Source organism: Salvia miltiorrhiza, chromosome 1 (assembly GCF_028751815.1).
Source record: "Salvia miltiorrhiza cultivar Shanhuang (shh) chromosome 1, IMPLAD_Smil_shh, whole genome shotgun sequence".
NCBI classification, from domain to species: domain Eukaryota; kingdom Viridiplantae; phylum Streptophyta; class Magnoliopsida; order Lamiales; family Lamiaceae; genus Salvia; species Salvia miltiorrhiza.
This window is the reverse complement of record NC_080387.1, coordinates 57,148,361-57,210,647: the sequence shown is the minus strand read 5'-3', so window position 1 is coordinate 57,210,647 and position 62,287 is coordinate 57,148,361. Positions and strand designations below refer to the sequence as shown.

The following is a 62,287-nucleotide window of genomic DNA, read 5'->3' as shown; positions in this document are numbered from 1 at the left end:
GGGCGTTTGCACATTGGGCGTGCAGGGCACGGTGTACGAGCGATGAGCTGTGCGCGCGAGCTTCCCACCACGATACATCATTTGGCTGCCAAGCGCCACCCGACAGCTACGCGGGCGACACTTGGTGATGAGTGCCAACATAGCAAGCAGAGGAGTTAAGTCCCGAGCGAATTATTGTGGTTGGAGTTAGTGAATGATTTTAGCTGCAATAACCGCCCACGATCGTGAAAGCTCCTGATTGACTTGTTGGTTAGCCCGACGGTTATCTTAGTGATGAGGAGATTGTCCATCACATAGATGAACATTTTTTGCCGATTTTCACACAAGAGATTCAGTGTGTGCAAGCTTTGTATTCCTTTATATGACCTTGTGAGTAATACAAAGGTTGGAAGTGAGTTTTCTTGTATGTTGTGTATGTTATACGTTTATTGTCTGTTGTGCATATTGTTTTTACATGAATACTCGTTTAAATATATACACGTGAGTTGGTGAGGGAGAGTAGTTGGCGCCAGAAAATTCGAAGTCCTAAAAATCTTCAGCCAAATTCGAATTAAAATACCACACACTACATCTACATGATTTTCGTAATTTATACATAAAAACCAACTATAAGGAAAGAGAACATGATATAATCATGCACGCTAAAAAACGTCTGTCGTGCTAGAAAATCGTAAATCATTTTTTTTTTCTTGTAGAAATGAACTATTAGGCTGCGTTCTCTTTGTGGGAAAAGGATGGAAAACAAATAATTTCCCTCATTTTTCATCTTTTTCATGTGTTCTCTTTGTTAGCAAATTTTCTCCGGGCAGGAGGGAAAATTTTCCCGGATAATATTGTCATTTAACAATTTATCCATCATTTTCCCACAAAGAGAACATGTGTATAGGATAAAAAAAAAATTCCATCAAAGAGAACATGAGATAACAAGAGTGAAAATGATAAAATTTTCCAATTTTACAACCAAAGAGAACGCATCCTTACTGAATAATAACAATATTTGTTTTCATCAAAATAAAGAGTCCGTAGAGCGTGAGTGGGTGGGGAAGTTATATGATGTCCACCCAGAGGCCAGAGCATATATTATATGTGAACCATTGAATTATATGCGATTAATGATATTTTAATTTTTCTTTCTCTTCAGACATTACAAGCATCTACAATTCTGCTTTTTAGGCTGAGGTCACCACAACAACCTTAGAAGCCAAGATTTATAGTTATGAATAAAATAAATAAATGGGTACTTGACTTTGAAGGAAAGATTGAATCCCGGCCCCTTCACTCGATGAACAGAAACATTCAAAAATAGAGTTCAAAAAAGGAAGCTTCTGCATTCCAACCAAGCTGCAATGCTTACAAAACTTGTGCACAAAAAGCCAATGCCACATTCACAATCAATCCAAACAATTTGAAAAGATAGAAAAAAAAATGTATATGAGCTGAAAGCGTAATTCTTTTGCCTTAGCAGCAAAGAAGTCAATCCCATATCCCAGTCATGACTTACAATAAATCACTACCAACAGAAGAAATCGAATCACGACAGAAACCCAAATACGTCTCAAACCCAGAGAATAAAAGGCTGAAGAAATAGGCGGCACCTCATGTATATCATAATCGAACCAAACCAAGCAACTCTCTCACAATTCAACTCAAGCCTCAGGAACAGGGACAGTAGACTTCAGAAGAGGCTGCAGAGCCTTCACAACGATGCTCATATTCGGGCGGAACTCTGCTTCGTACTGCACACACAGTGCTGCAACAGCTGCCAACTGGATGACAAACAATATTCAACATATTCAGCTTGCTTTCTTGTTTTCAGTTTACACACACACGCACCCACGCAGACAGAGAGAGAGAGAGAGAGAGAGAGAGAGAGAGAGACCTTCGCTACCCCTTTTGGTGGATAGTCCTTGAGTTTTGGGTCAACACATTGTTTTACTTTGTCCTCACTCAATCTTGGTGTGGCCTGAAAGACAAATATGGATACTTGATCATTCATCCGAAAATGCAAACTACAAGGGGAATCCCAAAAACAAAAACAAAAGTCAGAATTTCTGGAAATACACATAGTGAAAGTCTCACCCAAGTAACAAGACTCTGCTGTCCACGAGGCATGGTATGATCAACAGGCTTTCTTCCAGTCAGAAGCTCAAGCAGAACAACCCCAAAACTATAAACATCGCTCTTCTGTGTCAATTGCCCGGTCATTGCATACCTGTAGTCACAAATATAAACAAAATCAAATGAATATCATCAGAGTTACTCAAATTACTATAATACACTCTGCCAAACTAAGCAGTGAGAACAAAATCTTGCTATCTATCAGAAACCAAGATCAATCACATCTTCTGGCATAAACATTCATAAAGAAGGGGGGGGGGGGGGGTCATCTAATGGAGAAAGATAAGATCATTACTCAGGAGCATGATAACCAAAGGTTCCCAGAACTCGAGTCGAATGAAGCCGAGCAGCCATGTCAGGAGCTTGATTGGAAAGGTTAAAATCAGCAATCTTGGCTTTGTAGTCTTCAAAAAGAAGTACATTGCTGGATCTGATAGTCTCTATGAATTATTGATGGCTGAACCTTCTCATGCAAATACTCCAAACCCCTGGCAGCATCAACAGCAATTCTAACCCGTTGCATCCAGTCAAGTGTAGGACCAGGTTGTGCCCCTTGCACTCCTTTCCTTCCTGTATTTAAAGGGATTTTAGTTCCTAGAGCAAGTAAAAAGATTAATCAAGAGCAAGCTACATACCATGCAGAATGTCGTGAAGAGATCCCATGGTGGCAAATTCATAAGCTAAGACACGGAGATTGCCATCGACACAGTAGCCGAGCAATTCAACAAGATTATCATGCTTCAATCTTGATACCATCGAAACCTAAGCAGAAATCAGTCATGTCCTGACTGGTCAATACACATAATGGACAAATAAAATTGCGTATTTCAGGAACCACAAAGCTCCCAACAAACTAACAAACGTAGTATACCTGAGTCAAGAACTCAACATTTGAATCAGGCTCAGAAGATACATCAAGCTTCTTGACAGCAACCTCTTTCCCATCATTCAATTGAGCGAAGTAAACTCTCCCATATGATCCTTCGCCAATTAGTGCCTTTGATCCAAAATTGTCGGTTTTCTCTTTCAGTTCCTCAAGGGAGAGAGAAGGTACCTCGATAGGAGGTACTGCCTTCTGAACTTCAGGTTTCACCGGAGCAGACACCTTTGAGCCTCTTTGATGCCCTAGTTTTGCACACAAAATATAGATGAGGAACAGAAGCAGATGACTAAACTATGCTATGAATCACAATGGAGCCAAAGACAATTCTGATAGATTTATAGACTTTACATGATTGTGAGCAGAAAGCAGATGCCATAAAGTCCAATAGAAAAGAAGGAATATTACATTAGGAAAAATAATTCACATCTGAATGTTTCGAACTTAAATTGTTGCATTCATCCAAAGATGGAATTGTGACTCTGATGGATATTGCTGCTGATCAGAGGAACATGGCTCACATCATAAAAGACCACAACCAACATACTAAAAATGGAACTATAGAAAGGATGGGGACACCAACAGCAAAGGAAACAATAATCAGAGTTACAAACTGGAGAGAAGACTCTTAGAACTAGTTATTAGATCTCCATTTTCATCTAGCAGAGCTCAAACACAAAGTTGCTTGTGTGCACTTAAGTACTCTAATCTATTCTCCACAGTATGCAAAATCAACTGCTAGGAGTTAGTTTTTGAAGGAAAGAAGTGAAATATTTGCTGTAAGCAAAGCACGTGGAGAGAAGTAAAACCACAACTACTTCTTCTCTCTATTAAGTCAAGAAAAGCACAAAAGTCAGACATGCAAGTAGGTGCATTCATCCTTTTGTATGAGATTCATATTTAATTTGTTTCTAGAATCAACAAAAAGTAATGAAAAATATTCCATATTAATAGCAGATGACCTTAATTCTGAAATGTAAAACTTACCATCATTATCCCTCGGGCTCTTGAGGTGCTCATTTTCGTCAGGTTGATAGGACTCCTCTACTTGACAAGTGCAGCACAGCCACCTACGCATCCTTGTTCTCTTTCTCAAATAAAGATTATCTTCAGCACTCTTGTTCTCCAAGCGTACAAAGTGACCGGGAGGAGGTGCCTGGGCCTAGCATCGTCAGTCAAGTTGAAAATATATCACATGATGAGTAAGTTGCATGTCACCAGATACAACATGACACATTGCTTCAATTAGATATGAAGACCATCACCAACTTATAAAAAGTGAATTCTAAGCAGACAACAATCTTATAGAGTTTATAAGACAACGAAACTGCTATTTAGCAAAAGAAAAGCTGTTATGACTTATAGACACGCATACCTGACCAACCATCAGCTCTTCCTACAAATTCCTATTGATAACTATGTACAGACATAGTATAAATTATTATCTCATGGTGCAGCGAAGTTTCTTTGACATTAAATTAATAGGGAAATGCTTCATTGCCAGGAACTTGGCAAAACAACAAGCACAAGCCACAGACCCACCATAGATTATTCTTCCCAATTCAATGCATTGATACGGAAATCAAGATTTTTGTCATGTCACAGGCACATCTATGTCCCCCTTAGACAGACGAGACATGCTTCCAAACACAATATCTAACCACAAAGGCGTCACATTCCAAGGCAAACAATCACCATCGCCACACAGCATCGTAAAATTCCCAAGAAAAAATAAATAATAAAAACAAAAAACGAGCACGCAAAAGCAGGCAGTTGAAAAAGATGAGGCAAATGTTCCCATGTCAGGCATTTTTGGTAGAACAAAAACAGGGCAGCCCACATGATTAGAAATAACGCAGTGCCAGAATTAAAAGTTACTATTTAAGAAACAAATGTTGCCCACATCCCAAGACGTCAGAAAATCAATCCAAAACAAGACCCAACCACACAGAGCTGTATTTAATTAATCAAACCACAAATCCAGACTCCGTCTTACCAAACCATGCCGATTGTCCATCGCCGTCCCAACACAATCACAATTCAATGACAACCGATGAACAGCGAGAAAGAGATAATCGAAGAAAGAGAACAAGGCGAAAATGAGGCCCCAAAAGCGGATGAGACACGGAAGCAATGATACATATAAATACGATTCAAAATCGGAATTTCAAGATAATGAAAGCCATTAAAGAGAAGGAAAAAACCAACCGAAATTCATGGGGCGCTTTTAAATTCTATTACTGCCTGCCCTTTTTCTCCTCACCTTTAATTCTCTGCGTTGTGCGCGACTCTGTCTACACAGAATAAATTAATACCCAATCTTTTGGTATTATATATACGGGAGGGCCTGAATTAGGTTAAATTGGAATTAACAATAAAGCGGATCGGAAGAAAAAAAGTGGGGGTGGGAAGACAGGTGAGCGGACAGCCAAGCAAAGCAAATAAACCAACGAATGAAGGGGAAACTAGTGTATATCAGTGTTTGTTAGTGTGTGTGTGCGTGAGAGAGAGAGAGAGACACAAAGAGATGCTCAACAGTGAGAAGGGGCGGTGGAGTGGATTGAAGAAAAAGGCACATCGTAAAATTGTTGGTTTCGTGTGTGTATTCATTCGCTTCGAATAAACAAAACAAACAGATATTTTCTTCCTTCCTTCATAAACTGCTTTTTCACATCTTCAATCATTTTGTTTTTTGGGGGAAATATCTGGCAATTCTACTTTAATTTTCTTCACATTAAAAAATCTAATAGAAATATTGCTTCCACAAACCGTGTTTAAATAATATCCCCTAAAAAAAACCGTGTTTAAATAAACAAATCATTTTTAATTGTTTAAACTTCTAACCAAGTGAACGTTATTATAGTTACTTTTCAGTAGGCGCAATTTATTTTCTTTTATGAATTTCCACTTGTCTCCCTCTAGTGTGCTGTGTATATGCCACTTTGCCCCTTGTTAAAAATTATACGTATTAGTACACGTGTGTTGGCCTAGCGATAAGTTGTTAATGTTCAAATTAAGTTATGAGTTTGAGTTCATCGTCGTGCTATCTTTAAATTTATTTATTTACTTGTGTAATTTATTTTTTCTAAAAAAATTACTCCTATATTAAGAAGGCTATGAATTTGCATTAACAAAACTGAGTAATGCTGGAATTAGCCAAATACTTCAACCATCTTTCAATCTCATTTTGTTTTTGTCAAATATTTGAAAAGTAAAACTATCGCAAGATAACATTTTGTTCGTAGTAATAATATTCGAGTAGCTAATTGTAAGTAAGACACATTTATTGTAAAACGGATATCTCTTTTTATCATTTATATTCAAAGTTAATGATTTGCTCCCTCTAAAAATAGTTACTAATTTATTCAAAATACAAGTAGGGAATGTTTTATCGCATCAATTCGTGTTTCCCTCTTTGAAAGGTACACCGGACTCAAAATTAAACAACCTATCAGTAACTGAATTGAGCAAATAAAACTATCTTTCACGCATAAATGATATAATAACATTACTTAATTATCTTAGAGAGTTTATTAATTTACAGTATTCGGAAGCACACCACAAACATACATCCCTCCGCTGGCCTCCGACGGCCGGCGGCCGTCGACTGAAGAGACACGAAAGAAAGAAACTAAAACTGTAACCAAAACCTGTCACCGGAGAGGAAACGACTCGACTTGGTTGGTAGCCTCTGCCTTGCTACGAGCCTGGAAGCCGAGCATCTTGTTGAGTGCACCGATGTAGGCACGAACGCTGGAGATGACGATATCCATTGCTGCTCCCGTTCCGCTGTGGCCGGAGAAAATAATGTCAAAAATGTGAAACTGTAGCAGCTTCTTCTGCTCTGGCTTACCTTGCAGTCTGAAGCAAAAACGACATACCTGAAAGCGCGGCTGGCAGCAACCCCGTCTAATGTAGCAGCGTCGTCTCTACGGATTAGAACCCTCGTTGTTGCTATGGCGTCAATACCCTCCGCAACTGCATTCATGGAGTACTCCACCAACATCACAGGAACCTGCAGTAGTTCCAAACTAATTGTTTAATCTCTGCAGATGAATTATTATTATTATGTAAAGCAACCTGTAATAATCACATTAAGTTTCAGACCTTAACAATGAGATCAACCGCCTTATATGCTGCATCAACTGGTCCGGTCCCCACTGAACAAGCGATATGCTCGTCACCATTCACGCCAGCGAGTTTAACAGTTGCAGTTGAGAGGCCAAGAGTTCCACAAGTGACCTGTATACGAGGAACATTCAGGCCAACGCTAAACGAATATGGCCAATCATTATTGCCTTGAGCAAGTAGGACGTCGGGTGTACCTGTATGTCTACAAGTTTCCAGACGATCTGCGGTTGGAATATTTCGTCTGAAACTAAAGCAATTAGGTCATCATCTGTGATAGCCTGTGTGTATCAAGAATCATTAGATATCATAGCAACATGTCTCAAGAGTATCAGCAAATATGCACGAGTTCAGAGACCACCTTTTTGTTTCCTGCTACTGTTTTGAAGCGTGTGAAAAGGCCATCAAGTTCCTTGCCATCAATATCATATCCAAGCTGCAACCACATCCATTAAAGATAAGTTGATCCATTATGGAGGACAAATCAATGAAACTACCATACGGCTTGCATTTTCAATTACCTCCAACATTTTCGCTTTCAGAGCATGGCGTCCACTGTATAGAGAATGTCAAAGGAACACATAAGTAATGTATATAAAAGTTCTTCCATGCAATGATCTACAGTTTGGGCCATGAAGGCGAAGGTAGTTGCTCAACTTTTGGAAAATCTCATACCAAAAGTAGATTATACAGAAATAAGCAACATTTTACATTATATCTTTGAAGAAAACTGAATCAGAAAAGGTTATGCAGTTAGAGGATGGAAGATGGTGTTATATTCCCCGACTCATTAGGCCGCTTTTCTCCATGGAGGCATATCAATGATCATAACAATCATACTAGATTCTTTTTTATATACATATTTTTACATAAACTTCAATGTTTGCCTTCTGCCTTGAGTAGTCCACTATGGTAATGGAAGTCTTGTCAATGAGGTCACTTTGAAATCCCTTCCCATCTTCAGGGATCTTTAGGCCTAACTAAGAAAGTACTGAATTATTTTCTTCTTCCATTGTTAAACAAAATTGTTTCTCTTAGTCCAATGAGAAAGACGTGATTCAATTCAGGATATCAACTCAATGTAAGCACTTGTTTCTACCCACTTCTTGTAGAGCCAACCATTCATGAACTTTGTTTTCAGTGTCTTCCAACAGTTGCAGACTTGTTATTTCTCTCAAAATAAGATCACATATATGAATTAGACCTAGTCTTGACATCAAATTTTAAAGCTAATATACAGAAAAACACAAGTCAGTGGAAGCACAAGGTCCAGCAAACCACTTCTATAATAATTTCATTTTTCATCTAAACAAAGTTCAAGAATCAGTAACTTTGAAACTTGCAAGAACATGAAGGGAAAAGGAGAATGTATCAAAGACCATACATGTACTTCCAGTATACCTGAGTTTTCCAAGCACTATACCAGATTCATTTGAGCGAATAAGTCCAATATCTTCCGGAGATATAATTTCGTATGTGTTTTTATTTTTAAGCATTCCATCCTAGTAAACAAAAGTGAAATGAATGCCATATAAATAAACTTGTGAGAGCATACTGTGCTGGTTTCGCAAAATAAGTATAACTTAACACCTAAAATATGACAGCGAGAAAGCAGATACATATCAGCAACAAGAAAACACAACAAAGGTGTTAAAAACAATAGCAAGGAAATAATATGAAGTACAAATCTAAAATTGAAGATGCAGCCTCTTTTCCTCAATAAGTAGCAATCTGGAATCATCATAAACAAATTGAAAATACATTTTGATCGAGTGTTCTTATGCATGGTTGCTGAGGAACTAAGCATGAGCATTTAGTTCTCATACTGTTACATTAGCCATGGAATGCAACCAAATCTTTTTCTGGATGCAACAGTGTATTCTATGCTACACGTGTATAACCAAGTGAAAATAAAGAGGAATACATAATTACCCTGTATCCCTCCCCTGCTACTGAAAGAAAAATCAATTTCCGTGATATAGGTTTTTTATAAACACCAACCTGATGAATGCCACTTTCATGGGCAAAGGCATTAGCTCCAACGATTGCTTTGTGTGGTTGGATGCGCAGCCCACTGTATTCCTCAACCTACAAGTCCATTATGAAATGTGTAAAACAGAAGGAAAAGAGTTCAATAAACTAAAAGGTAGTTGGATAATACCATCTTACTAGCCATAATAAGGTGTTGTGTGTTGATCCCTGTATAAAGACCATCTAGTAATTGCTCTCCACGGCATTTCAAGGCCATTACAACCTGCAAAGTGGAAAGTCGGTTGGTTTTCAGAAGACAATGATAAATGCATCCACTGGGACTGGGATTATGAGTCTTAAAAAAGGCCTAAATGCTTCTCCATTCCTTTCTCAGTTTTCATTCTTCCTTTAATCATTCACAAACCAGTCAACAACTTCAACTTCATGCCACCACTACCTGACAGTAGTGCCACAGATGCATCTCCTTCAGCCTCTATAGGGAGAAAACCCTCACATATTCGATGTGTGAAAAAAAGCAGAGTAACACTCTCCATATTATTTCAGGCTTATTTGGTTATTACATCACATATGATATATTTGTAGCCAAAACTCATACAGTGCTTTGTGTATGATAGAATGGATGTTTTGTTACATGCATGAGAACATGTGAAGTACTTTGGTCAGGAGGAGCTTCAAGCCATTTTAAGCCACGTAGAAGACACGAGCACTTTGGTAAACTAGGTGGAGAATGAAATGGTGAAATAGCATTATGTTTAGTCACAAGTGTACCACAAGGATCCCATTAACTATGTCTCAGACTCATCAAAATGAAAGGAGAGGAAGAAAACTAATTTACAAACAAAAGAAGCTCACCTCCTCTAACGAGGCATTTCCAGCTCTTTCACCAATGCCGTTAATCGTCACCTCTACTTGCCTTGCACCAGCGTGTGCCCCCTGTAATCAGACAAGCTCCAGCTTGGTTACAACATGAACTTGGACATAGTACTCATAGCAAGGAAATAAATGCATACCGCTAAGGTATTAGCAGTAGAAAGTCCAAGGTCATTCTGACAGTGTGTTGAAATTATCACATTTTCGATTCCAGGGGTGTTGGCTTTTATATCAGCAATCAGTTGACCAAATTCAGTGGGCAAAGTATAGCCAACTGTATCAGGAATATTAAGAGTTGTTGCTCCTGCCCTTATTACTTCTCCCAGAATTGTATAAAGAAACTCTCTGTCTGATCTGTGAGAGAGGGCGAAAGGTGAAAATTCTATGCGGAAGATGCCTTAACCTTATTAGTTATTAGTGTGATGCAAACAATACATTAATTCCTCGTCATGTTAAGTAAAAGACTTCCGACAAACAAGTCCATTGTTGTGAGTAAGCATCTAACCCAATCTTTCTGCATGGTACGTGGGCAAGCAACACAAAATGGTTTCTAAAAGTCTGCAACAATAGGTGGGCATTTACCGGACACAGTAGAATCAAATTCAACTATTCTCTGAATTGGCACAGCTTAGGAAAAAATTAAATAAAAATTCATTAACTTTCACACTGCTTGAGGTACATATTTGTATCAAAATTAAAGGAAAAGGAAGACATGCTGGTCCACACAAAACATTTCCTGGGAATTGACATACAGGCTCTTGAAATTGACTATTCACAATCCACTTGGAGTTATCCTTATGCTATGAAAATAAATGTAGTAGACCTATAAACATGGTGAACGATGTCAACTTTGTCGCTTAACTCTTTTTATGACGATGGACCATCCCACACCACAAAAAACACTAGTGACTCGGATTCTTTTCTTTCCAAAATTCTCTGTTCTTTTAATTGGAATCAAGATAACATTTGCTTCCACCCCACCATCGTCGTCCACAAGGGGTCCACACTCCACTTGATTATCACAGCCAACACACACTCCCGAAAGAAGGTGAAGAAATCATAACAATTAACAAGGCCTATGGTTTTTTCAGCAGCTACCCATAGTTTGGAAGGTAAAGATGTTTAAATATAATTCATAGTATCATAATAAATTTTATTTTTATAAAAAAATATTTTTAAAATAATAGATATAAGAATGGGACATAGTGGCACACATAAAAGGTGAAGAAATCATAACAATTAACAAGGCCTATGGTTTTTTCAGCAGCTACCCATAGTTTGGAAGGTAAAGATGTTTAAATATAATTCATAGTATCATAATAAATTTTATTTTTATAAAAAAATATTTTTAAAATAATAGATATAAGAATGGGACATAGTGGCACACATAAAATTGTGGGACACTGGATCTCATCCCAGAATATGCAGTGTCATTGTCCAGACCAGAAACTTAAAAAAAAAAGAATAATAATAATAATAATAAAAATCACGTTTCTTCACAACCACATAGTTTGATCATATTCCGGAATACTATTTTTTTGGCACGAGATAATGACGAAATTACGGCGGGCATACCTTCCGGCATCCTCGGGGCTAAATTCGACGTCGTCGCAGCCCAAGCTCCGGGCATAAGCCACCATAGACCTAGCCTTATCAACGACCTGCTGCGGCGTCATCTTCAACTTGTAGTTCATGTGGATTTCACTGGTGGCGATGAACGTGTGGATCCGCGGCTTCTTCGCGTCCTTAACGGCCTCCCACGCCATCGCGATGTCCCTCTCGTTGCACCTCGCGAGGCCGCAGATGACAGGGACGTGATCGGCGTCGGCGCTCCCGACCTCGGCGGCGATCATCCTAACGGCGTCGAAGTCCGCGGAGGAGGAGGCGGGGAATCCGGCCTCGATTACGTCGACGCCGAGGCGGGCGAGCTGGCGGGCGATGCCGAGCTTCTCCTCGGCGGTCATGGTGGCGCCGGGGGACTGCTCGCCATCGCGAAGGGTGGTGTCGAAGACGCGGACGTAGCTGGGGTCCGGGATGTGGTTGGGGACGTAGTCCGGACGTCGGAGGGAGCACCGGACGGCGGCGGTTCTGAGGTTTGTGAAGCGGAGGAGGACTGTGTTTGGGGGGAATAAGTCGGAGAGCGGTGCTCGGATTGGGTGGCGGGAAATGCAAATGGAAGCAGCCATTGATGTGGAAAATTTAGGAAGGAATTTTGGGTTTGAAAAGTGGTAGTGAATGGTGATGAAGGAGTTTGAGTTTGACGCTCACGCATGTCATATACTCTTATCGCTTTACAATTTTAACATGATTTTTTAATCTTCTAATAATATCGATCACCATTTTTTAGTTTATTGTAAAATTAACAGCTTGGATTTTTTTTTTCGATCACCCAAAAATGGATGAGACTCATAAGATGATATGTTTCTACAAAATGATGATGTTGTCGATCATTTTTAATTGTTAAAAATGATCGTAAAATAAATTAATTACAATATTACAATATTATAATATTGTAAAACGTACAAATTTATATCTATACTATATTAAAAAGGAAGTTCTCAGTTCCAAATTGATTTCAAATTAATTTGAAATTGATTTGAATGGCAATTTTGAAAATATATTCAACATGAAGGTTACAAATAAATTATATCCCACTCACCCCACTATCTCACTTACACATTAACTCATTCAAAAAATTCAAATAAATCCACTAATATATTATAAAAACTAACGAGCAATTATTAAAACTAAATTTGAATGGCCTTTTATTTGATTATATATGTATATCCATATTAACAAATTATAAATTCAAATTGATACTCTAAATAATGCACATGCTATAGATAATTAGGTAGAAAAATTAGATTGTATATTCGAAGAAGTATTTTACTATAAAAAGGATGGGCACTTGTATTCCCGTAATTCACTTAGATAAAGAATAAAGACTAAGAGGGTGTTTGGCTAAGCTTATTTTAAAGAGCTTATAAGCTCTTGGAGCTTATAAGATCTAATTTTTAAGAGCTTATAAGCTGTCAAAGTGTTTGGATAATTGAGCTTATAAGTTAGAGAGAGAATTTTTTGTTAGAGAGAGAAAATCGAAGAAAAATAGACTTGAATAATATATAATGAAAATAATAAATTATAGTTGAAAAATATTTGTAAAATGATTGTTGCATATGGGATTATAAAAAAATAAGTTGGGGTAGAGGAACTTACCCAACTTATTTTTTTGGGAGCTTATAAGCTCTTGGAGCTTATTTTTGGAACTTAAAAGCGGTTTGAGAGCTTATTTTGCCAAACACTTTGGAGAAGCTTATAAGCACCTAAACAGCTTATAAGCTGTTTTGAGGAGCATATAAGCTCAGCCAAACACCCTCTAAATTTTGTGTGTCGATTTTGCTTAATCTAACATATCAAAAAATTATAACTTTTTCTTGTATTTAAATCTGTTAAGGTCAAATAAGTAAATGCATAATATTCTGTAACTGAATCGTCCATAATTAAATTCATTCAACACTATTTTATATTTGACAAGATATACTAAATCCCTAAAAATTAGTTAAATATTGTGTATCAGTCGTTTTTGTATATGTTTCAGTCACTCCTAACAAATGAGCATACTAATATTCGTCGATATGTTCATATAAAAACAAATGAACATACTAATGTTCATCGATATGTTCGTCGAAATAGATCAGGTCCAAGAATGAGAAGATAGGAATTTTCGGGATTTGTTCAACGGGATGAATTCGGTCAATTTTTTTTTACACATTTGACCTTTTTCGATTAAATAAATGCTAATCACCAATTAGATGAAAAATTAAATCCGGATGCAACCTGGATCGTTGATTGGGATTCAATGAATGACCTTAATTTGGTCTTTATTCTCTATTTAGGGGAGTGCTTTAGATATAATATTTTTTATGGTGAAAACTATTACATGATTCATATTTAGAATTTGACGATCTAATTTAGAACATTCATTTTTCTCAGAATAACCTCATTCATCATAAGTTTATGCATAAAAGACAATTCAAATGTATTTCATTATTTTTTATTACCATAATTATGAATTTAATGTGTATTATATGAAATTTGAAATATGTTTCTACCAATAAAAAAATCAAACGAATTTAAATGGAATGGTAAATTAGATCAAAGAAATGATGGACACTATTCTTAGTTGGCAGGTGATTACATAAATAATTTGAAATAATTTATTTGCTTTAGTTCTTATGTTAATTTATTGATTTTTATATATATATGGTTGTTTCATATAAAATTTATTATATTGTAACTAAGATGATAATTTTATTCATAAGTTTGTTGGCAATGATATTTTTTAATTAATCATTATCAATTATCATCATAATTTTCTCTGTGAGATTAAATGAACACAATTATTTGATATTAATTCCAGCAAATGTCGAATTAGTGGATAAAAACTTTTCTTCCACAAATGATGAATTGTTCAAAGATGGTGGACTTATTGATTTAAATATTGAAGAAATGCCTAACAAAGGAATTGCATAAACATTACTAATCTTGAAAATTAATGGGAAATGAGTAATTAATTTGCAAGTTTTAGATGCTAGCTGATGCATTAACTGACATACATATTATATTAAAAAAAAATAATGATGGTTAGTTGGATACACTATACATAGTAATGTTAGATGCACAATTTGTCCACTCAATTTTAAAGAAATAAATTATATCGACGGAAATGTTGATTCAACATTGGAGCCTGGAGGAGTCGTAGGAGAGTAATTTGTTCTTTGACATAAATATCGAAATCAATACGATATTTATTTTTTAGTGCACTTTTTTTTATAACATGCAATTAAATGTAATTTTTGTATAACAGTTGATGGGGAAATAAACTTTTTCGGTATGCAAAATCTAGGTGGTATGGTATTTAGCTTACAATTAAGTTTTATTCTTTTAATGTTTGGTTTAACATGAAAATACTCTACAAAATATAAAATATTAGTGTTGTGAAAATTACATATTTTATCATATATTCTACTACAAATATTTTAATTATAAAAAGTATTTGTACTTGTAATTTTTCAAATATTTATAACTATTATAATTGATTTACTATTTATAATATATATACAAAATTATTTTCGTGCATCGCACGAGGGAAAATACTAGTTATATTAAAAAGGGAATTTCCAATTTGAAATCAATTTCAAATTAATTTCAAAATTCAGTGGCAATTTTGTAATTATAATAAAATTGAAGGTTTATGTTTAAACTATATATTTTCTTTTTTATTTTCATTTTCTTTAACTTCTTATTTGTTGTTACATTTCTTTCCAAAATTGTGAAATTCGATTAATTATAAAATATTTAATATGCATATCAAATTAAAGATAACAATAAGAGCTTTAATATGATATGTTTTATAAAAATATTTGATTTAAAATGTAAAAATTAAATTTGTTTAAATATTAAAGTTTTATAAATTTCTATCTCCTCTCTCATCTTTTTTGAATAAATATATTTTAAATTCTTTTTAATTAGTATTTTATTTTTAATCTTTAACTTATTTTTTTGTTTTTGTTTTTCATAATATCAAATTTTATAATTGTGAATTCTTTTTAAATTTTCAATATTCAATTAAAATTAATTTTTATTATATTTATAAGTATAATAATTGTATTAATATTAATTTTATATAAATATAAAAATTAAAAATATTTTCTCGTGCATTGCACGGGATGCAAATGCTAGTTTTAATATTAAATACTACTTTTATTTGTTTGTATTGATTTAAAATCTTGACTTCGCCGCCAAGCTCCGAGCTCGATTCCACTATCGTCTGGTCAAATTAAAAAGTTTTGGTTATTTATACTCCCTCCGTCCACTAATTCATGACCTAAGTAGCAAAACACGGATTTTAAGAAAAAATGTATTTTTATTAGTTGAGTGGAGAAAGAGATCCCACAATTAATGAGTGGAGGGAGTATTGTTTATTAGTTGAGTGGAGAAAAAGTGTATTGTTTTGGGACCCACCAATTAAATATAAATAAAAACTTACTAAAAATGGATAGGACTTGAGTTGGTGGACGACCCAAAAAGGAAAGAAGGCCTTGAATTAGTGGACGGAGGGAGTATTTAGGTTATATTTTATACTACTTTTTATAAAAAGAAATTTTACATGTTCAAACTTGTTCTTAAATGCAAAATATAATTTAACCTTTCTTTTTTTAAAATTTAGGTCCATCCTATTCGAGTTTTTGCTATAATTTCATGATAGCTAGGTAGTTTTATGCTCCTAACTGAAATAAATTTGCTCCCTACTTCACATAATCCTATACTCTTTCTGTCCATGCAACATACGTACGATTTTTTATTATTTTAATGAAAAACACAGATTGCATTCTTCTTCTTATGGAGAGTGAGTGGAGAGAAGTGAGGAAGAGAGGGGTAGGATCTTCCCTTTCCGAGCGCAATCCGGTGAGGCATCAAAACTTCCCAAACCATAGGAACCCTAACCCGGTGAGATGGAGAGTTGGTTCAAGGAATACAGCTACGAGATCCTTTTTGCATGGCAATACAGATGGTAAGAATGAGTGGAAAGCACGTGAAAAGGAGACGATTACCTTTTTCTTCACAAACATTCCTGATGACTGCAGCGTGGATTTTCTTAAACACAAGTTCGGGCAAGTTAGAAAGGTGGCTGATGTTTTCTGTCCAAGAAAACGGGATAAGAAAGGGAAGATGTTTGGTTTTGTTAGATTCTCGAACGTGGAAAACTGTCAACATCTTCTTCAGGAGCTGAACTGTTTGTGGATAGGTACTTATAAGTTATGAGTTTTCGTCCCAAGATTCAGAAGGGAAGGGTTTGAGAAGTCGAAGGAGAATGCAGTAATCAGTAAAAGGATTGTTTTGGCGAAACCACCGGCTCACTCAATTCCGGTTGGGGAAAGAATTCAAGGGGTTTCGTTTAAGGATATCATTACTGGTGTTAAAAGTGATGAACCCCCGGGCGACGAAGTGCTCCAATTCCAAGCTATGGAGGATGAAAAGGAATGGCTTAACGGGTCATTTACAGGATATCTCAAATCTGAATTTCAATGGGAAGATATTGGAGAAGAAATTAATAGTGAATGTGCCGGTAAACTCAAAGTCGTAACGATGGGAGGTAATCTGGTCCTCATCCACAAATTTAGTGAGCAACCTGTTCAAACTATTTTATCGGAGCTCCATGAATGGTGTGAGTTCTGGTTTCAATGGACTCGACCGTGGAAGCATGTGGATGTCAATCAACAAAGGGTGGTTTGGACGAGATGGCTTGGTGTTCCTCCACATGCATGGTGTCCGAGATTCTTTGAGATTGTAAGTGCAAAGTTTGGTTTGGTGCTTAAAATCGAAGAGCGCACGCGATTCAGAGAAAGATTAGACGTGGCTTCTATCCAAATCTCCACGGGATTGGCCTCGATCGATCGCTTGGTGCAGTGCAAAATTGATGGAGCTTCTTTCCAGATAAGGATCGAAGAGTTTCCACACCAATGCTCCCTCACGACGAATGATGATAGGGGTAGTGTAGATCCGTTCTCGGATTCGGAATGGTCATTGGACGAAGTCTCCACGGCTCCGACGGAAGCACAGATTGGCAGCCCAAGAGTCTCGGAAGGACAGAACGAGGACGTCTCGATTACCCAGAATCGAGACCCTTTGGATTCTGCGTCTTTGGCGGCTGATTCTAACGGTCCCGAGGTACCTCATGATGGATTGACGGGTTCAAGAGATGCGCGTGGAGTTTCCTTGATTCCTATGATTTCGTGTGTGGGCCACAAAGGAATCTGTGTTGAAGAGCAAGTCGGTGGAACAGAAGAGGGCAGAAAAGAAAAGCCCATTTCCGTCTTTATTAAGGCCCAAAACGCCACAGGTAGCCCAAATCATGCGTTGATGGTGGATAAGGCCCTTGCCTTAAGCCCAAATGCCCAACCCTCGAACCCAAGGCAAGAATGGCCCACCCAAGTTTCGAGTAAGGATTTTTCAAACGAGAGCAGAGAGGATTCTTTTGTTCAGAATACATCTGAGGAGGGGGACACCTCAACACCAGTTGAACCCTCAAAGAGGAAATCGGGTATGAATCCAAGTTACGATTGGAGTATCGTCGAGCAATCGGTGATCCCAAGAAGTTGCGATGTGGAAGAAGGGGAATTCAGATCGAGGGCGGAGCAGAGACGAAAACAACAATCCAAGAAAAATTCCAAATCTTTGAAGGCTCGAGCAAAAGAAACCGAGAGGCAGAAATGGGGGTCCTTCATTGCGGAAATTGAGCCGAATGCAATTCAGGAAAGAGAGATTGAGCCTCTCGAGGAGGCACCAGATGAACCAATTCCAGAAGATAATTCAGCAATCCAGATGCAGGAAGAATTGGAAACATGGAAGTTTGGAAAGAAGCTGGGACTTACAAGCAATCTCCACGACAATGAAGTAGCGGAGCAAATCAGAACAATTTGTGATGACGATGGTTCGACGGAACAGAAGGGCGATGGAAAAACTGGTAATCCATGAATCTTCTCTCATATAATACTAGGGGTTTGGGGAGTGTTGCAAAACAACATGACATTGGAGTAATTATCAGATCGCAAAAGGTGGATTTATGCTTTATTCAGGAAACTAAGATTGAGAATTTTTCCAATTCTTATTGTAATTTGTGGTGGCGTGCTAATAATTTTGGTGTAGCAGTTAGAAATTCTTCAGGGAGATCAGGTGGGATTCTTTGTGCTTGGAAGTCTGAGGTGTTTGTTGAATCTAGTTTTTGGGATGTTCCGGGTGCGGTTTTTGTAAAAGGGGTTTGGGTACCAGAAGATCAAGCATGCTGTTTCATTAATGTGTATGGTCCGATGGAATCTGCAGCCAAAAACATTTTGTGGGATTTGATTAGTACAGTGGTGGAGCAAAATAAGAACACGTGTCTCTGTGTACTGGGGGATTTTAACGCAATTAGAAGGCCGGATGAGAGGGAAGGCAGGGGAGAAATCAGTTGTAACTCCGACATGAACAAATTTGATCGCTTTATCAGGACAAGTGAGTTGGAGGAAATCAGAATTCAGGGGAGAAAATTTACGTGGTACCAACCAAATGGTAAATGTAAAAGCAAACTTGACAGATTTCTGGTTAATGATCGGTGGCTTCAAGTGTGGCCGGCCTCCCAAGCTCGCGGGCTCCAAAGATCGATGTCGGATCACTGTCCAATCTTGCTCACAACAAAAGTGGTTGACTGGGGGCCAAAACCTTTTCGCTTTATTAATGCGTGGACCACTCACCCCGAATTCCTACAGAAGGTCAAGGAAACTTGGGATGGAACAGATATCCAAGGATGGGGATCCTTCGTCTTCAAAGAAAAACTTAAGAGAGTTAAGTTTGCTTTAAAAGAGTGGAACAAGAGCACGTTCGGCAATATTGAGCAGATCATCACCGGTTTAAAAGATGAACTTCACTCATGGGATGTTCTGGATGATACTTTCGGCCTGGATGAGGGTGAAGCTATGAGGAGAAATGAAGCCAAAGCCAACCTTTTTTTGCAAACAAGCAAGAAAATTAGCCTTTTGCAGTAGAAATCAAAGGTGCGTTGGTTAAAAGAAGGTGATCTCAATTCAAGATTCTACCATAAAGCCATTGCAGGGCGCAGGAAGAAAAATGAGTTTTCTGGTTTAAGGATTGAGAACCATTGGGTGGATGAACCGAATGAGGTCAAAGATGGAGTCAAGAAGTTTTTTGAAAAACTTTTCAGAAAGAAAAATAGAACTATGCCGATAATCCCCTGTGACTTCACGGCAAGAAGGCTGTCAAATGAGGATAAGGAGTGGCTGATTCGACCTTTTTCGGAAGAGGAGATTAGAGAAGCAGTATGGAGTTGTGAAGGGAACAAAAGCCCGGGACCTGACGGCTTCAACACGACCTTCTGGAAAAAATCATGGGATATCATCAAATATGACTTCTTCAAGGTAATGCAAGATTTTCACGCGAACGGGAAACTGTCTCGTGGATGCAACCCGTCGTTCATTGTGCTTATACCAAAAAAGGACGAGGTATGTTCTCTTGATGATTTCCGACCAATTTCCTTAATTGGTAGCTTGTATAAAGTTCTCTCAAAAGTGTTGGCCGGGAGAATGAAAGTCGTGATGAATTCAATCATTTCGGAAAACCAGAGTGCTTTTATTGGGGGTAGGAATATTCTTGACGGGGTTGTGATTCTGAACGAGGCAATCAGTGAGGCAAAGAAAAGTGGAAAAGGGAGGCTCATCTTCAAAATTGATTTTGCAAAAGCGTATGATTGCGTGGAATGGGATTTTCTCGAAATCATGATGGAAAGATTTAATTTTGATCAAAAGTGGAGGAGTTGGATCAGAGGATGCTTATCTTCGGGGTCGGCAAATGTGTTGGTTAACGGGGCACCGTCGGGAGAATTTTTGATGGAAAGAGGACTGAGACAGGGAGACCCTTTATCCCCGTTCTTATTCCTGATCGTGGCTGAAGGACTGCAATCCTTGGTTGATAGGGCAGTTGAAAACTCACTGTTGAAGCCGGCAGAGATCGGTAGAGGAAAAGTCAAGCTTTCCCACCTTCAATTCGCAGACGATACAATTTTTATCATGGAGAATGAGGAGCGGAATGTGGCTGCGATTAAATATACCCTGAGACTCTTTCAATGGATGTCGGGTTTGGCGGTGAATTTTTCTAAAAGCTGCTTGATGGGTATTGGGGTGGATGATAGAAGCGTGGCTAGCATGGCAGAATTTCTGAAGTGTAAAACCGGAAGCACTCCTTTTACTTATCTCGGTGTCAAAGTGGGGGGGGGCATTGTAAAAGTGTAGTGAACTGGAACTTTGTGGTAGAAAAAGTGAAGAAGAAAGTGGAGGGGTGGAAGAACAGAAAGCTCTCCTTGGCCGGGCGGATCACGTTAGTAAAGGCGGTTCTTCAAGCTATTCCAACTTACCAACTCTCTTTCACCTTTATCCCGAAATCAACGGTAAAATCTCTTCATTCCATTTTCGGTCGGTTTCTTTGGGGGGGGTGTGTTTCTTCTTCCTCGATTCCATGGGTTAAATGGAACGATTTGTGTCTTAATAAGAGTGAAGGGGGTTTGGGGTTTTTGAACGTTGAATGGTTTAACTACGCGTTGGTTTTGAAATGGATGTGGAGGTTTTTGAATGGAAAAGAAGTTCTGTGGGTTAGAGTTGTTAAATCTTTATATGGGGAGTTGGTGTGGGGGGAGGATGGTTTCAGGTGCGAAAGGAGGATGAGGGCAGGGACAGGGTGGTGGGAGAAGATCGTGGCAGCAGGGAAAGGGACGGTGGGGTCTTGGTTTGTGAATAACTTATGTCGAAGGGTAGGGGATGGGGGGAATACACGATTTTGGACACAGAAATGGGCGGGGGAAAGACCTCTTTCTTTTAGGTTTCCAAGACTGTTTAACCTTTGCGAAAACAAGGAGGCGCTTGTCAGCGATATGGGGAGGTGGGAGAACGGGAAGTGGGAATGGGAGTTGCGGTGGAGAAGGGAACTTTTTGAGAGGGAGGAGGAGTCAGTTAATTCTTTACTGCTGTGTATTTCTGGTTGTGTAATTCATGCAGGAGAAACTGATGGATGGACATGGAAGGAGAATAAAGATGGCATCTATACAACAAAATCTGCTTACTCTTGCTTGCAGGCAGAAAGGAAAGACGGCACGGAAGCAAATGACAGTTCGAAGACAGCGGCGATGGTGTGGGATGCCCCAGCTTTACAAAAAGCTAAAGTGACAGCTTGGCGAGCGCTTCGGAAGAGACTTCCCACGTGTGATAACTTGAGAAGGAGAAACATTGTGATTGATGATGTGGAAATGAACTGCAACGCATGTTTTTCACCAGTTGAAACTGTCGACCATACCCTCTTACACTGTCCCAAGGCCTCCGCTGTTTGGGATGGTATCATGAGATGGATCGGTTTACAGTCGGTTCGCCCACAAGGTTTGGAAGCACATTTTCTTTTGTTTTCACAGCTTGGCAATGGGAAGAAGTGCACTAAGTTTTTGAAGTCTCTTTGGGTGTGCACTATTTGGATTCTCTGGAGACAAAGAAACGCAAGCAGATTCGAAGGTAAGGGAGGGGATCCATCTAGTTTAATCTTGGAGATCATTGCTAGAATGTGGAGTTGGAATAAGTGTTTTAACTTTTGTGAGTGGGATACCAATTGTTCTTCTTGGTTCCTTACCAGTCCTTTGGTCACTCTTGTGTAGCCTCTGACTTTGGTATCTCTGGTACCAGTTTTTAATATATTTTGTTCTTTTCCTGATAAAAAAAAAGGAAGTTATTTTGTGGAGGAATGAAGTATTAATTGCTAGATGTTCTATGGTTTATAGGTTCTTTAAATTATAGGGTTTAATTTCAAAGCATTTATGTGATAAACATAAATTAATTGAAAAGGCCTACTATTAGCACAAGCCGTGGATGTAAGAGGGTCACAAACTCACACAGTTATAATATAGCGTGTCATTATTTAGAATAATGGTTGAATCCAATTAATTAATTACTGGAGATAATCAATTGAGATTTAATTTAATTTAATGAGTTAATTTAAATATTCAATTAAATAGTTCAATTGGAACTAATAAAATGGGGAACTCCAGTTCTAATTGATTAAATTAATTAGATTGATTTAATTAGATATATAAAATTAATTCTATGATATGAATGCCGCCAAATGCCATGCCAACATGAGAAGGCGATAGGGTCGGGTCGGGACTCGATAGTGTATGATATGGATGATGATTCCATCGGAATTCATTATTTTTCTATATCTAGTATGTAATTCGACGATGAATTATTTCATGTCGTAAGTTCTAAGTTTGAACTAAAAATAATTTAATATTATATTTTAAAGTGTTGGGATTTCAATAATTATATAGTAACAAATATTAGAAGATGGTGTTTCTTTGATATATCAATAGAAATTAAACTAAGAATATATTTTAAAAGTTAATAATGAAATATTCTTCTAAATATAGAAAATAGAGACTAATTTGAATAAATATTTCTTTAAAATATGAAAAATTAATTTTACAATTACCTCATAATCTATTTAAAATTTCATTGTACATCATATTTGATGAGTTAACATCCAAATCATTTATAGAATTTATGAGAAAATAGAGTTTTAACCTGAGTGTGAATGATCGAAAAATAAACGGAAAAGAACTCAAAATTAAATGTCGGAAAACAGGAACACATCCAGAAACATTTCTTTCCAACTTAAAATTATATATCGTCTATCCCTTTAGGATGACTATGATGAACTATCTATAGTGTAGATACAAAAGGGTACAAACGTAAATTTCATGAATACTCACACTCACGTACATTGCATTGCATGGTGCTTAACTAACTACTTTTTGGAGCGCACAAATAATAAAAGCAATTGATCAGCTTTTGTCGGGTGTCGCTATCTTTCCATCGATACTTGGTTGTCAAGGCTGAGATATCGCTGGTTTGGCTTGGCTCACGGTTGTTGCATTGTCTCCTTATAATTAACCAACATCGTCTTACTTGACAATGCTGCCCTATTTGACAACGCCGGTTGATTTGACAACGCCACCTTATTTGACAAGGCTGACTTCTTTGGTTGGCCTTCGTCTTCTTGAAATCGAGCCTCATTGACTAATTCTCACCTGCTCGGACAATATACATATGAAAAGAGATATTAACAATTAAAGTATTATGCTGATGTATATTCTACTCATCATCAATATTAGTCGTTGTAATATGTCATCTTTATCGAATTTCCAAAAAGATAAATAAAAATACAAACAATGAGACAAACTTTATCTTCTACTCCATGTTACTATTTTGCATTGCTTGCCTGCATTTAAATCATAATCTCTCATATTGTAAAGAGACCAATACCCAAATATAGAATAAAAATTTATTTTTTAAAATTACATTAAAAATAACTTACAGTTGCAATGTGCCCATTTTTTTTCCGACAAATCTGTACTATATTAAAAAGGAAGTTCTCAATTTCAAATCAATTTGAAATTGATTTCAATGGCAATTTTGAAAATATTTTTAATATGAAGGTTAGGAATTAAGTGATCCATTCACAATCCCACTATTTCTCACTCACATTCTCACATATCTAATTAAAGTATTTAAGTTCACTAACTCACGAAAGGTTTATTTATAATCCTATAATCTGTAAAAAGGTTTATTTTCTTTTTCTTTAACTTTTTATTCTTTGTTTTATTTATTTCTAAAATTATGAAATTCGCTTAATTATAATATATTAATATGCATATCAAATTAAAGGTCACGATAAGAGCTTTAATTTGATATATTTTATGTAAATATTTTATTTAAACTATAAAAATTATATTTATTTAAAGATTAAATTTTTTAAAAATCTCTCTCCTCTCATATTTTTTTGAATAAATCTATTTTTAATTATTGTTTATTTTTAACTTATTCATACTTGAGGGCAAGTATGAGAAAATGGTAATTTATATAGAAGGGTAATTTAGTCCATTCAACAAAAAAGTGGGTAAAATTTATTTTTGTTATAAGAAAATGGGTACTTTGATATATTAGCACTATATTTTATATATAGTTGAAAATTATGTTTTTAAATTTGAGATTATTGAGTAATTGATGCTCCCTTCGTCCCTGAAATAAGTTCATCTTTTTTCTTTTTGAAACTTATTTCAGGGACGGAGAGAATATTATATTTTTAGATTATATTTTGTATTTATTTAAAATATTATTTAATTTTAATTTCGCTGCGATGGTAGTTTTAATTTCGGTGTGCATTGCATGGATGAATGTATTAGTTTTAAGTTCAAAACCAATTCAAAAATAAAATCGATAATTCAAAACCGAGTTTAAATGCTCACTCAGTAAGTCCGTATTACCAAAAGAAATTCAGCAGTGGCAGTGGAGATTGGGCAAAACTAGATTTTGCCTTGACAAATTTCTTCAACAAATCAAAGCAATGCTTCAACCCACAAAATTCACCAGACCTTCCCTAGCCCTCCTCCACATCCACTTCCAGTCCTTAACCACCACCGCCTGCACAATCCTCTACCAACAGCAAAATTCCCCCGACGCAAAGCTGCACACCAATCTCACCAAAACCCAATTCCATCTAAGCCATGCAACAAGTTCTCACATTCATGGCGGCCCGTCTACAAATTCCACCAATTATCCACCTCCCACCCGCACTTGGCCCACACCACCACCACCTTCAACATGATCCTCGACGTCGTCGGAAAATCAAGAAACCTCGACCTCTTCTGGGCCCTCTGCAGGGAAGTCAACGTCAAGACCTACATAATCGCGCTGCGCACGTTAGCCGCCGCGAGGGAGTTGAAGAAATGCGTGGAGTTTTCCCATTTGATGAAGGGTTTCGGGTACGAGTATAAAGTCGAGACCTTTAACACTGTGATAGAGGTCTTGTGCAGGAGCAAGCTCGCCATTGTGGTGAAGTTGAGGGATTGGATTAGGCCGGATTCGGATACCTATAGGTGGTTGATTCATGGGTTTTGCGATGTGGGAGGAGGAGGGTTTGGAGCCTTGTGTTGAAGTGGTGGAGTTGATGTTGGAGGGTTTGTTCAAGAAAAACAGGTTTGGTGAAGGGTTAAAGCTCTTTCAATCGATGAGGGTGGAGTTGTCGACGCATCGCCTTATGATAGAGTGGCTGTCTAAGAAGGGGAAAATGGGGGAGACTTATGTGGTTTTTGAGGAGATGAAGATAAAGCCGGACAATTATGAGTAGGGGGAGAGTGAGGGAGGCTTATAGCGTGCATCGAAGCGTGGATGATGACGAGGAGGAAGAAGAGAAGAAGTTAAAGGAGAGAAGAGGTAATTTAATTTTTTGGTGTAGTGAGATATTCATGCGTTTCTAAGTTGCAAAAGGTTCATAGTTGATACTTCCTCCGTCTCACAAATAGCTTCCTCTTTGGGATGGTACGGGTTTTAAGAAAAAATTGTAAAGTACTCCATCCGTCCCACTAATGAAGACACACTTTCCTTTTTGGGCCGTCCCAATAATAAAGACACATTTCCAAAAAAGAAAATAATTAGGGCATAAGATACACTAATTAATTGCACCTTAATTATGGTATAAATAAGAGACAAAAAAACCCTAATCTTATTTTTGCCTCTCTCACTCTCTCGTCTCTCACTCTCAATCCAGCTCTCCGCCTCTCTCACTCTCTCGTCTCTCTCTCTCAATCCAGCTTCTCCGGCGAGCCTCCGACCACCGCCGAGCACCCCTCGCCTCTCCGACCACTGACGGGGGCAGAGGGCCGAGACCTAGCCCTAACCCCGCCGAACAGCGCGGTGCCCCTCCCCCTCTCTTCTCCTTCTCCGCCGCCGCCTGCTTCTCCTTCTCCAGCCGACGGCGGCTCTGGGGCCGCGCCGCCTGGCATTCCTTCTTGTTTGCATCTCTCTCTATCCGACTCCTCTCTCTTTCCCTCTCGGTTCTCCCTCGTCTCTCTTGCTCATCTCTCTCTCGACCTCTGTGTTTGCCGCCGCCGCCTTCTCCGACCGAACAGCCGCCACCCATTCTCTTCTCTTCTCCGACAGATCTGGTTCTAGTGGCTAGGGTTTGCAAGGCGGCAAAGCTGGGGGCCAGGGGCTAGGGTTTGCAAGCGTTCGATTTTGGGCAAGACCCCCTCCGCCTTGGTTCTGGAATCCTCCATTATCGCCGCCCATCTCCTCGCCCCAATTCTGCCACTGCCTCCCTCCTCCGCCAACGTCCGTGGCCGGCGTTACTGCTATTACAAATTTGATGTTAATTTTGAATCAATTTTTGGTGCTAAATTTTTTGGAATTGTTTGTGGGTTCGATTATCTCTTGGTTTGATTTGCAATTGTTTCTGGGTTCGATTTTTCAATTTGCAATTTTCAATCTGTCCAATTGTTTCTGGGTTGATTGAATAAGTTTTTGAATCAGTTTCTGCAGTCACAAATTTGCAATTGTTTATGGGTTTGATTTTCAGCGGCATAGCAGAGGGAATCGACGGTCGTGGTCGACGGCGGCGGCGACGCTGGTGGTCGGCGGTGGTCGGAGCAGATGAGAGAGAGAGTTGGGGTTTAATAAAAACATTAATGAAATCATAAAAATTTAAAATTCAACTAAAACATTAAATAGAAATAAATAAATAGACTAAATTAAAACTAATCAACTACACTAATAGTGGTGGGACACAACACTTTAACAACTAATCTACCTTTCCTTAATCTCTGTGCCCAAAAGACCTATGTCTTTATTAATGGGACGGAGGGAGTATATTGATAGTGGAGAAAAAGTGTTATAATTATTATTGAAAGTTGTGAAAAAGTGTTATAATTAGTATAAGGAGCGGTGAAAAGTGAAAAATAAGAATAAATAAAGTATTATTAATTGTGGGTTAATTGTCCAAAAATGGAAAAAAAGAAAGAGGAAGTTATTTGGACGACATCCCAAAAAAGAAAGAAAAGAGGAAGTTATTTGAGGGACTGAATATGTTTTTTTGCTTCGATTCTGTTTAATTAGGCAAATTTAATGGCGAAAAAAAGAATATATGATTTTTTGACTGATTAGCTAGTTTGAATGATATCGGTGTTTGATCGAAGTTGTTGTGAGATTAATGTTGGTGGTCCACTAAAACTGATGGTGGGGCAGTGATAATTAAACTTTAAAGCTTTCGAAGGAAATTCGAGGACCTTTTATTTCTCAAATCAATATCATTTTTACAGCCGCAAGTATTTGAGCAACGTGATGTTGTAGTTGAAGTGTTTACATGTCATCATACTATAATAGCAAAAGTGACATAATATTATCGAGCGGCCATCTAGTGAAGTACCAAAAACTGAAGTTTCGTTTCGTAATAGAACTTTCCTCTTAATTAATAGACTTATCTTCATGAAATTGTCTCAAAACAATGATTAAGTTTACTGCTGCTGCGACTCTTCAATGGGATTATATGTTAAATTTTGCATCAGAATTTAGAAGTTAGTATCTTGTCAATAAAAAAATCAATCGGATAACAACTGAAAATAAAAATTCAATCGGATAAATATAGTGACTAGGAAAAGGAATTGCATGCATGCCTCCTAATTAATTTTAAGATGATCCAAGGTCTAAATGCAACTTTAAATAAGTGTCATATTTTTCTTCATCTCTATCATATAGGATCATAACCGATCACCTATCCACCGTGGACAAATATAATGTGATCACCACTGATGTGACAATTATAATTAGAATAAGATAATTTTAAAGTAAGATTTATTAATTCTCTTTCCTAATTAACATTGTCATATCAATGGTGGACACGTTATTCGGTCACCAAATAGTTCAAATGGACATTAAAATTTCACGTTTTTTCTTTTCTTTTCCGTAATTTGGACCAAAATGCTTTCTTTTGTCTAAATGAAACTCCGATATACGATCTAAATTGAAGCGCAATGTTTTACATTTAGGGTGTGTTTACTTTGATAGAAAAGGTTAGAAAAAATATATTTTCCATCATTTTCACATGTTTTCTATGATAGATAATTTTCTTCGGTCAGGCTGGAAAATTTATTCGGACAGCCCCTTTTCACTCATTTTCTCACAAATGTTGGATAATATTATCCTATTGGGAGGGTGAAAATATTTTCCAACATTTCAATTTGTTTATCCATCTATTTCTAACAAAGTAAACACATGATAAAAAAAAAAGGAGAAAAATATAATATTATCTCACATTTTCTTATCCATCCTTTCCAAATGAAAATTTTACTACCGAAGTAAACACACCATTGATGTATGCCTATGCATAGTAAATTATTAGCCGCATGCATGCACGCATACCTACATGTATATGTATAAAAAGACTTGCTCCATTTACAGATTTGACATTTTAACAATTTTATAAAAACTAATAGATGTATTATATGTATATATTACCTCTAAAAGTAACATATTCATGTATTTATATTTATTTTCTTAATTTGATTATTACTTTAAGACATATTCACTAATGCAAACCTACATACAGCATTATTAACGAACGTGCACCAAGAACAAGGAACAAACAAGGCATTCATAACTGATTAAATATATTATCTTCACATTATCCCATGAGAGCCATTGATGCTTATTTAAAGAACCAGAAACAAATCACCACCAAAATAATTAGTTTATTACCCCACATATAAATATATATGTGTATACATTCATCATTATAGGGTTCATAACCATCAAAAGGTTAGTATGAAGAGAAGTAAAAAAACCTGGCTGGTGACTTGGAATGAGATCTTTCCTGTACAGCAGTAGCCAAAGACGAGTAGCACAACTTACTTCCGATCATCATTCCCACCAAATTGTGTTGAGTTTCCATTCCAGAACGCGTTTTTGTCGTTGAATCTATCATCATCGTCATCATGTTTTAAGGTGTGGATATTGCCTCCGTAGCTAGAAGTTAGCGGACGCCTCCGGCTGTTGCTGCCACTAGCCATTGCAGGCGCACTTTGCTCAGATGACTGCATTCCGGGAACCCTACCTGCGTCCCTTAGGGTATTGTGGAGCGAAGGATTTGGACCTGCAAAACAGCGAGCAGTCCATGATATACACGAATAGTATTACTAAGAAGTTTCTTATTACAATACAACATATGCACGTAAATTTACAAAGCCGGAGAACTATTATACTTACTATATTGCCACATGCCGCCACTTTGGGATTCCTGAGCCACACTAGTGGAATTGCTTCTGCCAAGGTAAGAGAAAATGTTTGCGTAAGATAAGATTCTTTTCACAGAACCCCAGTATCCTTCACTTGCATTCAACGAGCCAGCTTCGTTTGAGGAATGACTTTGATACTGTGAAGATCCTCCCCTATATTGGGAATTATTTTGTTTCTGCGGAACCACTATCAATGCCTGCCTGTTGGAAAGGCCCAGTTCTGATAGCTTCTCGTCCATATCTGTGCACATGATAAAAGCCAGACGGAAAGCATGTAAGACCGGAAGAGTGGCAGTGATACAATATACACAACAAAACTGTTGCAGAAAGTAAATCAACAAACATCATAGCTATACAGAGTTCATAACCAATCAAGCAAATGACTAAATTTTTTTTCAGGATTAGCAATCAAAGAACACCTTGGTCGTTGAACACCTTACGAGGGTAAGGAATAGCTATACTAAAGGAGCCCAAGCTGCTTGTTTGATTTTCATTTATATAATCTTTGACCATTTTCAAGGTATCCGTCATGGAAAGCTTCACTTGTAAGCTCGAACCATCAGGCAATCTGATATTTAGAAAAACATCATTTGATTTAGTGGTAGAGGATGAAGCTTCAGCTTTCTCAACTGTATCTACACGTGCCACTTCACTGGCTTCTTTGACAATCTCTCTGTTATCGCTCAAATGAGCATCACCGCCATCTAAATTCTCTTCTGCGAGAGGCAATGCAGCTCTAGGGTTATTTTGACCTATCTCAACTAGGTTCCTTGATGCATTTCCTGTTTCAGTTTCAGAAATAGACTCATCAAGTTCACCATTGTCCAACGCATTGGCAATAGCTGGTTTGGGTAAAGCCACATCATCTCCTTTGAAATATGTACCCTGTCAATTGAAAGAATATAATTTAATTTAATGTCGTCAGTTAACACATGTATTAACTAAAACTAATATAGGGTGACCTCAGAAGCATCTTTATTTGAATTCACATTTTCTTTTGTCTCCGAATGCAAGGGTTGTCCAGCACCCACAGATGGGGTAGCACCATTTGTCGTTGAAGTCGGCACACCTGTTCCTGCTCTCACTTGTTCAGGAGAAGCAACTTCAGAAGATCCAGAGGCAGATTGTTTAGCAATTGCAGCAGTCAAGAAAGCAGCAGTTGTTTCCTGAACCACAAGATTGAGAGCGTAATATGCTTAAGGACTAAAAAGTATCAAATCATACCTGGAGTAATGCAATTACAACAGAAAACCATAAGGGGCCGTTTACTTTGCATGATTGAGTATTTTATCCTTCATATTAGGATTGTTTCAATCTCACCCTTTCAACGGGATATGAATTAAGCAAAACTAGCTCAAATGATAGAAGCTATCAAGGGCCTTGTGATATCCCAAAGTTTCAATCCATCAAAATAAACAAGGGATTAGCCTTACTATTTTTATCTATCAAGGCTAATCATCCAAAGTAAACGCCCCCTAAGTACACTAACAAATCTGCAAAAGCTTTTAGCTTGGGGAAAAAAGGGGCCGAAATAAAAGGAAAACAAGATCAAAGTGGAAGAGCAAGAATGAAAGATGCACATTTCAGATGTTGATGGTGGTGGTGGCAATGGTGATTTTGGTAGTGATAGAGATCAAAGAGCTTTTAAAGGAATTAATGAAGGCTCCATAAGGCGGACAGGAGCAGGAAGATACATGGATCGTTGGAAGGTCAGATAAAAAGCAGGCTGAAGCCCGTACCAGACATGTTCTTCTGTATACTGTATGGACCGGTTTGCTTTTAAACAAAAATCAGTTAAAGTTAATGCAGATGTCGAACTAAGACAACAAACTGAACCAAATTTCACTAAAATTTTACAACAGACTAACATAATGCACAAATCAATTGTTCAAAATCCTTTACAACAGATAACATAATGTACCAACTCATTCTGGGAATCCCACTACTAATAATACAACCATTAATACATAGGAACAAACACAAATTGCCAGCTAAAACTATCATGACATTCAGACTAACCCACAAATAATTTTCTTCCCCCCTCTTTTTTGTCACAGATCACCAATATGCATATTACCCCCAAGATGGAATTTTCTACTAAGATTCGTGCACTCAGCTTATTCCACTGGAATATTCAACTAAGTTGCAACTTCCAAATAGTCGAGTCACTGATTTGCAATCAATTTTTTTTCTTTTTCATAAGAGTTGGTCAAATTTTCTGATAATCTAGAGGCAACATGCAAATTGCAATCACCTCAAACACATAAATATATCAATATATCATCGAAAAGACTACATTAGTGGGTAATAGTAGTTCAAAGGGCAATTAAGATACTGAAACTGGCAGGAAGGGAAATAGGGAAGTTTAGCACATCAGACTTAAATAGAAATTGTAGCAAATACAGCATGACCCACCTGAACATGAAGACTTAACCAAGCCTTCTCGAGACTAGAAGCAAGCATGTCAGCGTGGACAAAACCCTCTGCAAATTCACCAATCAGAAAGCAGAACAAGATGCCAAAAACGGCAAAAACACACAAGCATGAACTGCCTCATGAACGAGTCTCTATACTAATAAGAAAATACCTTTCTGCCAAAGTAGTACACCATTGTATCCAACAGCAGTTATACAAGGGAAAGATTGCTGTGGGTCTGCAGAGTTTGATGCAAGGACACAAACTTTATCTACTATTACAAGTGCTTCAAAGCCTACTCAGTTTAATACAACCCACCAATTGATAGGTAAATGAATAGGACAAAGGCAGAGGGATATGGGAGAATTGAGGACATCCATACTTCATTACTCCATTAACAATGAAAGATATACTTTAATCTTAAAAAGAATTCTAGTTTAATGTATCCCTGCTGCTGTCTGATATAACATTCTCTTTTTTTACCTTCCAAGCACGTATCATTGGCAGCCATATTATATATTAACAGGATTTTGGGAATCTGGTCTCATTATGCCAGGTAAGCTATCAAAAGGAATTTACATGTTAAGTAATGTGAGGATACATATTGCTGAAAAATTCAATGCTTCAGAGCTTCCTTCCAAGATGTGCAACAAAATGCAGTACTTTGAGACTGTCTCAGAAACCTGGATGTATTATGAGTTCATAAGAACAATACAGAGGTACAGAATTTTTCATTCCACAAATTATTAGTATATAAAGGAGTTTTTCTGTGCATAAAGGGTTATCAAACCTACTTTGGGATCAATCCATGTGGATGTTTCTAAGAGTTTTGAGTTTGGATTGTCACCTAGAACAAAAAAATTAGACTGCCATAAGTAGGAATTATCCTTTACTGAAGACTAAACATTACAAGAAGATAATAGATATCATCACGAAAACAACAAAGAGTAGATCAAAAGGCATATAAAAAAAAAGGCCTGAGTACCTTAGAAACTAGCAAGAAATAGTAGATACAGACATGAAACATCCAGGCAGGTTTAAAATAGTAAGAGCGCCAGATAGTGTTCAGCATGAAGTAGCAATGAGATTAAGCTCAGAAAATTAGATAGTTCAGATTCTATCCAACTACAAGAGCAACTTGCCAAATCAGTTTAGAGTTCCTATTCCTTTAGCCTAATTAACTGATGCCAGTAATCAGTAGCTCAATTAAGCAGTAGAAGCTTCTTTATATTTGAAGCAAACTAAACATAAAGAGTACCATGATGAATCTCAGATTTCCAATTGCAAAGACTTGTAGAAAAGCATCACCATACACATTCTAGAAGAATGATCTATGATTCTATGTTAGAGAAACCGCATTTGAGGGAATCATGACCTACCACTAAAATCTTCAGCACCAAAAACTGGTAACAGAAAATTCATATTGACGATGTGTTCCTTCCCCACATTTTACCCCAGATTGCAGCATAATTTCATTCCATATAAGTTCTTGTGGTAATATTTATAGATTTTCCCAAATCTAGAGGCACTTTCACTCTCTCAAACTATAACTGATACTATTAGTCCTCTATCTCTACAAAAATCAAAGAAAGAAGCAAGGCATCAGTATTTTTATGAAAAGCTAGAGTCTGAACACTCAACTCGTTCTAATTCACTGCCTTGGTCTCCAAGTATTACTACATTTACTTATACATCGGGTGTTCTGGTTATCCTTCAGCCAATCGTTACCCATTTTTGTCTAGGGTGCTCCGTCAATATTATCAAACTCCTATGAGTTCTACATAGTTACAAACATAATTTTCCAAATAAAACAGTAGTGTGCATGCATGCACACACATATAGTTAAGCAACTTAATTTATCCTCTACGATCTAGCAATAATTGAAGTCAAGGCTACTGAGCACAAGCATAAATTGCTTAGTCTATTTGGTCAAGAAAATTTGGGAGGTCTTTCCTTCCCATGCTCCAATGTGGCAAGTGGATTTTTGCTATCTAATCTGAAAGTGGATTATAAGATCATTACCTGCAGTATAGACAACAAAAAGCTTCTTCTGTTGTTTTGATTCAGCAATTGCTTCTGTTATAGAACCTCTAAAAGCAAGAGAGGAGAGGGAGTACTCCATCTACAAACAACAGCAAAACAAACAAATGAAATGATTGTTTTCAGTGTGGAGGGGGAAGGAAAAAAATTCATTTAAAGGTACCGGTACAAAGACATTAATGAGAACAAAAAATTGAGCTATTCTTGAGCATAATTGCACAACCAAGTATTTCAACACATAGGAAGAACCATAATTAAGCAGTTATGGAAAATGTACAGATCCATACACACGTGCGGACAGATTCACACATATACAACAAATGTTCTTGAACGTATCTAATGCTCACACTGCACACAAGTACAAGAACATGCTAATGCATTAGACGTGATCCTAATTTCAAATCTCAATGAAACAGCTGTTTCCTCAGTAAGGCAGTCGGACTTATCTAGTTACCATTTGTATCTGGTCTTATTTACCTCATAGATCACAAAACGACTTATTACCTGAATAGCTTTCATAAATCAGGATAATTAATACTGAAATTGGAACTTCTCGAAAACCGACATAAAGGTTACTCCTTTCCAGTTTCATGATTTCAAACTCTCTCCAGTCTCCCATACTTCCTCTAAATTCACCTTCTTTCGCATCCCTTTCATTCTTTCAATCATGATATTATTTCAAATGATTCCGAACATCGTAACTCACAAGCAAACAAAATTACGAAAATTACGTACAAGTGAAATCCAATCACGTATGTGAACACCCAACACACAGATTCACAACTAATTTTGTATAATAATACGATAAAGCAAAATCAAGTGCATCCTCTGCAATAAAGGTCTGAATTATACTGATCATGTCCGTACTCGGAAAAGAACTACATAAATCCGTTACACAATTTTTTGGCAAACCGCCAATATTAACATCAGTGATCGTGTTAATTGATCTTACCTTAGCGGAAAACGAGAGATTCAGAAGCAAGAGAAGGCAGTCAGAATTCGATTTGTGTGATTTTCAGATGATTTTTTCCCATTTGTTATACCCTGAAACAAATTTTATTTTTACCCCTAAACTTGCACAAATTACTAATCCCACCCATTTCACTATTTCAGTATGAACAAGTATAAATAAATAAGAAAAAGTAGGAACTTGTTCGTAGTAATGTTTAATATTTTTATTAGAGATTTTGAGTTTAACATAGTAATTTCTATTAATTTAAGAGTGTGCTAAAATAAAAACACTTTTATGGCACTCAAATTTTTCTTTGTCCGAGATTATGGATTCAATATAGGAGTATTACTTTCTACTCCATCCGTCTCATTATAAATATTACATTACTTTTGGGCACGAATATTAAAAAATATGTAATTAATAGATAAAAGTGAGTTGGTGTAAATTATTTAAAATATTAGAATATGTTGCCAAAAAAGGAATGATATATTTGTAATGAGACATCTCATTATAGAAAGTGAGACATTTGTAATGGCACAGAGAGAGTTTTGACTTAAGAGTGAGTTAAAATAAAAACGCTTCATAAAATAAGAAATATGAACTATTTTCAACACTTAGATAATCAAATGGCGAAAATTTTGCACCGCAAAATTTGCCTATCATGCAATTAGGGAGCAAAGAGAAGAGAGAATGGCAGAGCCGGAGGAGATGAAGTCTTTTGCAGATTTGTGGAAAACGCCAGCCTCTCAGAAAGTTCGAGTGACAGCATGGAGAGTCTTGAGAAATCGACTTCCAACTTGTGACAATCTTATAAGAAGAAATGTGTTGGTAGGAGAGGTGGAGAAGAGTTGTGTGGCTTGTTTTTATCCGCATGAGTCGGCGATTCATCTGTTTTTTGGTTGCCCGAAATTCGAAATGATATGGGATTATATTCATAGCTGGATGGGTTACAGCTGGGCTCGACCGCAAGGTATTCTCGAACATTTCTCTTATTTTGTGTCTTTGGTAAATGGCAAGAAAAGTAGTCAGTTTTTAAAAGCCTTGTGGATGTGCACAATTTGGGTGATTTGGAGAAAGAGGAATGAAAGTAGATTCGAAGATAAGGTGTGGGAGTTAAAGAGCATGATCATGGAGATTAAGACTAGAATGTGGAGTTAGAACAAGATTTTTGATTTTTTTGCTTGGGAGCCATCCCTTTTGGAATGGTGTTCATCAAAGCTTTATAGCTTTATTCTGTAAGCTGCCTATGGTACCGCTGGTACCTTCATTTATTTCAATAATATGCCTTTTTCCTGATAAAAAAAAATGGCGAAAATTTTAATTTTCAAAATTTAAATATTTACATAGCAAATTCATATGTGTTCTATATAGAATTCATACATTTTAATTGATTCATATTTTTAATCTTAATAGTTGTTTTTAGCCTAACTCTAATGTTAATTGTTGATCACTATTTTATTAGGAACACAAACTGCAACTCGCACAACGCAATTGTAGTAATAAATAGTAAGTAGAGTATCGTCTCCACATGGACTGATAATCGAAATAACTCTAAATACTCCCAATTTAAACTATCACTGTAGACAGGCAAGCAGAATAGGAAGTAATGGATTAAGATAAAAATAGAGCGAACAAAAATCGAATATAAGTTCAAAGAATAAAAATCAAATGATAAAACAACTGATTCTACAGAAGTAAAATCATTAACCAAATTGACACAATCAATCTATTAATTCTATTTACCAGTTTAATCCAGTTATGATGAGAGATCACACATTTGATCAAGTACTCTCGTCAGAGCAGCAAAGATAAATCTACTAACTCCCAATAGCTCTCTATGATCCACTTATCTCCGTCAGGTCTCAAGATTAAAATTATATCATACATTCCTGAATCCGCTAAACAGTTATCTCCGTCAGGTCTCAAACTGAATAGCTATACATGCAAACTATTGATCAAATAATTAACAAGAATTCAAACACCAGGAATTAATTATGAATCATAAACTGGAAGACAAAAATGTATTAACAAATTAATCACATGAATTCAGTTAATTATTTACAAATCCTAGAATCAGATAACGAACTTAGCCAGACATAATAAAATAAAACATAAACATAATAATGAAAAAAAAACAGCAATTGTAAAAACTAAATTACTCCCTCCGTCCCATTATTTATGGGACATAGCTTTTGGGCAAGGAGATTAAGGAGAAGAAAATTAAGGAATAAAATTGTGCAGTCCTCACATTTAAGATTATGGTTAGGGATTGTTAATTAACAACATTTTGTAATTAACACCAAACTGAAATTTAATAATTTCAGATTTTTTCATCTCCGGCACCGGCACCGGCGCTGCTAACTTCTCTTCGTCTCTGGCACCGGCGACTTCCCTTCCCCTTGAAAAACCCCTCAAATCGGCGCTCGCCGAACTTGCAACTCATAGCGTAAAACTGAAACAGAGACATCGGCAGTCTAGACGGTGGTCGCCGATTTTCTTCTTCAAAATGCCGGTTTTTGGCAAACCTACACCAGTGGATCACCGTTTTTGGACGGCTACTCGCGATATTTTGTTTTGGCCATATCTTTCTCGCCCGAACTCCGATTTGCAATCCGTTTGTGCTCACGAACTTCTCTCGAGACGAACTACAACTTCTATTTCACAATTTTTTTTCCAAATTCGATCTCAAGATTCCTGTACATTCCATTAAAGTTCGAGCAAGTATCATATTTCACAAGATAATCAATATAAGCACAAAACAATCATCCAACACTCATTTCCTATAAAATTGACATCATATGAACACTAAAAACCATGGAAATATGAGTGTTATCAACTGTATTCGTTAACATTTATATTTGAATTAATGATATATATATGATTAAACAATGATGTATACAATATAGCAAACACCTCTTCAAATACATTATTATTTTATTTTGTGCAAGTAATCAAGATCTATAGATCGGTGTTTGTATAAGGTGAATTATGTCATACTTCATTTGTCTTATTACAAATGATATGAAAATTTTGGACACATAAATTAAGAAAAAATTATAAATTAATTAAATGTAGTAAGATATACATAGATTTAAAAGTTTATTTTTATTATTTATAGAAACAAATCACTTATAATAGAACAACCGAGTGCTTTTAGTAGGGAGTATATAATATAATTATCTATTTAATTAGCAAAAACCTGGTCTTGTGCGCGTAATCAAGATCTACAAACCAGTATTTGTATTATGTGATTTTTTTGACGTGAAATGATCATAATCAATTTTTTGTGATTGTTTTTATATTTGACTAATAAAACTCTAATAATGTGGCAAATTAATTAGGGTTAATTGCCGCTAAATCCATATACTTTTTCAAATTTTGAGTTTTTCCCATGACAAAAAAAATTCCGAATTAAAATCCATGAATTGGAAAATCGATAGGAATTTTCCCCCGTGTCCATTTTTCGGCCATCTCCGAAATGACTCCGATCACATGTGTCCACATTTATTCCAGGTGTTAAAATAAAAGTATGACTTAGCTGCCACATAAGAAATATTTTGCACCTCTGCAATTCCTCTAATTTCCCCTAATATTAACGAAAAGCCTCTGAAATTCTTACAAAATCAAAAAAACCCTAATTCCAGATTTAAGACTTTGTTCATATGAGAGTGTCAATTTCCAGATTTAAAGGAAGATCTGTGAGAGAGAGAACGACGAGATGAGGCTGGATCTATAACCAGCGGCGATGCACGCCGGGATTCTGAGGCGGCAATGGCTACTAAAGGTTGCCCTGTCGCCGGTGACATTGCTATGTAGAGAGAGGAGCTTAGATTTAGGACCATTTCCAGATGATATTTCCCCCCTTTTTCCATTGAAGTTATTTGCAGGACATAACCGTAGGTGTGGCGACGACGCGCAAACGGTGTGCGGCAGCGGGACTCACTCAAGGAGGAGATCGTGAAGCAGAGCGATGAAAATTTCTTGGAAATTTCTCAGAATTCGATGGAATTTTGATTGATGAAAAATGTTGTTGAAATTGCTCTAAGAACCCTAAATCGGACGCGAAAATTGGAAATGAAGGAAAACCCTTAATTTTGGGTTAATTTGTCCAAAACCACGCTTAAAATGATGCCGTTTTATTTAAATGTCATCGGCGTCGTTTCATTGAACGGACGACGAAGACACGCTGGATCTCCGATTGCCAGCTCGTATTAAGTTTGGGGGAAAAATCGGACGCGGGGGAAAGTTCCTATCGATTTTTCAATTCATGGATTCTAATTCAGATTTTTTTTATCATGAGAAAAACCCGAAATTTGAAAAATTACATGGATTTAGCGCAAATTAACCCAATTAATTATAGTATTATTTACCTAACATTTTGACATTGTTGGGAGGAGTCGGTTCGACGATGGGATAAGTGTACTCTTTGATTCCTCAACGTGCACTTGGTATTTCGCATCAGGTGAGACTTGAGAGCATATATTTTTCATATCCTTTTTTTTCTTTTTAAAATTATCTTTACAAGTCATAATGTTTTTGTTTTTCTTAATTAATTTGATTTGTTCTAGTTGATTGGATATTTTGCCTTGTTTTTAATAGAAAAATTGAGAATAAAAATAAAAATCATAACTCGCTAGAAACTAAAACCAAACACTTTCAGCAACTTCAGTTTGGTCGAGAGTGAAGAGTGTATGTAAAAAAAGTAACTGAGCTTAAATACGGGACGAAAATCTTAAACTAATAATAATGCTTCCTAAAAAAATTGTTTCAAAAAAAAAATCCTGCAAAAAATAGTTTGCTCAAACTTCAATCTGAAGAGCTCCTCGATCTGTACGACTCAAACCGGCCTCCTCATCAACGTTTTTCTTCTCATCATCGCCCTCGTTTTCGTCGCCTCTACATTAGTTGCTCACATATTATTAAGCAATTTTTACACCAACATTTTGGTGCAGTATATAAAAACAAAAAAGAGAGATGAAGTGAATTTATCCGTACACTGAATAAACAATGAGCCCGAGCGTGACAGCAGCAAAGGCCATGAAATACATCCAATCCACCTGCACAAACAAACAATCACACCCAACAACAATAATACTACTAATTCACAACTTGGTATTACCTTTTCATGGTATACGAAGATCCGGATTAAAACGGACCACATATCCGAAGTCAGCAGCGAAAGATTTAGCATTGTTGATCCGTTCATCTACATCCAAATTTGTATCCAATGGCATAAATAAATCAATAAATAGACACTAAACTCTAGAGTAAACTATATTTTGGATGAAAAGATACCTTGAGCAAAACAGGAACCCCCGAGTAAAACGCAAACATCGCTAAAGAAAATCCAACGAACGGGAGTGTCTGCAACAAACATGTGTTATTCAGTGATCCATGAGAGAGGGAGGCAGGGAGAGAACTAGACAGAGAGAGATACCGCCCCAGAAGACCAGTGAATCGATTTGAGTTCATGGCGCTCAAGTATGCTTCTGCATATAGAGTTAAAACAAGTGAAAAATATTGATGAGTTGATATTGAATGACAAAGGAAAGGTGAGAGGGAAGAGAAGAATACATTTGGATAGCACTGATAATTGCACCAAAGATGCCCAAGAAGGCCATAAGTTCCACCCTATCTGCACTTTTAACAAAAAACTCCTGCATTACCAACCACAACAAGCATTAATTTTTATGCTAATGCTAATCTGCCTCTCTGAGTAGCAAATTTAGTATGCACTTGCCTCGCTGACGTTGCTAACACCGTAAAGTGTTGCCCCGGCAATAACGAGCAGATCACCTTTAATAGGTATGCTACCACCTAAAACAAAACCACCAAATTCAAAAAAAAAATGATGGATGAAATACAAGTAGCTGGAGGAGAGAAATGATAATGATAATGATAATACTTGATCTATCTGCTGCATGTACGTCAGAGAAAACAACTGTTACAAGACCAGCAATGCAGATTGCTACGCCTATAAACTTTTGGAATCTATACTTCGTCTTCAAAAAGAACCATGTCAGAAACAGGACACATGGTATTGTCCAACAATCCAGCAGCATCACACTTGTAAGTGAGGTGTACTGGTATGCCTTCACCACTGCGACATCCACAACAAACTGTGTTATTTCTACCAAAAGCACGCATAGCATAGACTCAATGAAACGACCAGTTATCGGTCGTATTATTTTACTACCAAGGATAAGCATGCCATATATGCAATTGCAAAGAAAACCATTTAACAGTAGACCATAACTGGAAAGTCTGCCTAATTATGAAGGAAGCTCTATCATGAAGTTGAAATGCGTCACAAATTCTACATAAGTATGATGGATCAAATTAAGTTGTAATGCTATCTTTTATTCTGGAATTACTATAATATGTGCTCACTCAATGCATACAGTAAGAAAACAATAACTGCCAGGACAAACTAAAATATCTTGTATTAGAAATTATCACCTGTGGTAATGGAACTATGCAAATATGTAAATCCTTGTTAGTTGAATTAGGTAGTCATTTAACAAGTTATTGGATGCAGAAGGTATTCATAGATTGTCTATTTAAAGCTGTCCAAACTCATCAAATTTAGAAGATGGTGTAAGTAGTAACTTACCAAGAAAATTGGCTTCAACATCAACCAATCCTAGCAAGATGTAGTAATACCATTTGGCCTAACCAACACAATATCAATGACATAAGTAGACAATTAGATTATGACAAAACATACTGGCACAACCAATGGTGACATGCTCCTCAACTATTGTAAGGAGATAATAGCTAAAACAATAATTTTGTAAAACAATAGCTAAAACAGAGTAAGAGAGAGAGAGAGGCCAATGAACTGACCTTGAGAGGTTTTCTTCTGTAGAGCATAATGCTTCCATAGACCAATACCAACAATACATAATTCAAGAACGACTGCGACGTTGGTGCATTAATTCCTACAATTTACAACAATAGCTTAGCTTATAGGTAAACAACTACAAAATCAGCCCCTCATTTTTTCTCTTCATGCTTTACAAATTAATACTAAAGTCCATAATCAGGTGGCAATCCAGCATAATTATATGAGCAAAACAGTATCAATTTTGCTTCCACACAATTGCGTTGAAACAAAACACAGGCACAATGTCTCAGAAACTCGATAACAACAACATCCAGATTAACATCACAAATGAAATTGATAAACCATAAAAAAAATATTAAAAAAAAGGAGACCTCTGTTGGCGAGTTCAGAAGATGAAAATCCGGTGGAGGTGATGAGAAGAGAGAGAAACTGTCCTAAAGCAAGCCCTAATAATGTAGATTTCGTGAACAATTTTTTGCAATTCACCATCTTCGTTCAGATTTTATGCGCATTAATGTGTTACTATTAGTTAGCCAAGCCGAAGCGAGACAACTCGTATATCAGCTCTCTCTCTCTCTTGATATATATAAGACACGTTGTGGGAAAATAATGAGGAAAGGGTTTGACACGTTCCCACTTGCCTTTTGACTCTCTCACTCTAACTGAATGTATAATAAAAATATTCTCTGATTTCATTGTCCTTTTACTCTGGTCAACTCCACTTGTACTTTTGCTCATAATTCTTCTTCTTCCATCCTTAAATCTTCTCTCTTTTTTAAAGAAACACACATTAAAAAAAAAAATGGAACCATAATTCACTTTTTTCTTTTGTTGGAAAATAGGAGCAAGACATCTTTTTTCTACAAATATATTTTAAATATCGCTATCGTATTTTGCCATTTTAAAACATTGGTAAAAAAAAATTATCACATGTTGCCCGTTTACCAACTCATAATATAATTAATCATCATTATTAATACTATTTTTTAAGTGAATTCTTTTTCTACTGACAATACACTCAATTATTCTTATTAAAATCAATGTTGTTCAATTTTAAGATTATTTTTTATGGACAAATAGAGTATTAATGATTGATTCAAATTATATATGTACAATGTTTGAGAAAAAGATTATTCATCTAGATGTATGTTCCGAGCATAGAATAAAGTGCATAATTACTATATTTAAAAATATATATACCGTAAAATACACAACGTATGGACCAATTCTAATTTTGCACACAAATTTTGAAATTTCAACTAAAATACATAAAATTTTAATTTATTTTGATTTTGCAAAATCAGAATTAGTAAAGATTTTGTATATTTTGCTGTAATTTATCCTAAAAACGATCTCTCTCCTTTTTTTTTTTTAATTCCAAAATAGCTAACATTTAAACAGAAGTTCTAATATACTTCATAATATTATTCGCAGGCCCATCCATCAATAACTACCAAAACTAATATTTTTAGTGTGCAGAATCCGAACGTGTAAAAGTATCTGGTATTAATTCTGCTATTATTATTATTATTATTATTATTATTATTATTATTATTATTATTATTATTATTATTATTAAAAAGGCTGCTATTACTTGAGACTAAGAATAAATATATATTTGGTTTTCAAGCAAAAAATGGCATGTTGCTTTTAATACAACTTGATAGGTTGGACTCCATTCACAAACTCTAATTTGGTAACAAAATAGTAGCGCACAATATAGATTTGTAATCTACAAGATAAATTGTAACCTAAATAGAATCTTTATGTGAAGCCAACTAAAAGCAATCAGCTTTTTAAAACAAATTATACGTTCAAGAAATTTAAGTTTATAGAATAGATAAATTAACACAAATCCAGAAAAATAGATAACGGACTTCTTTCTCTCTCTGTTTGTTTTTTGGATGAGCTACCTATTCAAACCCCATCTAATTATCGGATAATTAAGATACACCGTTTATTTTTCTCTTTATGTAAACACATATGTGATGCACCAGATGTAATCTATCAAAGAGGTTGAATTTTATCATTTTAAGGGAAGAATTGTAGATCAGTGACAAATATACATTTGAATAACAAACAAAAGACAGGATTGTGGTAAATTTAATTTTTTGCTGAAATAATGTGATAGAGTGAAGATGGAAGAAGAACGAAACTGACTTATAACTGAAGAGGAACCCTCAAAACCGAGGTCCACAGAGAATTCTCTCTGCCACAGCGACGTGCTGTAAAACCAAAATAAATCCTGCATGACCTAACCCTACGATACTGAAATATTAAATAGTCTACTGCCACAAAGCCCATGGACAAGGCCCGTGGATAAAAACTAAATAAACTCATAATAACTAATTAACTTAATTAACCAACGCTAAGAGGCCCAGGCCCACAGCAGCCTGGGCTGCAGTAACTCCTCTCTGCGCATCTCTATCAACTGCCCCGGTCGACGAAGCAGCCTTGTCCTCAAGGCTGAAATCTGGAAATTGTCCGCGAACATCCGCAACGTCCCTCCAAGTACTTTCATCGTCAGGCAAGCCTTGCCACTGAATAAGCACCTGGTCCACCGAACTGCCTTTTCGATCAATGGTCGGTTCTCTTGAGGGCCCACCCGTATTTGGTGATATCTGGCGCATAGATCGAGTTTGCAATAATACCGGGCTCGGGTACGGACTGTTACTCGGTTGGATAATGCCGGCCTCTAGCATCTCTCCTGCAAGTTTCTCCATCTCGTCTTTCTGAGAGTGATTATATCGATATGGCCTCACCGAGACCGGTGAGGTGCCTTCCTTCGGAACAATCCGGTGATCGCCTGCTCGCTGCGGGGTCAGGCCCGCTGGGGCGCTAGTAACATGTGGAAAATCTGATCTGCCGACGTTAAAGGTGAGGATTCCGTTTTTGGTGCACGCTCGGCGAGTCAGTGAAGGATCACCACGAAGGCAAACACGTGTGCCCTGATAATAGAACTCCATTGTGAGGTTAGACCAGTTGGCGGTCACATCGCCAAGGGTGGCGAGCCAAGAGACCCCCAAAATCACATCAACACTGCTCAAGGGAAAAACGAAACAAGTAACAAGAAATAGTTGAGAATCAAGTTTCAAAGGGACAGCCTTACAAACGCCGGTGATGTGCACCCGTGAGCCATCGCTGAGAACTACAGTCTGTGTTGACGTTGGTTCAACAGGCAATTGTAAGGATGAAGCCACTGTCTCGGAGATGAAGCAATGACTAGCTCCACTATCAATCATCGTGAGTAGTTTGAAACCACCCACCGCACTAAACAGCTCCAATGTACGTGGGCCATCGAACCCCTTAGAGGACAACTTGGACAGTTGCAAGTGTTGTAGCTCAGGCTCGAGAGAAGGGAACTCCTCTAGCGTGTGGTCCTCCAGGTCCAATTTCGCTGAATCCTCTGGCGGGTCCCCGTCACCCAGCAGGATGACGTTTAAGAATTGTGATGGGCACTTGTGCAGCGGTCCATATGGCTGACTGCAGCGGAAACACTTTCCCTGTGCGAGATATTCCTTGATCTGGTCCTCCGTTAGGTGGCGCGACTTGCGATTCCCTCGGATTCCGGAGGAAGCCGTGGAAGAATTATTAGCTGATTGCCCAGAAGCGTTGGGAGTGGGAGTGGAATTTCGAAACCCTCCACTGACTGCAGAGTTCCCGCCCCGAAAAGATGTTGCGGGTGTCGACCCAATAACTGGCGCCCCTCCCCGAAAAGATGCTGTCGATCGCAGGGGGGCGGTGCTGGGGAAAGACGACTGAGGAGGCTGCGATGATCCTCGCGAAGAACGGCTGATGCGGCGGGCTGCCCGGATGGCGGTAAAAACATTCACTGAATCTGACTCAGTAATTCGATCCCGAACGGAGGAGTGAAGACCACCCAAAAACATACCTAAATATTGAGCTGGTGGAAGCTCCGGAAGCTGCGCAATTCGTTCTTCAAATAAGGCCAAATACTCTTCCAAGGAACCGGTTTGGCGCGTGATATGCATAGCTTCATAGGCGTTGATAGCCGAACTATCGCCAAACCGTTCAATAAGCTCTTGAGAAAACTGACTCCATTCAATGGAGGCGGAGCGACGCAAAACCCATTGGGCCCAGAATATTGCTCGCCCCGACATGGCAATAAGCGCCAACTGCACACGATCCGAAAGTGGTGTTCGATGGACTAAGAAGTATTGCTCGGATTGGGCAAGCCAGGCAATAGGGTCTGTGCCATCAAATATAGGAAGATCCATCCGCGGAAACGAAGGCTCCTGCAGTCCACCACCGCCAGGTGGAGGGGTTGTCTTCTCGCCCGTGATTTCAGGCCCACGAGTCTTGGTCAAGTTCCGAAGTTGTGCCAGGATGGAGGCTAGGGTGCTCTCAACGGATGCCATGGAACCCTCCAAACCCTCGACCTTGCCTGCTACCGAGCCGACCGTTGTCTGCAAGTCATCTACCATCTTCTCCATCTGTTCCAGACGTTTCTTTTGCGTGGCCATCACGAAAAGGTGGCAGGTCGGACCAAATTGATAGAGTGAAGATGGAAGAAGAACGAAACTGACTTATAACTGAAGAGGAACCCTCAAAACCGAGGTCCACAGAGAATTCTCTCTGCCACAGCGACGTGCTGTAAAACCAAAATAAATCCTGCATGACCTAACCCTACGATACTGAAATATTAAATAGTCTACTGCCACAAAGCCCATGGACAAGGCCCGTGGATAAAAACTAAATAAACTCATAATAACTAATTAACTTAATTAACCAACGCTAAGAGGCCCAGGCCCACAGCAGCCTGGGCTGCAGTAACTCCTCTCTGCGCATCTCTATCATAATGGTACAAGTTAGGAGAGATGCATTCCGCCCAAAATGTATACATTTTTTTATACTCCACTAAAAAGTGGTAAAGAAAATACTTATGTTTATCTATGAATCATACTATTATAGTTGCATTACATCATACCCATGGAAGTTGAGCAATGCAGGAGAAGATGTTTGCTATATGAAATCAGTTCCAAATGCACCACGATGCTCCAAATAGCTCGAGCAGGCGTCTGTTTCATCTGAAGTTTTTTCTTCATTCGGATATAGCTCTTACTCGTCGTGTCTGACTTGGCCAAGAGCGATATTCACGGCACATGAGGCTCTGCCGATATTACTATCTGGCCATTGATCTGCAGCACCATAAGCAAACACAACTAAAATTGGAACCACCAGTGCTTTTAAACTCATTAAACTTGGCATATCTACTATATCAACTCGGGATGCTTCACATTTTCCACTTAGGTCTCATCAAATTTTCAACATTTCACTTTATACTATTTGGAACTTTAACAATTGTTTAACTCATTTTCATCACTAATATAAAGACTGCAAGCATTTTTTGTCATTCAACGTGCCCTTTTTCTTTTTATACAGTGAGCATAATTAAACAAATTTTCTATTTCACACCTTTTTAGCTGTCTATATATATATACACACATAACAAATCCATGTTTATTTTCATTTGATTTCTATACAAAAGTCAAATTCAATTTCAAAAATTAAAACTCTTGAAACAAGACTAAAGGGATTAAAGAGTGGTTAAAGTGTTGGCACTTTTGCCTAACCATCGTTTCTACGAATAATATGTATATAACTGCACTAAAATGGTATAGGGAAGAAGAGAAACAATTCAAACCTGGACGTGCAACGTACCTGGCCTGAAAAGAAGCATAAATGCAACCGAAAGACTATACTGCTGGTAGCCTTATCTTCATCAGCCTTGGAGTCCTTGTGCTAATCGTTATCATCTCAAAAAGCACATGCTTGATACAGATGAGAGAAGATTTCTTAAATTCTTCACTATCCAATTGTAACGAGAGGAGTAACGTAAAAAGAAACCACTCTAGCTCTGTTTTTGTGTGTTCTCATTTGGCAACCACTGGATATCCTGCAGCAAAAATCAGATTATTCGAATGTTAACGAACTAGTACATATTTGCGTGGGTAAGTCAACAGGGATATTTATATACCAACTGAAATACTCAGAAAATTCCATACAAAATCGCAAATTTGCAACAAGCTTCTCTTGATTTTCCTTTCTTGACTCAAAGAATTAGGAGGTCTTATAGAAATTATTAAAGTGCATCTAATTCGATTTGCAAAACTGGACATAATTTACAAAGGCATTGCTATTTCACATCAGGTGATACAGTGATCAAATTAGTAAATGAGAGCCTACATTATGATCCAATAATGCAGCCAGCTTGGATTTCTGATATCGAACATATGAATTGTGTGATGTCTACTTTTGCAGGCAGGCGATAAGTTAACAGGCAGGAGTTTGTAAATGTCTCTTCACAAACATCTCACACGTTCAAGTATGGTTTACTTGATGGACTAATAGGTCCTTGAAATTAAACTATCTCCTTATGCAATTGACTTCTGTTAGATTCATGAACAGAGTTATTAGATCACACCTACAATTTTATTTTACATGGTTTTTGATTTAACAGTCCACCTTGTATTATTACACTATCAATATCATTCAAACTGATCCTATCGATGCAAACACGCTAATTAATTTATGCAATTATAAAGCAAGATCAAGTTGCAGAGATCAACACATACAAATAACATCATAATTAAACATACATTTGCCAATATGTAATTTTCAAACAGATAGAAGAAATAAAGCGTGTAAATGCTTTTTAGGGCCTCTCGTTTTCTTCATGCATCGCTATAATATAGCTAAGAGTGCAATAATCCACTAACTAGATGATGGAAGTTCAACAGCATCATTCCTACTCCTTCATAACTTGGTTTATTATTGATTTCCTATGGCAATGCTATCCAACGAAAATTAACACAGAAATCGACTAAAAATAACAGGAATTAAGATAACGTAGTAGTACTAAGAGCATACCATGTGACACAAGCTTTCTGAAAGAATAAGCGCATCCTCCCATCTGTTAACCTTTAGAAGCCCCTTGACGAGATCAACAAGCACAACGAACTCGGGAATATTACCTTTTCCAATCATGTCCGCATATAATTCAAAGGCTTCATCGATTCTGCCTGAAGCTGACAGGCTCTCGATTAAAGAAGAACACACATTCCTATGAGTTGATGAAGATGGAGACAAAGACGAAAACTCTTGATGCAGCTGCAGAGCCATTTCCAATTTTCCAGCCTTCTGAAAGCTATCAATCAAAACTTTGTAAACTGGGATAAGGGGAACAGAATCATTGTTACTCATTTCATCCACTAACTGAAGACTCGATATAAAATCCTTGCTGAAGCCTTCTACAACCTTCTGATAGTTTGCTAAACGGCTCGGCCAATATGTTTGTTTCATCTCCTCCAGAAGCTGATAAGCCTCATCCAATCTCCCAACGCCGCAACAATGATTTATCAAGACCCTGTATGTGATGTAATTCGGAGCACATCCCTTTTTGGTCATCTCTTGGAAGAGTTCGAGGCTTTTATCCACTTTTCCAGCAACCCCAAAGCCATCTATCATGGCTGTATAGGTAACGACATTAGGATTACAACCTTTTTCCTCCATCATCAACATCAGTTTGTATGCTTCAGCTGTCTTCCCCACTTTACAAAGACCATCAACCATCTCTGTATAAGTAACAACATTAGGCATGCAAGAACTTTCCAGCATTTTTGCCAAGACTTTCAAAGCAAGATCGAGGCGTTTATCTTTAAACAGCCTGTCGATCATAGAGCTGTATGTATAAACATTTGGGGCGTATCCGCGTTCAGACATCTTAGCAAAAACTTCTTGTGCTTCATCTAGCTTTCCGACCTTGCAGAATCCATCAATAAGAGCATCATAAACTATATGATTCGGCTCACAGCCTTGAGCCGTCATTGCATCTAAAATATTGTGGGCCTCTTTGACCCTATGCACCTTGCACAAGCCATCGACCAGAGCTCCATGCGTAACAACATTCGGTTCATTATTACTATCACCCGAAATTCTAAAGTACATATCTATGTCACGGACATTAGGATTTCCTCTCATTCTTTCATAAATTGCGCCTGCCTTCTCTATATCTCCAGCTTTACAGTATCCGTCAATCAAAGCAGTAAAAGTGACAACATTCGGTTGGCAACCTTGCGTCAGCATCATCTCAAATACCTCATTCGCATCGGATATTTTCCTTGCTTTGAGGTAAGCATGTATAAGTGCTGTATACGTGACCACAGTTGGAGCACACCCGTCCCTCATCATTTCCTCAAACCAGCACCGAGCCTGCTGAATCAAGCCAGCTTTACAGAACCTATCGATCATAATAGAGTAAGTGTACACGTTTGGGACAACGCCATTCTTTTTCATCTCTCTGAATAACGAGAGGGCCTTGTCTACTTTTGATGCATCGCAGAAAAAACCAATGACTTTATTGTACGTGCCAGCTTCTGGAACAAATCCATTTCCCATCATTTCACGAATCACATTATAAGCTTTCTCATACTTCCCAGCCCCACAAAGACAGCGGGAAAAATTGCTGACATTGACTCTATTCAACGCTACCCGGGCAACAAGCATCTCACTGTAAGCCTTTTCAGCCAGTTCCAACATGTCTGGACTTGGAAAGTTGTCAACACTGCATATACTTCCAATCAATATATTATAGACTACATAACCTGGTTTACAACCAGAATCAACCATTTTCTTGAATAATTTATAGGCATAGGAATGGTCCCCGGATTTGCAGTAGGCATGGACGAGAGAACAGAATATCTTGGGGCTCGGATAACAGCCTTCTGCAATCATCATGCTCAGAATTCTCTTACACCTCCCCAGCTTCCCCTTATTCAGACACCCACAAAGCAAAACCCTATATGTCACGACGTTAGGGAAACATGAATTCACCCGCATCCTATGCAAGAACTCCATAGCCTCTTCAAAGAGAGAGCCCTCACATAACCCCATTATCATTTTGGTATACAACAAAGTATCAGGCTGAATTTCTTCTGTCTCAATCAAAGTTAATGCCTCTCTCCATTTACCTATTTTGCATAAGAAGTGCACAAAGCAACCCAATATATGCATGTCCATCTTAAACCCCAAATTCAACATCTCCCTGTGAAGCAGCAAAGCTGTATCCAGCTTACCAGCCTCCAAGAACACGCGTACCAGTGCGTTGTATGTCACCCTAGATGGCTTATATCCGAAATCCTTGAGCCTCCCCAACTCCTCAAGTGCCAAATTCCACATCCCACTACGGCAACACTTCCTAATCAGTACATTCAGCAATCTCCCCAGCACTTCCCCATCATCCCCCTTTATCTCGAGCAGAAAACGATCACCCACTCTCTCGCCCCCACCGCCGCTTAATAACTCCAGCAAAGCATCGTAAACAGCGGCATTGTGACTATACCCTATCTGCCTCCCAGCCCACATGAAGAACCTAACGCCCAATTCTCGGTTTTGCACGTTTCTCAACACATCAACCACCAAATTCTCATCGAGTTTCTCCCTAAACTTCCTTAGAAATTTCTGGGATTCCTCTCCCAACCCATCATTGTTGTTCTTGATTGTATTTATTATTGATAAAGCATCGGTTGAGCACTTACCGGACTCAAAGACTTCAGCTTTGGCGACAGAGATGGATTCCTTGAGAAATGAGAGAAGCTGAGGCTGAGAGTGTTGAGGTGCGTTAGTGGAGTGGCGGATTTCGCTGTCCGATAATAATCCTTGGAGATTGCCGTCTGCGGCTGTTAGTCCTTCGATATTGTCGTCGGCATTGAAGAATCTGTAGAAGGGTTTTAGTGAGTTTATCAATGGTGTTGGAGAAATTAGAGCAGGTTTGAGCAACCTTCTGCTCATTCTAGCGCAGCCCTCTCTCGCTCTCTTCAGTTTTCTGCTTATAGTCCCCGCCGGCAGCGCAGCATTTGAAAGTTGCTTTTCTCTCTTTACGATTCTTGTGGGGCGACAAAATGATGGAAATGGAGAAATATTTGATTACTTAAAACCATAAATTTCGATTTTTCAATACTTACAAATTTCTTAATTTTATTTTTCTAAAAAACTATACACCCTCCCTCACCTCGCTTAGCTTAATTCTTTTCAGTACATTTATTTAGAAAATGAAAAATATAGCATAAAGTGTGTAAAAGTATGTGAGCCCATATTTATTATAATGAAAATTGATTATCCAAAAAAGAACCTAAAATGAACGGAACAACCTAAAAAAAAAAGTAGGCAAAGTCAAGTAGAACAAAAAGAGTATTTATTTGATATTTTAATAAATAATGATCGTGTGTATATTGGCTTAATAATAGAGAAATTAATGTTTTAAAGTTCATGCTATGAGTTAGACAACTTTAACAAAGCCATTGATGATTTGTGGTTTATAGAATCAAATGAAAAGAATGAAAAACAAGAACGCGATATTTACGTGGTTGGATCTTTTGATCTACGTCCATGAAAGAAAAATCAAGATTCACTACTATGACTCAAGAAAGAATACACAAATCCTCAAAAACAAAAGGAGTTGCAGCGTATAAGCCTATCAAGACTACTGCTTTCTAACTCTCTTTCTTTTCCTCTTGCTATGTGAAACTCTCCGTTGCAATCTAACCAACAATATCATATACCGAACTTAAGCTGGCTCAAGTCGTTGGAGAAAGTAACATAGAATCGAGTTGATAAATTGCTGCATAGATTGCTATAACAAACTCTTTCATGCATATTGCAGTGATTCCCTCGAACAAACTGATATTCCATAGAATTAAGTCCGTCATGCACAACTAATTACTATACAAAACAGACATATTCTTCACAATTCTCAACTTTGGCTGCACAATTTTTCTTCTTCAGTTCCTTTTCAATCACTCATCAATTCTATTGTGTAACACCAATGTGCTCTCCTCAAGAGAGCCCATACCAATCATTCCACGACACTTCTTAAACATAGCAATAAGCAGACCTTTTGTCAACATAGCAGAGGCATTCTCTTCGGTTGAAATCTTTATAATCTTCACAATACCACTTTCAACTATATCTCTCACAAAGTGCAGTCTAGCATCTATATGTTTAGACTAGGGCTGGTAAGTCGGTCGGTTCGGTTTTAACCGAACCGGTTTACCGGTTAACCAAAACCGGTTAAGGGCCATTTTCCTAACCGATAACCGAATCGATTATTGGACCGGTTAACCGATTAACCGGTCCGGTTGCCAAACCGATTAATCCACGAATTTCTCAATTTGTCCGAATGTAACCGGTTAATTCGGTTAATCGGTTAACCGGTTAACCGAATTAACCGGATTTTTTAAAAAAAAATTCAAATTTGTAGAATGTGTGCAATAAGATTTGAACTCTTGACCTTTGAAATAAGAAATAAGGTTTTATCCACTGCACCAATTCATAACTTATGATAATTTAGAACAAATTTTTTTATAGATACTTGAAATATTAATGTATTATTTAAATTAAAATATTAAAATATAAATTAATTAATTTAATATAAAATAAACCGGTTAATCGATCGGTTAAACCGATTAACCGATTAGTGATGAACACACTAACCGATAACCGAACCGAACCGGTAAAAACCGGTTATCGGTTAACCGAAAACCGATTTTTCCGGTTCGGTTACGGTTAAAACCGATTAACCGGAACCGTTTTACCACCCCTAGTTTAGACCATTCACGAAAAACCTTATGCTTAAATAGATGAATAACACTTTTGACTATCACACAAAACGGTAATTGATTCATGCTCAACACCTAGCTCTTGTAGTATTTCTTTCAACCAAATTCCTTCTTTTAACAACTTCAGTAAGTGCCATATATTATGCTTTTGTGGTTGAACGAGCAACCACAGATTGCAATGTAAACTTCCAGCTATCTGGCAGAGCCATACAAAGTAAACACAAAATCCCAATTGAAACTTTCTAGTATCCAAGCTTCCTAGCACTTGGTTTGAGTCTGTATCTCATTTCTCGAAGAAAATTCCATAATCTGAAGTATTTTTAAGGTATCTCAAAACAACTTTCAAATCCTGTCAATGTGCTTTTCCAAGATTAGCCATAAATCGACAAATCAAACTAACATGATGTGCTAGGTCAGGTCTAGTACATAACATGGAATACATGATACTTCCCACCATATTAGCATATAAAAGTCTGCCCATCTCTATCATTTCTTCATCAGATTTTGGACTATGATCACTAGACAGCTTGATGTGTTGAGTTATAGGAACACTTACTATCTCTACCCCATTCATATTGAATTTTGATATTACCTTCTTAACAGTGGCAAATTCAGGGAGGGCTGAAGCCCCCTCCCAATTTTTGAGTTTTTTTTTTAAATATAGATATATTTTTTATTTTATATATCTATATATATGTATATGTGTATATAAATAAGAATAGAAGGAAAAATATAATACATTATTTATAGTATATCCAACTATCCATATTAATTATTTGACATTGTACATTGATTTGTTACATTTATGTTATTTTTATCCTATTTTTTTTCTTATTTAATTTTTAATGTTGAATTTGAGTTCATTCTAAAGTTAAAAGTAAAATTACTAATCATTAACAATGAAAGTTAGTTTATTTGTTTAGAAAATGATATATATATTTTTTTAAAGAATGCATAAAAGTATGTTTTTGTATGCTTTCAATCTACTTGATGTTGAATTAATTGAATTGCAAACAATTATCTATTATATTAAGTGATTGTTAAAAAAATGCATGAAAATGAAGAGTACGGAATGCTCAAAAAAATTTGTTTCGGGGGCGGGAGCCCCCGAACCCCGTGTAAATATCTTCAGACGTAATAGATCAATAAATTCAGCCCCCCTAACCTCAAATCCTGGATCCGCTCCTGCTTCTTAATATATAATCAGTCAGTAGAAGCATCAGGTGTCCTTTCTCTCTGTCTCTTTTAATATTCATACCCAAAATTCTCCTTGCATATCACAAATTTTTCATATCAAGTTCTCAACTAAGTGCTTGTTTCACTTTATCAATATACACACCACTTTCTTCGGATAAACACACTTGTCATGTAAAGTTCTTTTGAAATTAATGCTCAACATGAACTCATTAAATCTTTTATTCCACTGCCTAGGACTTTGCATTAACTTATACAAAGATTTTTTCAGTGGGCAAACTTGAGATTCACAACCAACCACTTCAAAACCCTCTAGCCCATTCATGTGGATAGTTTCTTCCAACTCACCATTCAAAAAAGTTGTTTTAACATGTAACCAGTGGCGAATCCAGGATTTTTAAATTGTGGGTATAAAAAATAACTCATAAATATAAATGTAAAAGATACTTAATTTAATGTTAAAAATAATACGTTCCAAAACATTGTTCAAACAAGAAGCACTAAATCGGCGCAAACCTCCAAGGTCTTTTCAAGGGAAATCATGAGTTTTTGGTTGATAAAGTTTTTTTTTTTAGAATATATGCTCTACTAACCACATCTCATTCATTTGGAGGATAATCCATTATGTTTATTTTCTTTCCCGGGTCGTGGGAAAGAAGTTCAACATCATAAATCAATTCTTTATCATCTAATGGAGGCCCACTAATTATACTACTTGAATCATCCAAATTCATAGCATTTTCTTGAGTTTGAGGTGACTTATTTGTAGGAGACTCACTCTCTTGAGATTTTATTTTCTTGAACATAAATTATCGAAGATCGGGTTGTTTTTTGGTTTAAGCAATTGGCGAACTGCTGAATCTACATAGAAATATTGAATGTTTATTGTTAATTAAATTGTTTTTCTTACTCTGTTTTTGGTTGAATTTAACTGATAGTGGTTCATTGGATTTAAGCCGTAAGAGCAGCTTCAATTCTATGAGACTATGAGTTTCTTCCTCTGTTAAGTAAGCATTTATGTCAATGCTTTAATTTTAATGTTTTTCCTCCACTCATTAGAAAATAATTTAAAGAAAAGAGTGTCTGTCGGATTTTTGAACACATTTGTTGGGTGAATGATACAACTGCACTTGCTGTATTTAGAACACTATCTGTTGACATGACAATCGATTGCTTATACCTTTCGGTTTTGTGGTTTTTGACCAATTCATGTCATGAAGTGGACAATATTACAATTTTTTGTAGGTCTAAAAAACATAAAGTTGGCTTGTTTAATGTTGTAGGGAATAAGATCATAATCTTTTTACCTTTTTACTCCCTCTGTCCCATTAATTTTGTCATGTTTTTTTTTTGGGTTGTCTCATTGATCTTGTCATGTTTCTATATTTGGTAATTGGCCCCACACATTTACACACTTTTACTACATTAATTATACTCTCCTTAATAACCGCGCCCAAAAGAAATGGGACAAGCCTAATGGGACGGAGGAAGTATTTTTCTTCATAGGATGGATGTTCAATTGAAAAAATGTGTTGTACTTGTGATAGTGCAAAAGCTGATGAATGACTCTACAACACTTTTTGCACTAGTGTTACAATATTTTATCAACCATAGGCGTTTGACATCCAATGAATTTCATGGACGAACAAGTGAATGTTATTCTTTATTACGTAAAATTCCAAAACAAATAGAGCATTTGCATGAAATCATTGCTCTAGATGACAACACTTGTGTTCACAACTTGAGGATGAATATGGATGCTTTTGTTCGTTTCTCTTATCTCCTTGAACATTCAGGTGGCTTAGAGGCTAATCGAAATGTCACCATAAATGAACAAATAGCGATGTTTCTGTTAATACTTGGGCACCACACAAAAAATTGTATTGTAAAACATAATTTCAAAAGATCTGGACGAACAGTTAGTAAAAATTTTCATATAGTATTAAATGATGCAATAAAACTTGTATTACTTGCTCGACCCGAACCAGTGACTGAAGACTGTCCAAATGATAGGTGGAAATGGGTTAAGGTATGTTGCATTGGTTTTGCATATATTTATTTTAGATGAGTTTTATGTCACCAATATATTTAAGCTTGACAATTCGGTTGGCCAGTTGGGGGTACGAAAACAAGTTAAATAATAGTTAAACCCGCATATATATATTAAATACTACTACTAAAATAAATTGGGGTACAGTTGTACCCCTGCTAACCTTCTTTAGATCCGCCAATGTATGTAACTAATGTAGTTCCAGATTCATATGTTTTATAGAGCTATTTTTACTACTCGAGAGAAAATTACATTGAAATTCACTCATTTTTGGATAGGGCTGCGAGAACGGCTCCTCACCCTTAGGAAGGCTTGCGGATATGATGCAGATACCCAAAGTTCTTAATCAAATAAACTTACTTACTTACTGACAGACACATATGTTTTCTCAAAAATATGATTAGTGATGCCGCCGATTTCGGGTCCGAACCAGCGGTTCAAGGTCAAAAAAAATCTGAACCGTAACCGACCCAACTGTGCTGCTGAAAGGCCGATTTTTGGGTCCTGAACCGCCGGTTCCAGGCCGGGCCAAAAATCGGCGGTTTTTCGATTTTCTTCCTCTTTTTAAAATGTATTTTTTTGTATTCTTTTTTATGAAATTAAATGATTTATGTTGAAATTTCAAATTTTTTTACTTTACAAGTGTTGAATTTTTTTTAAATTACTCAACTTAAATAATATAATAACTTATAATTTATAAATATAGGTTATGTTTTTTAAACAGAATGATGACTATGTCTAGAAACCTTAGGACCGGATTGGCGGCATTCTCGATCTACACCCCGGATCTTGACTTTATCTACCATTTTCATCACATCCTTCGAGAATTTGGGAGTTTGAAACGTTTTAGGTCACTATTTTAAAATGACCTAAATTTTTTTAGGCCATTTCCATTACCTCATTCGAGAAGTAGACTTCTATCTTAAATCAAAATGGCTCAAACCTATCAGGAATGACTTGATATGCTAACTGGGTGGCGTGTAAGATATCTCGTGGACCCCACTAGGGCCAAGACGATAATGACTGAAGTGAATGAGCTCTTGGTTAAGCTGCGTAATATGAGGAACGACGGCAAGTAAATGTAGCCTGATATGTTTGAGTAATTTTTGTTTAAGATGGAAGTTTAGTTCTTGCATGAGTATTTTGGTTCAAGATAGAAGCCTAGTTCTCAAAAGAGGTGATGGAAATAGTAGACAAAGTCAAGATCGGGGTGTGGATCGTGAGCGCTGCAAATGCGACCCTAAGATGTGTGGACACGGTCATTTTTTAATTAGTCCTACCTCGTAGAGACATTTCCGGCACTCCTCCACCTGCGCATAGGAACAACTTAGACTCAAATATCAGGCCATGGGAATAACTCATCACCCTCAGGATTAGGCTGTGCGAACGACTTACGCAGAGGCCAGAATGGCTCAGGCTTGGAACCAGGCTGCGGAAATGTAATACCCGGGCTTTTGATGACGTGTTTAGTTGCTTGAGTTTGAGTAATTAGGGTATCCTTTGTTTGATTACTTGTACAGAGATGAGGAGTTATATGAAGTTTTCTTGTTTTTTTTTTAAAAGATGTTGAGATGTTCTTTTGATGATGTTTGGATGATGTGGGATTTTATATCCGTAATTGAGTTTGAGTATTTGAATAATTCGAGATAATTATTTGAATGAGAACGGTGAACTCGGAAGTGAAATCTGAGTCCGTTAAGACGTTTTTGAAATTTTTGACTTTTTGACGATGAATAGTAAAAATACTGCTATTTCGTCTGTTTGTCGACTTTCAAAATCTTACGTGCACGTCGTCGAGAAATATTCTTAGTTTTTCGATACGAGTCCAATAATGAAAGTTTTTATTTTTGGACGACGAGTGAATAGTAAATCGGGATTTCTCGATAAACGAACCGAGCTCGTTTATCAGAATTTCGAGAACGGGCATGCGTTTTCTATATTTATATAGAATTACGAGTGTAATGAAAGTGAGTAGGAGTTGAGAGGGCGAGTAACGAAGAGTATGGGTAGTTAGTCGTTAAGACGAGACGAGACGAGACGAAACGAGATATTTAACGACTAAATATCTAACCTACCCTACCCCTAACCACCCCCCAACCGCCCAAACCCCTTTCCCCTCACTTACTTACGGCTGTTAGCAGCCAACACCCCTCACTTTTAATTTTTAATTATCTCACACACACTAAACACACACACAACTCACGCATATCTCCATTGTTGAGGAGTTGGAGCTTTTGAGCTCCGTTTTGAGCGAGAAGACGAGCCCCGATCATCTTTTCGAACACGTATCTAAGTAGGTAAGATCTCTACCTACGTTTTGATGGTTTTCTTTTCGATTTTCGTCGACGTCGAAAAACGTCGATTCTCGACTTTATTTTGAAACGACGTCGGATCGTCGTGAAATTTTAGTATGTTGTTCTTGGGTAGATGTTGAGCATGTTTAATGAAGGGAGTAAGAACGGAACGAACCGTAGCTATGAAACCCATGAGGGCAGCCCCGTTTTTCACATATTAGCTTGTCTTTCGATTTTTGTTTGATCGTTTTGACTTGATATTTGTGCTTAAGGGTATGCTAGAATCGATATATATTAAATTCGTATTTTTCCAAGCACGAAAATTGTATAAGTTTTTAGAGTATGATTATTTAAATTCGTGAAGTTTGGGACGTTGCATAATGAATATTATTGCGTATATGTGTTCTACGATATCACATGAGCATGCTAATTGATTTACAATTTATGGATGATAATTGTTGAACGAAATTAAAACTGGAATTCTGTAAAAATTTTACAGCAGTTTCAAGCTTATGTTTCGATGAGTTTTCATTGCTTGATGGCTCTGAAATTTTAGTATGTTTATCTATGATATGTGTATTTCGTCGCTGCAAAATTTCATGTCTTTTGGATGATGTTTGGTATTTTAAAGATATTTTGAAAAAATCCTTGACAGAATCTGTCAACTGTTGGTAGACTTCACAAAAACGTTTATATCTATTAATCCATGAAGGATTTTGCATCACCGTTTTTTTTAAACGAAACTAGACTTCAATACTTTTCTAAAAACATAAGATTTCGATTTTTATGACCTCTGAAACAGAGCAGTTTATTATTTCAAAAATGCCCTGTTCTGCTGTCATATTTGTCCAACAGTAAAAGTGTATGAGTTTCATTGTTTATTTGGCAGATCATATGAACGTTTTCTCTTGTGAAATTTTTAACCAAATCTTCAAGGATACCTTTAGTTTTGGCTGATTAAATTTGATGGAATTTTATTAAGGTTTGCCTTGGTTTCTAATGGCCTAAACAAAATTGGCAGAAACTGTCAATCTTTGACAGCCTGCACTAAAAGAGCAATATCTCCAAAAACCTTTAACCTTTTTGGTTAACTACCATTTTTAGAGTGAACTACACTTCATGAAGTTTTTGAGATCAATTGGTATGAGAGTTTATGATGATTGAGTTGGTTGTTATGAATTTTTAAAGATGACACAAAAACAGCAAAACTTTCTAGAAAACAACTTGATTATATTTGTTTTGATGGATGATACGATATGACTAAATGGTGTGAGTTGTGAGAGTTATGATTAACGCACATAAATGTTGGTATCTGACACTCGAACAATTGGTGTCGAGTATAAATGATAGTTTACTGATAAAGAGTTTTGATGATTTTGAATTGTTTGGTTTGCGTTGAAAAGATGTCAAGATGTTAAGTTTTGAGTCGAGAGACGAGTTCACGTAGTGAGATTCACGCGTTGAAATCTCGTGGCTGACATTATATATGAATAGGTCATGCCGAAATTTTTAGTGAAATTAGAATTTGAGCATAGTCAATTCTTGTTGACCTGTGACTCAAATACATACCTAATGGAAAGTTTAACTTTCTAATTGGTTAATTAGACGAGATGAGAGCGAATAGATCTGCTAAGAAAGTGGACTTTTCGATGTGTTAAATATTTCTTTTAATTGAAGCGCTGCTAATTATAACATAAGGATGTTATAATTAATGAGTAATGACGAGAGATAATAATTGTTATATTGATTAACAATCAAGAGAGATGAACATTAGAGATACTAATGTTTCATAAAAGAGATTAGATTATTAATCGAGGTTTCTTTTATAACTTCTCACCAATTCTTCATAACGATGAAGGTCCTTTTGGGAAGTAACGACTTGAGGGAGAGAGTGACGTTACTCATTGATACAGAGACACAACGAGGTGGGCATTACTTTTACTATACGTATATAGAGATCCCCTGCTTGTCGTAGGCCTCTTATACGAATGAATGCATGAGATGATTTAACTGTTAATTTCAGTTTTATATATCTATCAAACGAGTTTAATGCTACCTTTGAGCAAGTTATTTCATGACAAAATCTTTGAGTTAAAGTTATTTCAAGTATTGTCTTGCCATAAAATGTTTAAATTTTAGTATGATATCTATCTGCTTTGGCTTTGCCAATGATGCAATCGAATTCGGGTCCTGAGCAGTTGATAGCTATCCTGCCAGGGCTAGTGTACACCAGTGACCGTGAGTCATCTAGCGGGTTGGCCGGTCAAGTGACCGTGAGAGGTGGCCACCTCTTCGGCACAAAGTTCCAGATATGATAGATTACAAGAGAACTTAGTCTGCAGACGAACTTTAAGAATCACAAATGAACTTAGTAAGCTTGGGCCTTTTTAGCGAAAAACTCCCTTGCTGTACTGTTTATGATGGCATGACAATTTACAGTTTTGAAGCATGTATTTTTATACCTAGGCATACGTGCCCACTGAGTGCTTTTGTACTCAGCCCTGCATATGTTTTCTAAATGTGCAGGTTGAGCTGATGTGATGATGGTGCTGCAATGAGCGGAGTCTCCAGGGTTGTTAATAAATAGTTAACCTGTCTAGAATATGTCTTCATACATATGTCTAGCTACTTTCCGCTGCAAGATGTTGTTGATGTTATAGTATGTTATGTCATACTTTGAGTCTTAAGAGAATGGTTTCATATGATGTATAACTTGATTAATGATATTAATTAACTTTTATGCAGTCTTTCATAGACTGTTTTCAATTGAGTATTAATGAATAAAAATGACGAGTTTTATTAAGATGAGTAAGTTTTACGGCTATAAATGACGCCCCTTTTCTTTCCCTTCTTCTTTAACCCCATCCCTAGTCGTGGATCACTCGGCCTAACTATCCCTAGTTAGGGCGGGCTGTGACAGGAAACCTCTCAAGCAGAGGTGGGAATGGCACATGATGAGGTTGAAACACTGTTGGTGACGACGATGGCAGGAACAACGTTGGCGGAAACGATAATTAGTATGGGTATCTTCCAGATTGTTTAGTTAACTAATGAAACAAAGATTACTGATGGAGCTTATTATGTGGAGTTGAAAATACAATCAAGATCAAAACCTCAACATGGATTCTGGAATTTCTTGGAAAATATGGATTTTGTTATG

General features: G+C 37.0%; 7 protein-coding genes, 1 long non-coding RNA gene and 1 pseudogene across 11 annotated transcripts; 3 read left to right on the top strand and 6 right to left on the bottom strand.

Moving 5' to 3' along the window:
- Nucleotides 1-1,303: 1,303 nt before the first annotated feature.
- On the bottom strand, nt 1,304-5,699 carry LOC130997657 (PTI1-like tyrosine-protein kinase 1). The gene is given in 9 exon segments (XM_057923060.1): nt 1,304-1,766; nt 1,880-1,963; nt 2,080-2,212; nt 2,414-2,553; nt 2,555-2,688; nt 2,754-2,880; nt 2,990-3,243; nt 3,986-4,160; nt 4,995-5,699. Coding segments are annotated over 9 exon segments (1,188 nt in total). The 5' UTR covers nt 5,016-5,699; the 3' UTR covers nt 1,304-1,646.
- A 794-nt stretch (nt 5,700-6,493) lies between these two features.
- On the bottom strand, nt 6,494-12,328 carry LOC130997644 (2-isopropylmalate synthase A-like). 2 transcript variants are annotated; one of them, XM_057923047.1, is made up of 12 exons: nt 11,564-12,328; nt 10,129-10,342; nt 9,971-10,051; nt 9,288-9,380; nt 9,128-9,214; nt 8,528-8,628; nt 7,648-7,681; nt 7,488-7,562; nt 7,324-7,407; nt 7,106-7,240; nt 6,880-7,013; nt 6,494-6,787 (listed from the first exon to the last, which is right to left on the bottom strand). In XM_057923047.1, exons 1-12 carry the CDS (start codon nt 12,172-12,174, stop codon nt 6,652-6,654), a joined length of 1,785 nt encoding a protein of 594 aa, XP_057779030.1. In that variant the 5' UTR covers nt 12,175-12,328; the 3' UTR covers nt 6,494-6,651. The 2 variants fall into 2 exon arrangements, with proteins under 2 accessions (XP_057779030.1, XP_057779024.1); XM_057923041.1 differs by having other exon boundaries at nt 6,494-7,013.
- An 8,824-nt stretch (nt 12,329-21,152) lies between these two features.
- Nucleotides 21,153-22,270, top strand: LOC131010518 (uncharacterized). The gene is made up of 2 exons (XM_057938075.1): nt 21,153-22,095; nt 22,236-22,270. The coding sequence occupies exons 1-2, from the start codon at nt 21,153-21,155 to the stop codon at nt 22,268-22,270; spliced, it is 978 nt and encodes a 325-aa protein (XP_057794058.1).
- Nucleotides 22,271-24,976: 2,706 nt separating this feature from the next.
- LOC130997636 (putative pentatricopeptide repeat-containing protein At1g26500) lies at nt 24,977-25,915 on the top strand (annotated as a pseudogene).
- Nucleotides 25,916-29,136: 3,221 nt separating this feature from the next.
- Nucleotides 29,137-35,259, bottom strand: LOC130997617 (plant UBX domain-containing protein 11). Of its 2 annotated transcripts, none has more exons than XM_057923007.1 (10): nt 35,107-35,259; nt 34,137-34,236; nt 32,909-32,961; nt 32,716-32,797; nt 32,287-32,352; nt 32,115-32,182; nt 30,689-30,865; nt 30,119-30,584; nt 29,671-29,940; nt 29,137-29,557 (listed from the first exon to the last, which is right to left on the bottom strand). In XM_057923007.1, exons 2-10 carry the CDS (start codon nt 34,234-34,236, stop codon nt 29,313-29,315), a joined length of 1,527 nt encoding a protein of 508 aa, XP_057778990.1. In that variant the 5' UTR covers nt 35,107-35,259; the 3' UTR covers nt 29,137-29,312. The 2 variants fall into 2 exon arrangements, with proteins under 2 accessions (XP_057778990.1, XP_057778983.1); XM_057923000.1 differs by having other exon boundaries at nt 30,662-30,865; nt 35,107-35,258.
- A 4,467-nt stretch (nt 35,260-39,726) lies between these two features.
- Nucleotides 39,727-42,511, bottom strand: LOC130997629 (uncharacterized). The gene is made up of 11 exons (XM_057923019.1): nt 42,325-42,511; nt 41,953-42,047; nt 41,720-41,777; nt 41,012-41,206; nt 40,847-40,923; nt 40,681-40,763; nt 40,544-40,595; nt 40,402-40,470; nt 40,226-40,312; nt 40,102-40,163; nt 39,727-40,002 (listed from the first exon to the last, which is right to left on the bottom strand). Exons 1-11 carry the CDS (start codon nt 42,440-42,442, stop codon nt 39,906-39,908), a joined length of 993 nt encoding a protein of 330 aa, XP_057779002.1. The 5' UTR covers nt 42,443-42,511; the 3' UTR covers nt 39,727-39,905.
- A 1,796-nt stretch (nt 42,512-44,307) lies between these two features.
- LOC131010514 (uncharacterized) lies at nt 44,308-46,437 on the bottom strand. Its single transcript, XM_057938061.1, has one exon. It carries the CDS (start codon nt 46,435-46,437, stop codon nt 44,308-44,310), a length of 2,130 nt encoding a protein of 709 aa, XP_057794044.1.
- Nucleotides 46,438-46,773: 336 nt separating this feature from the next.
- On the bottom strand, nt 46,774-52,005 carry LOC130997605 (pentatricopeptide repeat-containing protein At1g06710, mitochondrial). Of its 2 annotated transcripts, none has more exons than XM_057922979.1 (3): nt 48,845-52,005; nt 47,636-47,870; nt 46,774-47,112 (listed from the first exon to the last, which is right to left on the bottom strand). In XM_057922979.1, the coding sequence occupies exons 1-2, from the start codon at nt 51,761-51,763 to the stop codon at nt 47,826-47,828; spliced, it is 2,964 nt and encodes a 987-aa protein (XP_057778962.1). In that variant the 5' UTR covers nt 51,764-52,005; the 3' UTR covers nt 46,774-47,112; nt 47,636-47,825. The 2 variants fall into 2 exon arrangements, with proteins under 2 accessions (XP_057778962.1, XP_057778970.1); XM_057922987.1 differs by having other exon boundaries at nt 46,774-47,100.
- Nucleotides 52,006-58,383: 6,378 nt separating this feature from the next.
- On the top strand, nt 58,384-61,930 carry LOC130997599 (uncharacterized). The gene is made up of 3 exons (XR_009093131.1): nt 58,384-59,130; nt 60,986-61,052; nt 61,654-61,930. It is a non-coding gene; the product is annotated as an uncharacterized LOC130997599 (long non-coding RNA).
- Nucleotides 61,931-62,287: the final 357 nt, after the last annotated feature.

What these genes read in the sequence shown, in the direction of transcription:
- LOC130997605 (XM_057922979.1), bottom strand. Translation starts at nt 51,763, where the DNA reads ATGAGCAGAAGGTTGCTCAAACCTGCTCTAATTTCTCCAACACCATTG. An exon ending in CAGAAAGCTTGTGTCACATG is followed by an intron (nt 47,871 to 48,844) that starts GTATGCTCTTAG and finishes TTTTTGCTGCAG; the next exon opens with GATATCCAGTGGTTGCCAAA.
- LOC130997617 (XM_057923000.1), bottom strand. Translation starts at nt 34,236, where the DNA reads ATGGAGTACTCCCTCTCCTCTCTTGCTTTTAGAGGTTCTATAACAGAA. An exon ending in TTTTGTTGTCTATACTGCAG is followed by an intron (nt 32,962 to 34,136) that starts GTAATGATCTTA and finishes TTTTTGTTCTAG; the next exon opens with GTGACAATCCAAACTCAAAA. An exon ending in TAAGGTGTTCAACGACCAAG is followed by an intron (nt 29,941 to 30,118) that starts GTGTTCTTTGAT and finishes TCATGTGCACAG; the next exon opens with ATATGGACGAGAAGCTATCA.
- LOC130997629 (XM_057923019.1), bottom strand. Translation starts at nt 42,442, where the DNA reads ATGGTGAATTGCAAAAAATTGTTCACGAAATCTACATTATTAGGGCTT. An exon ending in TGTTGAAGCCAATTTTCTTG is followed by an intron (nt 41,207 to 41,719) that starts GTAAGTTACTAC and finishes TGGATGTCGCAG; the next exon opens with TGGTGAAGGCATACCAGTAC. An exon ending in ACATGCAGCAGATAGATCAA is followed by an intron (nt 40,924 to 41,011) that starts GTATTATCATTA and finishes GTTTTGTTTTAG; the next exon opens with GTGGTAGCATACCTATTAAA.
- LOC130997644 (XM_057923041.1), bottom strand. Translation starts at nt 12,174, where the DNA reads ATGGCTGCTTCCATTTGCATTTCCCGCCACCCAATCCGAGCACCGCTC. An exon ending in GAAATGCCTCGTTAGAGGAG is followed by an intron (nt 9,381 to 9,970) that starts GTGAGCTTCTTT and finishes TCCACTTTGCAG; the next exon opens with GTTGTAATGGCCTTGAAATG. An exon ending in TGAAAGCGAAAATGTTGGAG is followed by an intron (nt 7,563 to 7,647) that starts GTAATTGAAAAT and finishes ATGTGGTTGCAG; the next exon opens with CTTGGATATGATATTGATGG.
- LOC131010518 (XM_057938075.1), top strand. Translation starts at nt 21,153, where the DNA reads ATGTGGAGGTTTTTGAATGGAAAAGAAGTTCTGTGGGTTAGAGTTGTT. An exon ending in AAACGCAAGCAGATTCGAAG is followed by an intron (nt 22,096 to 22,235) that starts GTAAGGGAGGGG and finishes ACTCTTGTGTAG; the next exon opens with CCTCTGACTTTGGTATCTCT.
- LOC131010514 (XM_057938061.1), bottom strand. Translation starts at nt 46,437, where the DNA reads ATGGCCACGCAAAAGAAACGTCTGGAACAGATGGAGAAGATGGTAGAT.